This window comes from Trachypithecus francoisi, unplaced genomic scaffold, assembly GCF_009764315.1.
Source record: "Trachypithecus francoisi isolate TF-2019V2 unplaced genomic scaffold, Tfra_2.0 Lachesis_group12, whole genome shotgun sequence".
NCBI classification, from domain to species: Eukaryota; Metazoa; Chordata; class Mammalia; order Primates; family Cercopithecidae; genus Trachypithecus; species Trachypithecus francoisi.
Genome location: NW_022681457.1, coordinates 56,635,679 through 56,707,767, shown reverse-complemented (window position 1 = coordinate 56,707,767; position 72,089 = coordinate 56,635,679). Strand labels below are relative to the sequence as shown.

Here is a 72,089-nt window from a genome sequence, read left to right as displayed (position 1 = left end):
GACTCTCACCCTTGTCTTCAGAGTCCCTTATGCGTGCCCTATCCCTTAGGTTCAATTAAAGCACATAGTTGGAAACAAGTTCCCTACCCAGTATAGCTACACAGTCCAGAACCAGAAGATCTTGTTGTCTTATTGCCAAATCCTAATTCCTCGGGGTGGGGGTTAGCTTCAGACAGGAGTCTGAATTTGATTCTCACTCTCCGGGGTCGATCCAAGGCTCTTGTGATGCGATGTTGCTCTACCCCAGCCCACCCCTGTGCCTCCCCCAATGCATTGGGGGTCCTTAACTGTATTGACCTCAATTGGGAAACAATGTTCCCAAGGCTGGAGATGTGGCCCTCTCCAGGTAGCCGGCCTGATAAACATCTGTCCTGGGGCAAAAGACCCAGAGCAGGGAGGGACTCTCACTTCCCACTTTCTTTTCTTTTCTTTTTTTTTTTTTTGAGACGGAGTCTGGCTCTGTCGCCCAGGCTGGAGTGCGGTGGCCGGATCTCAGCTCACTGCAAGCTCCGCCTCCCAGGTTTACGCCATTCTCCTGCCTCCGCCTCCCAAGTAGCTGGGACTACAGGCGCCTGCCTCGTCGCCCGGCTAGTTTTTTGTATTCTTTAGTAGAGACGGGGTTTCACCATATTAGCCAGGATGGTCTCGATCTCCTGACCTTGTGATCTGCCCGTCTCGGCCTCCCAAAGTGCTGGGATTACAGGCTTGAGCCACCGCGCCCGGCTCACTTCCCACTTTCATATGCTATAGCCATTTAATGGGCTGTGGTGACCTCTCTGGGTCACCTAACCTGCAGAATGGGATGTTGACTTTGTGCCACAGTGAGGGAACTGAGGCACAGGGCTAGTGAGTGAAAAAATCAGAAAGAATCTGTGACTAGGAAACACTATTCAGGCCCACGGCCCCTACAGGACTCAGCATTCTTTGGGGTGCACCAGTGGGTGGTATGCGGCACGTTGGTTACCATCTGTACCTTGTAGGGGTGAGGGTGAGTGTCCTGGCAGGACAAGGTGCTCTAGGACTCATGAGGTAGATTGACATTGCCCCCCTTTCCCTGGCTGTGGGCACGGCAAGAGTTCTGTTCTCTAATATATGTGAGGATCAGTGCCTACATGCAATAGACAGTTTCTCATTTCAGACATTTCAAAGATTTTAGGGGATGCATAGAAAGAAACTGAGACTCTAACCACATCCTCACACTGACAGGAGCCTCCAGTCCGGGCTCAGCTCTAACTCCTCCTGGGGAGGTTTACTCCACCCTCCTCCTTCCAACTAGAACCCCCCCCCCAATAGCCCCGTGCACACCCATCTTTTATAGCAGCAGCCTGTCTTGGCAACTCAGCATTCTCTGCAATAACTTGCTGTTTGTTGTTTACTTCTTTAGTGTTTGCTCCTGGGAGCTGTGTCTAGTTCACCACTATGTTCCCAGTACCAGGCACAGTACTCGGCCCATGGGAGGTGCTCAATGAGCAGTTGTTTAATCAATGAACAATGGCTGTCTCTGTGCTAGAGAAGCAGAAGGAGCAGGTCAGAGCACACCTTAGCTCACCCGTTCCCTATCTGGGTGACCTTGGATAAGTCCTGAATTTTTTTCCTTTCAGTTACCTTGTCTGTGACATGGACATTAATTAAACTTACCTGAGTTATTTCTGATGAGAATTTAATGCACAAAAGTATCTAAAATGCTTCTAAACACAGACTGGCACTGTCAGGCCTCTGAGCCCAAGCCAAGCCATCGCATCCCCTGTGACTTGCATGTATACTCCCAGATGGCCTGAAGTAACTGAAGAATCACAAAAGAGGTGAAAATGCCCTGCCCCGCCTTAACTGATGACATTCCATCACAAAAGAAGTGAAAATGAGGCCGGGCGCGGTGGCTCAAGCCTGTAATCCCAGCACTTTGGGAGGCCGAGTCGGGCGGATCACGAGGTCAGGAGATCGAGACCATCCTGGCTAACACGGTGAAACCCCGTCTCTACTAAACATACAAAAACTAGCCAGGCGAAGTGGCTGGCGCCTGTAGTCCCAGCTACTCGGGAGGCTGAGGCAGGAGAATGGCGTAAACCCGGGAGGCGTAGCTTGCAGTGAGCTGAGATCCGGCCACTGCACTCCAGCCCAGGCGACAGAGTGAGACTCTGCCTCAAAAAAAAATAAATAAATAAAAAAAAGAAGTGAAAATGGCCGGTCCTTGCCTTAAGCGATGACATTATCTTGTGAAATTCGTTTTCCTGGCTCATCCTGGCTCAACAAGCTCCCCCACTGAGCACCTTGTGACCCTCACTCCTGCCCGCCAGAGAACAACCCCCCTTTGACTGTAATTTTCCTTTACCTACCCAAATCCTATAAAGTGGCCCCACCCTTATCTCCCTTTGCTGACTCTCTTTTCGGATTCAGCCTATCTGCACCCAGGTGATTAAAAAGCTTTATTGCTCACACAAAGACTGTCTGTTTGGTGGTCTCTTCACACGGACGCGCATGACAGGCACAGTGAGAGTGCAGCACACATGTGAGTTGTTTGCATTATCATGCTGCAGGTTGTTGGAATTCTTTTTCACACATCATTTAGATCTTGAATCTCTGTGTACCTCATTGCATTCAAAAGGAATTCAAAAGGAAAATACATTTTGAATTATGTTTAGTATTTCACACTGAAAGTATTTAAAATGTCTATAGCTAGATAAGGTGTGGTTGCTCCTGCCACCATCAAACCCCAGCACTCCAGCTTGAGTGATAGAGTGAGATCCTGTTTAAAAAAATACATGTAAATAGTTGGCCGGGTGCAGTGGCTCACACCTGTAATCCCAGCATTTAGGGAGGCAGAGGCGGGTGGATCACGAGGTCGGAAGATCGAGACCATCCTGGCTAACATGGTGAAACCCCGTCTCTACTAAAACTAAATTTTAAAAAAATAGCCGGGTGTGGTGGCGGGCGCCTGCAGTCCCAGCTACTCCGGAGGCTGAGGCAGGAGAATAGCGTGAACCTGGGAGGCAGAGCTTGCAGTAAGTCGAGATTGCACCACTGCACTCCAGCCTGGGAGACAGAGCAAGACTCTGTCTCAAAAAAAAAAAGATATATATAAATAGTTGATATTTATATATGATTCCTGTATGCTGCATAACTCTTGTGGCACAGAGCTGTTTATTTTTTAGATAATGTATATTACATAGTTATTTATTTATTTATTTATTTATTTTTGTTTGAGACGGAGTCTTGCTCTGCCACCCAGGCTGGAGTGCAGTGGCCGGATCTCAGCTCACTGCAAGCTCCGCCTCCCGGGTTTACGCCATTCTCCTGCCTCAGCCTCCCGAGTAGCTGGGACTACAGGCGCCCGCCTTGTCGCCCGGCTAGTTTTTTGTATTTTTTTTTAAGTAGAGACAGGGTTTCACCATATTAGCCAGGATGGTCTCGATCTCCTGACCTCGTGATCCGCCCGTCTCGGCCTCCCAAAGTGCTGGGATTACAGGCTTGAGCCACCGCGCCCGGCCGCTATTTATTTTTTAGATAATGTACATTACTTGCCTTTTTCAGTGATATTTTTGTATTTTATATTCAGTTTAAAGAGCGTTTCTATTATTTGTTTTTTTTTGTTTTGTTTTTTTTTTTTTTGAGACGGAGTCTCGCTCTGTCACCCAGGCTGGAGTGCAGTGGCCGGATTTCAGCTCACTGCAAGCTCCGCCTTCCGGGTTCACGCCATTCTCCTGCCTCCGCCTCCCAAGTAGCTGGGACTACAGGCGCCCGCCTCGTCGCCCGGCTAGTTTTTTGTATTCTTTAGTAGAGACGGGGTTTCACCGTATTAGCCAGGATGGTCTCGATCTCCTGACCTTGTGATCCGCCCCTCTCGGCCTCCCAAAGTGCTGGGATTACAGGCTTGAGCCACCGCGCCCCGCCGCGTTTCTATTATTTGTACAAATAAATATATTCTTTCCTATTTTCAGCTAATAACCATGGCCACATAGTTTTAAAATATTTTATTACATTATCTGGAAGAGTTGATAATCTTATATTTTGTGTATGAACATATAAATATATTTTATATTTTTGTGTGTGAATATATAAAAATATTTTATATTTTGTGTGTGAACATATAAATATCTGGACACTGTAATAAACTGATAATACATTTCAAATGCTTTTCTTAATCACTCTATTTTTAATCACTATTATGTTCATCTTTTTATACATTCTATGAATGGATGGATGAAGAATATGTAGACAGATACTATATAAATGTATGTGTAGATAAATGTAGATGCAACTATACATCTGTTTAGACAATGCTGCTTTCAAAATCACAGAGAATAGTCACATTTTAACCTTTTATGTAATTAAATTTAAAAAAAAGATTTTCTATTTTTAATTACATTTACATTTTAATAATAATACATAAATATACAACATATTTTTAATGAAATTCTGGATTCCATTTAATATTATATTACTAGAACTTCTGTATGTATTCTGACACTTGAGATTAACTTTAACTTTCCGTTTGCTGAGTTTGCCCAGTTTTTATTTGAAGTAATACTACATCGTGGGATCACCTTAGAGGCTTTCTATATTTATATGTTTTGCATCAGTTTCTAAAACCTGGAAATTATCTCATTTTGAATTTCTTATGGAAATAGAATCTTCTCCACTAAAAATATCCCCTTTATTATACTGCACGTTATTATTATTTTTTTTTCCAAGACAGAGTCTAGCTCTGTCGCCCAGGCTGGAGTGCAATGGTGTGATCTCGGCTCACTGCAACCTCTGCTTCCTGGGTTTAAGCAATTCTCCTGCCTCAGCCTCCCAAATAGCTGGGTTTACCGGTGCCTGCCACCACGCCCAGCTAATTTTTGAATTTTTAGTAGAGATGGGGTTTCACTGTGTTGGCCAGGCTGGTCTCCAACTCCTGCCCTTGTAATTTGCCTGCCTCGGCCCCCCAAGGTGCTCGGATTAGTGATGGGGGCCACCGTGCCTGGCTACAGCACTTTAAAGTCAGGAAAACTAAATATTTCTCTTTCTGGTCATATTATCTATACAATATTTAGTTATTATTATTTATTTTAATTTGCTTTCAATTTTAGTATTTGCTTTTGAAATTACTTTTTAAATTTGCATAATATTCTCTTGGATTCTATTAATGAATGTCAATGCTCTTTTTTATATTTTGATATAAAAAATAAAACCTCAGTGTGGATGTGATGGCTCATGCCTATAATTCCAGCATTTTGGGAGGCTGAGGTGGGCAGATTACTTAAGCCCAGGAGTTTGAGACCAGACTGGGCTACATACTGTGGCTGCCTGCTGTCTAAGCCATCTGAACTCCCTGGGGGAGGGGCAACAGCCATCGCTGCAGCACACTAAGCCCCTGGGTGCAGGGGAGGGTGGCAGTCATCACTATAGCTCCAGGCCATGCTATTCCCCTGTTGGAGCCAGGGAGTTTGGACAACTTGGTCCCAAGAGGTATTCCCCACAGCACAGCACACCAGCTGCTACAGACAATGGCCAGACTGCCTCTTTAGGCCAGACCTTGATCCATCCCTTCTCACTGAGTGGGGCCTCCCTGCAGAAGCTCCAACAAATCCAGCTGGGAGCTCAGGGACAGAACCTTGATCTTCCTGGGCCTGACCCGCTATGGGGAGAGGTTGCCATAGCCTCCATGGACCAGTAGACTTAGTGTTTCCTCTTGCTAGTTCTGCAGAATCCAGGCAGCCCAGACAAGTGGGTTTCCCCTCAGCACAGCACACCCCCTCCACCGAGGGACAGCCAAAATGCTTCCTTAAATGGTTCCTGGTTCCCATGCCCTCAACTGTGTGAGACTCCCAATAGGGGTCTCCAGATATTTTATACAGGAGCGTTCCTACTGATATTAGGTCACTGTCCCTCAAGATCAGAAATGCCAGAGGAAGGAGGAGGCACCTATCTTTGCTGTTCTCCAGCCTCCTCTGTGGGCATCTTCAGATGCAGGAGTGACCTGGACAAATAGGCCTGAAGCGAACCCTTAGCAAACCACAGTAGCCCTACAGAAGAGGAACATGCCTGTTCAAAGAAAAACAAACAGAAGGCCACAGCAACAACATCAACAAAAAAAGTCCCCACAAAGGCCGGGCACAGTGGCTTACAACTATAATCCCAGCACTTTGGGAGGCCGAGGCAGGTGGATCCTGAGGTCAGGAGTTTGAGACCAGCCTGGCCAAAACAGTGAAACCCCGTCTCTACTGAAAATACAAGAATTAGCCAGGTGCGGTGCTGGGGAACTCTAATCCCAGCTACACGGGAGGCTGAGGTAGCAGAATTGCTTGAAGCCAGGAGGCAGTGGTTGCAGTGAGCTGAGATCATGCCACTGCACACTAGCCTGGGCGACAGTACAAGACGCTGTCTTGAAAAAAAAAAAGTCCCCACAAAAACTTCAGCCAAGAATCAGCAGCCTCAAGGATCAAAACTGGACAAACTCATGAAGATGAGAAAGAATCAACAAAAAATTGCTGAACACACAAAAGACCAGAGTGCTTCTTCTCCAAATGATCACAACACCTCTAGAGCAAGGGCAGAGATCTGAACAGAGAAAAGACTGATGAATTGACAGAAGTAGGCTTCAGAAAGTGGGTAATAATAAACTTCAAGGAGGTAAAGAAGCATGTTCTAACCCGATGCAAATAAGGTGAGAACCGTGATAAAAGATTACAGGAGTTGCTAACTGGAATAACCAGTTTAGAGAGAAACATAAATGACCTGATGGAGCTGAAAAACACTGCACAAGAACTTCGTGAGGTATACACGGGTATACATAGCCAAAGCAATGAAGCAGAAGAAAGAATATCAGAGCTTGAAGACTATGTTGCCGAAATAAGACAGGCAGACAAAATTAGAGAAAAAGGAATAAAAAGGAATGAACAAAACCCTTGAGAACTATCGGACTATGTAAAAAGACCAAACTTATGACTGATCGGAGTTCCTGAAAGAGATGGGGAGAATGAAAACAAGTTTGAAAACATACTTCAGGAGATCATTCAGGAGAAATTCCCTGACCTAGAAAGACAGACCAACATTCAAATTTAGAAAATACAGAGAACCTCAGTATGATACTTTATGAGAAGATCAACCCCAAGACACATAATCATCAGATTCTCCAAGGTCGAAATGAAGAAAGAAATGTTAAGGGCAGCCAGAGAGAAAGGTCAGGTCATTTACAAAGGGAAGCCCATCAGACTAAAAGCAGATCTCTCAGCAGAAACCCTACAAGCAGAAGAAAGTGGGGGCCAACATTCAACATTCTGGAATAAAATAATTTTCAACCAAGAATTTTTATCCAGCCAAGCTAAGCTTCATAAGCAAAGGAGTAATAAAATCCTTTTCAGACAAGCAAATGCTGAGGGAATTCATCATAAGGTCTGCCTTGGTAGAATGCCTGAAAGAAGCACTAAATATGGGGGAAAAAACTCATACCAGTCACTGTAAAAACACACTGAAATACAAAGATCAATTACACTGTGAAGAATCTGCAACATCTAGTGTGCAAAATAACCAGCTAGCATCATTATGATAGGATCAACTTCACACATAACAATATTAACATTAAATGTAAATGGGTTAAATGGCCCAATTAAAATATATAGACTGGCCGGGCGCGGTGGCTCAAGCCTGTAATCCCAGCACTTTGGGAGGCCGAGACGGGCGGATCACGAGGTCAGGAGATCGAGACCATCTTGGCTAACATGGTGAAACTCCGTCTCTACTAAAAAATACAAAAAACTAGCTGGGCGAGGTGGCGGGTGCCTGTGGTCCCAGCTACTCAGGAGGCTGAGGCGGGAGAATGGCGAGAACCCGGGAGGTGGAGCTTGCAGTGAGCTGAGATCCGGCCACCGCACTCCAGCCTGGGTGACAGAGTAAGACTCCATCTCAAAAAAAAAAAAAAAAAAAAGATATAGACTGGCCAATTGGATGAAGAGTAAAGACTTATTGGGGTGCTATATTCAAGAGATTCATTTACCATGCAAAGACACACATATGCCCTTAGCCGGGCGCGGTGGCTCAAGCCTGTAATCCCAGCACTTTGGGAGGCCAAGACGGGCGGATCACGAGGTCAGATCGAGACCATCCTGGCTACATGGTGAAACCCCGTCTCTACTAAAAATACAAAAAACTAGCCGGGCGAGGTGGCGGCGCCTGTAATCCCAGCCACTTGGGAGGCTGAGGCAGGAGAATGGCGTAAACCTGGGAGGCGGAGCTTGCAGTGAGCTGAGATCCGGCCACTGCACTCCAGCCTGGGCGGCAGAGCGAGACTCCGTCTCAAAAAAAAAAAAAAAGACACACATATGCCCAAAATAAAAAAATAAAAAAAAGGAAAATTTGCCAAGCAAACAGAAAGCAGAAAAAAGCAGGGGTGGCAATTCTAGTTTCCTAAAAAACAGACTTTAAACCAACAAAAATCAAAAAAGCAAAGAAGGGCATTACATAAGGTACTAGGACAAGCCGCAGACAAAAACCCCTCAGACACCAAGTTAAAGAAGGAAGGGCTTTATTTTGCTGGCAGCATCAGTAAGACTCATGTCTCCAAAAACTGAGCTCCCTGAATGAGCAATTCTCGTCTCTTTTAAGGGTTTACTACTCTAAGGGGGTCTGTGTGAGAGAGTCGTGATTGATTGAGCAAGCAGGGGATATGTGACTGGGACAGAGATTTTCACAATGCTTTTCCATATAATGTCTGGAATCTATAGATGACATAACCAATTAGTTCAGGGGTTGATCCTTAACCAGGCCCAGGGTGTGGCACCGGGCTGTCTGCCTGTGGATTTCATTTCTGCCTTTTAGGTTTTACTTCTTCTTTCTTTGGAGGCAGAAATTGGGCATAAGACAATGTGAGGGGTGGTCTCCTCCCTTATCCCCCCCCTCTTTGAGAACCTCACTCATCAGTAGGAGTTCTCACTTTCATTCTCACTACCCATGTCTTCTTGAAAGACAGATTGACAGTGATTTATATAGTACACTTGTGCTGAAGCATTTTGGTGAACTAAGGTAGTGATGAAGCTTTTGATCATTTGAAGAAGTACAGGTAGCAAACAAGGGAGCAGTAAGCAGGTTCCTATTATGATTATAACTCCTATTATAAGAGTTTTAAGTCCTCCTAGCACTGGGAACTATTTTCCAAACATGGCCCCAGGAATAAATCCATGCCACACTTGCACGGGCACATGTGCCGGTTTTGTCATATCTCTAACTATGTCTTCAACTACTTGCCCTTGATCATCTATGTGTAGACAGCAATTAGTAAGGTTAAATTTCCCACAGACCCCTCCTTCAGCTGCTAGCAAATAGTCAAGAGCCAATCTATTTTGATAGACAGCATTTCTCATCTGAGTTTCTTGCTGGGACAGAATAGTCAAGGCTCTGCTTGTCTTATTAGTGATTATTTCTAAGATGACTTGTAACTGTATGATTCAGTTGAGCATGTAAATGGAGGTCCAGTATCCCCACGAGCTGTCTTGTGCTCAAACACTGGGCCCATAATATTGTATGCTTCTTTCAGGAGGCCATTCATCATCTTTACAATTTTCTATAGCTATGCTTCTCTTTTTGTGGGAAGCACAGACAGGGAAGCCCAGGAGTTCATCGGTCTTTATGGGCGGTAGGAAGAAAGATGGTTTAATTGTGCCAATAACACAACTACCTGTCCATTGGTCAGGTAATTTGGCATAAGCTCTATGCCCACATAACCAGTATAATCCAGTGGGGGTTGTCCAGTCCCAGTGGGACTCTGGATGGGTCCACATGGTTTGCAACTTTGGGAATTTACTAAATGGATTTTTCTTAGTATGATTTAAACTCCACTAGGTGACTGTTTTTTTTTTTTGTTTTTTTTTTTGAGATGGAGTCTCGCTCTGTCGCCCAGGCTGGAGTGCAGTGGCCGGATCTCGGCTCACTGCAAGTTCTGCCTCCCGGGTTTATGCCATTCTCCTGCCTCAGCCCCCCGAGTAGCTGGGACTACAGGTGCCTGCCACCTCGCCCGGCTAGTTTTTTGTATTTTTTAGTAGAGACGGGGTTTCACCGTGTTAGCCAGGATGGTCTCGATCTCCTGACCTCGTGATCCACCCGTCTCGGCCTCCCAAAGTGCTGGGATTACAGGCTTGAGCCACCACGCCCGGCTAGGTGACTGTTTTTGTAGTACTATTATACAGTTTTTGCCCAAGGCACCTGAGTCTTCTCCCAGGAAGGGTGAAGTCCTTCCCCACTCTTGCTATACAGTATTTTCTAATGACTGAGGCTTTTACTATCCAGAAGTTACTAGGGTGATTCTTTTGAGCCAGGAATTCATCAGGAACTGGGTCTGTCAGTACTAATTCTCAGGCTTCCTATGACCATTGATCTCTCATTACAGTTCCTCCACATACATAACATGAAGTGACATTGAGAAACTGGGCTACATGCTTGGCTAATTGTCAAAGCAAAATTCTTGTTTTTCCTGGAATTTCTAGTACTGGTACATTCAGTTCATCATAGAAGGTTTGAAATACTGACTCAGGAGAGCATTTATAAACTTCTCCTCAAACCACGATATTTACTCAAGGATCCAGTCCAGCCCCATCAATTCCTAGGGTTATACACTCCCCTTTTTTCCAGCGAGGATCAAGGGGTTTGGTTACTACTAGTTCTAAGGGGTTACACTGACCACTGGTACAGGAAGGGCCACTTTTCCCTTTCTGAAGGTGGACAGGATTCTTTTCATTTTTTATCCAAATACCCTAAATGACACAAGACCAGTATCCACATTCATTTCCACACAGTCCTAATTCATGACAAATGTACTTATTTTCTGCCATATAGCCTCTTTCCTAATTAAGAGAACCATATCCTATTCCTAACTTGTTACTATTAATGACAGCACAAGCAACAAATTTCAAAGTGACTTGTTTGGGCACCCCTTTTATTCTGTTTTGGCTAACACTTTACTTGTATCGTTTGTAAGCCCCCACCAGTCCTCAGTCCTTAATCTTATTTCAAAAAACTGTGGTCATGGGAGGCTCAGATGGGTCATAACACACATCAGGCTGGTCATTTCCTGAGCTACTTACCTTGTATAGAATAGCATTATACAAACAAGGTCTTCTTAGAGTCCCAGTACACTTACAGTAACCATAAAATAATAGAACTGTAGCAACTTTTTGTCCGACCTCAGTGACTTGATGTATACACTGGGAACAGTCATCAGTCTGAGGAAGGTCAGTTGATGTCCTTACTGTACAAGTCCACATTTTAAGGAAAATGAGTCCCGCAATGAGTTTTCTCATGCTTCAGACATGGGTGGACCAGTCAACTTCTGGGTGTGACTGGAGCAGGGCTCTTAGTCCTCTTGAGAGTCACTTTGCAGGGGTTGGTGAAGCTGCTTCCGTCCACGTACAGCTCACAGTCTACTGATGTTCAAGGATGGTCTCAGAGGTTGGGCCCACTAGAATAAACTGAGTCTGATACCTCTACAAGTTATGTTCAACTGGGCTCTCTGATACAGGAGCAAGGTGGTGGGGTTTAAGGTGTTGCAAACTTCAGTGGTTATGTGGGGATTTTCACATAGCAAGCTTTGGCACTTGGTTAATCTAGCATTTGTTAGCCAATGATGTCCTTTGGTATTCATCAAAGTTACCACAGCACAAAGGGACTTTATATTCAGGTTTTGCCCAAGGGTTAGTTTATCTGCTTCTTGTGCTAACAGGGTCATTGCTGACAGGGCCCTTAGACATGGGGTCAGCCTTTGGAAACCCCATGTAGTTGTTTTGAGAGATAGGCCACTGGCCTTGGCCAGGGCCCCACAGTCTGGGTTAAAACTCCAACTGCCATTTTTTCTCTTTCTGACACATAAAGTGTAAAGGGTTTTGTCAGGTCAGGTAGCCCCAGGGCTGGGGCCAACATGAGTTTTTATTTTAACTCATGAAAAGCTCATTGCTGTTAGTTGTAATCAAAGTAGTTTATCCAATCTATGTTTTTATTAACTGTCACACACCAAAATATTGACTCAAATCCTGCACCTATTTGATTTCAAGCTTTAAATTGATCTGGTATTCCCCATGGGACTCCAATTGTGTCTAAATAGATGTGAGTCAAAAGAGCCATAAGGGGCTTCTCTCACTTTACAATGTCTTATTTTTCCTCCCTCTGGTTGATGAAATGCCAGGGTGAAAGAGATAGCCAATTGGACTAAAGTACAAGTTCCACTCCAGTTACTTGGCAGGGTGCCCAGTAAAGGTCCACCACAATACCACCACACATTGGCTCCGGGATGAACAAGGGCTGACTGATTGATAAGCTCTTGAAAATTCTTAAGCTCACTGCATCCCTTCAGGTCTCCAAGGAACGCTAAGTTTCCTCCCTGTCATGAGAGATGTGAAGTGAACTTAGTGTTGGGAGACAAAAGCTGGATGGCCTTTGGGGGCTGACCCGCAGGGTGCCAGACTTTGGGATATAGCAGAGAGAGCTTGGCATGACTTATTTTTTTTTATTTTTTATTTTTGAGACAGAGTCTCGCTCTGTCGCCCAGGCTGGAGTGCAGTGGCCGGATCTCAGCTCACTGCAAGCTCCGCCTCCCGGGTTCACGCCATTCTCCTGCCTCAGCCTCCCGAGTAGCTGGGACTACAGGCGCCCGCCACCTCGCCCGGCTAATTTTTTGTATTTTTTAGTAGAGACGGGGTTTCATCATGTTAGCCAGGATGGTCTCCATCTCCTGACCTTGTGATCCGCCCACCTCGGCCTCCCAAAGTGCTGGGATTACAGGCTTGAGCCACCGCGCCCGGCTGGCATGACTTATTACTCCAGGTTGTAGAATCCTGGGAAAGAGCTACCATGAAGCCCATGCATGGTTGACTGGAGGACCACCTTAGTGGAAAGGGGACAATCTGGGCCTCTGGCCTGCCATGTGCAAAAGCGTAACAATTGCTTTTGTTTAATGTGTGGATGGAATATTTGATCCGTTCCAACCAGGCATTTGCATCTTAATTGCCAAAGTTTGTTTTAAGTCTGTAACTTCTATGATCCTCTAGCAAAATGAATGTATGATTTTAGGAAATTACAAAAACCGGTTGGGGCAGTCCATCCTTGCACTTTAGTAGTCCATAAAATGTTGGACCAACTCAGGCATAAAAGCTCTACATTGGGGGGCAAAAATCCTGGTTGACACTGGAGTCTTTATCGAAATTTCCCCAGATTAAATGGTCCTAATTTACTAGTACCCAGTCTGAGGAGAATCAGGAGGGACAGAGGTACTTTTCTGAAGTAGAGAACTGTCTTTGACTTGGCAAGTCCCCACAGGGTATAACAAGGCAAGCATTAAATGCAATAGTTTGAGGCACAATAGACTTGGTTTGACTTTAATAATGGTCAGCAATAGAGCAAGGAAAGAAGAAAGAGTAATAGAATAGTTGAAAGAGTTAAATTTTTCTTTGCTTTAGTTGGTAGGGTTTTCCCCCAGAACTATGGCCTACGACTCTGGAGGGGGTGGCACTTGCTTGACTGGGGTGTGATGAGTCCATCCTTTTTTCACTGTACAAACAGCAGTCTCAGTGGTTAGCAGCATAAGGTAGAGTCCTTCCTAGGCTGGCTCGAGTTTCCTTTCTTTTCACTCTTTGATAAGAATGTGATCTTCAGGCTGTTGCTGGTTTGCTGGAAATTCTAGAGGTGGTACATGTGCTAAAAGACTTTTAGTTTTAGGCCGGGCGCGGTGGCTCAAGCCTGTAATCCCAGCACTTTGGGAGGCCGAGACGGGCGGATCACGAGGTCAGGAGATTGAGACCATCCTGGCTAACACGGTGAAACCCCGTCTCTACTAAAAATACAAAAACTAGCCAGGCGAGGTGGCGGCGCCTGTAGTCCCAGCTACTCGGGAGGCTGAGGCAGGAGAATGGCGTAAACCAGGAGGCGGAGCTTGCAGTGAGCTGAGATCCGGCCACTGCACTCCAGTCCGGGCGACAGAGCAAGACTCCGCCTCAAAAAAAAAAAAAAAAAAAAAAAGACTTTTAGTTTTAAGGGAAAGGAAAGTGGAAGATAAACCAAGTATATGATTTTCAAGAAATTGACCTTTTGTTTCAAATGTGGGGATGTCAGCAGTGGACTTTATAGTCCTTGATGCCTTTTACTGATAAATTTCCTTTAGCACCTATTTTTATTAGTTTTTAGACCGAAGAAGCCAAACATCATTTTATATTTTTTTTTTTTTTTTTTTTTTTTGAGGTGGAGTCTGGCTCTGTCCCCCAGGCTGGAGTGCAGTGGCCGGATCTCAGCTCACTGCAAGTTCTGCCTCCTGGATTCACACCATTCTCCTGCCTCAGCCTCCTGAATAGCTGGGACTATAGGCGCCCACCACCTCGCCAGGCTAGGTTTTGTATTTTTTTAGTAGAGACGGGGTTTCACCGTTTTGGCCAGGATGGTCTGGATCTCCTGACCTCGTGATCCACCCATCTCGGCCTCCCAAAGTGCTGGGATTGCAGGCTTGAGCCACCGCACCCAGCCTACCATTTTATATTTGACAATGCTTCCTGTATGATTTTTATACCAGATAAACTAAATGTCACCTTTATATTAGTGTGCTACTAATGTTAAACTTAGTTTTAATAAAACTTTGTAGACATGTTTATTCAATTTTTAATGTCGGACCATAAGGTAAGATTTTTACAGATTCTTTTTAACCTTCTAAAATCTTTCTTAAAGAGCAGGTTAGTGCTTTAAGAAAAACCTATTGTGTTTTCACTTTAATGTCCAGTTCACAGAAAAACTGGATGATGCCCCTTTAACTTTAGCTAATATGTTTACACACAGAATTTTCTTTACAATTAATGTTTTAAAACGTGCTTAAAACTTCAAAACAAATTTTTTAACCTTTTATTGTAGGTAAAAATTTACATTGTTATGCAATGTTCAGTTCACAGAAAAACTGGATGATACTCCTTTAACTTTAGCTAATATGTTTACACACAGAATTTTCTTTATAATTAACTTTTTAAAACTTGCTTAAACCTTCAAAACAAAAATTTTTAACCTTTTAATGTAGTAAAAATTTACATTCTTAAGCCTCCTTGTGATCCTTTTACCAAAGGTATATTTTATCTTCCTTATACACCTTGTACATAAACTATTTCTTCAATAGTACTCAGGAGGCTTAATTATTTTTAAATTATGCAACATTTCTTGCAGAAATTCTTTTTTATAACTTTTTTTCTCTTTCACGACTTTCACAGATAGTTCTTCGACATGCCTTAACTTTCTGACTTATTACAAACATTTCTTTCTTTAAACAACCAGTTGGCCAGGCGCGGTAGCTCAAGCCTGTAATCCCAGCACTTTGGGAGGCCGAGACGGGCGGATCACGAGGTCAGGAGATCGAGATCATCCTGGCGAACACGGTGAAACCCCGTCTCTACTAAAAACTACAAAAAACTAGCCAGGCGAGGTGGCAGCGCCTGTAGTCCCAGCTACTCGGGAGGCTGAGGCAGGAGAATGGCATGAACCCGGGAGGTGGAGCTTGCAGTGAGCTGAGATCTGGCCACAGCACTCCAGCCTGGGTGACAGAGCGAGATTCGGTCTCAAAAAAAATAAAATAAAATAAAGAGCAGAAAGTTTAATAGAAGAAAGAAGAGAGAGAGGGAGTGAGAGAGCTTTCTCATGCAGAGAAAGTGGGGCACCCAAAGTTTCCAGGTTTGGAACAGAATGCAATTGATTTTTTAGAGAGGCTTGAAGAGGGGGTTATTGATTGACAAAAAGCTCAAAACATTGGTTTGACCAGGTGTACCATTTACATAGCCTGCAAAAAAGCTTGCCTTCCCACCCTAATCTTTCATTATGCAAATGTGGCCTCTACCTGGCTGACTCCCGGACAACTGCACACATGGGGACAAAGAAAAGGAAGGGGGAATTGCCATAGTGGGTTGACCTGGCTTTTAGTACAGCTGCCCACATTCATCTATGCAAAGTTCTAGCTTGCTTATCTATGCTTGCAGCTTGACTTTTCAGGCTGTTTTATGTTAGAAAAGAAATGGTTTTTGGCTGCTTTCTATTAAAGGAAAATTTCACTGAGAACTTTTTTACCCTTGCTAAGTGCCTAAAATAATTTCTTAATAACTCCTATATTACTGGTACCATTTCTTCTGGAACTATTCCAAACAATTAAAAAGGAGAGACTCTCCTCCCTACTCATTTTATGAGGCCAGCATCATCCTGATACCAAAACCTGGAAAAGACACAACAAAAAAAGAAAACTTCAGGCCAATATCTCTGAAAAACATTGATGTGAATATCCTCAATCAGATACTGGCAAACGGAATCCAGCAGCACATCAAAAAGCTTATCCACTACAAACAAGTCGGCCTCATCATCAGGATGCAAAGCTCATTTAACATATGCAAATCAATAAATGTAAGCTATCGGCTGGACGCAGTGGCTCATGCCTGTAATCCCAGCCCTTTGGGAGGCCTAGGCGGGCGGATCACAAGGTCAGGAGATCGAGACCATCCTGGTTAACACGGGGAAACTCCATCTCCACTAAATATACAAAAAAAAAAAAAATTAGCTAGGCGTGGTGGCGGTGCCTGTAGTCCCAGCTACTCGGGAGGCTGAGGCAGGAGAATGGCATGAACCCGGGAGGCAGAGCTTGCAGTGAGCTGAGATCGTGCCACTGCACTCAAGCCTGGGCATCTGAGCAAGACTCTGTCTCAAAAAAAAAAGAAATAAAAAATAAAAATAAAAATAAAAATAAATGTAAGCTATCACATAAACAGAACCAATGACAAAAACCACATGATTATCTCAATAGATGCAGTAAAAGTCTTCAATAAGGGCTGGGCATAATGGCTCACACCTGTAATCCCAGCACTTTGGGAGGCCAAAATGGGTGGATCACGAGGTCAGGAGTTTGAGAGCAGCCTGACCAATATGGTGAAACCCCGCCTCTACTGAAAATACAAAATTTAGCCAGGGGTGGTGGTGTGCACCTGTAATCCCAGCTACTTGGGAGGCTGAGGCAGGAGAATCACTTGAACCCAGGAGGTGGAGGTTGTGGTGAGCTGAGATTGTGCCACTGCATTTTAACCTGGGTGACAGAGAGAGACTCCCTCTCAAAAAAATAAAATAATAATACTAATAATAAAATGTTCAATAAAATTCAACATTCCTTGGCTGGGCACAGTGGCTCACACCTGTAATCCCAGCACTTTGGGAGTCTGGGGCAGGTGGATCATGAGGTCACGAGTTTCAGACCAGCCTGATCAACATGGTGAAACCCCATCTCTACTAAAAATACAAAAATTAGCCAGGCATGGTGGTGGGTGCTTGTAATCCCAGCTACTCTAGAGGCTGATGCAAGAGAATCCCTTGAGCCCAAAACAGAGGTTGCAGTGAGTTGAGACCATGCCACTGCACTCAAGCCTATGTAACAGGGTAAGACTCTGTCTCAAACAAACCAACAAAATTCAACATCCCTTCATGTTAACAACTCTCAATAAACTAGGTATTGAAAAAGCACACCTCAAAACAATAAGAGCTATTTATGACAAACCCACAGCCAATATCATATTGAATGGGCAAAACCTGGAAGAATTCTGGAAAATCAGCTCAAGACAAAATGCCTTCTCTCATCACTTCTATTCAACACAGTATTTGAATTTCTGGCCAGGAAAATCAGGCCAAAGAAAGAAATAAAGGGTATTCAACTAGGAAGAGAGGAAGTCAAATGTCTCTGCAGATGACATGATGCTATAACCTGAAAATCCCGTTGTCTCACCCAAAAGCTTCTTAAGCTGATAGCAACTTCAGCAAAGTCTCTAGATACAAAATCAATGTGCAAAAATCACAAGCACCAACAATAAACAAGCAGATTGCGAAATCATGCATGAACTCCCATTTACAATTGCTACAAAGAGAATAAAATACCTAGGAATACAGCTAACAAGGGATATGAAGTACCTCTTCAAAAAGAACTACAAACCACTGCTCAAGAAAATAAGAGAAGACAAAAACAAATGGAGAAAAATTTCATCCTCATGGACAGGAAAAATCAATATCATGAAAATGTCTATACTTCCCAAAGTAATTTACACATTCAGTGCTATTCCCATCAAACTACCATTGACATTCTTCACAGAACTAGAAAAAATTACTTTAAAATTCATGTGGAACCAAAAAAGAGCCTGTATAGCCAAGAAAATTCTAAGTGAAAAGAGCAAAGCTGGAGGCATCATGCTACTTGACTTCAAACTATACAACAAAGCTATAGTAACCAAAGCAGCATAGTACTGGTAAAAAGAAAAAGAGACACACTGACCAATGAAACAAAATAGAGACCTCAGAAATAAGACCACACATCTACAACCATCTGATATTTGACAAACCTGATAGAAACAAGCAATGGGGAAAATATTCCCTATTTAATAAATGATACTGGAAAATAAATAAATAAAGTCAGAAAAACTAATCTTTTCTCTTTCTGGTCATATTATCTATATAATATTTAGTTATTTTTACTTCTTTCAATTGCTTTCAATTTTAGTATTTGCTTTGGAAATTACTTTTTTAATATGTATAACATTTTCTTGGAGTCTATTTATGGACATCAATGCTATTTTTCATATTTTGATATAAAAAATAAAATGTCAATGTGGATGTGATGGCTCCTGCCCATGATTCCAGCATTTTGGGAGGCTGAGGTGGGAGGATTACTTTAGCTCAGGAGTTTGATACAGGCCTGGGCTACATAGTGTGACCTCACCTCTAAAAATAACAATAATAAATTAGCTGAGCACGGTGGCACATGAGTGGTGTCCCAGATACTCAGAAGGCTGAGGTGAGAAAGCTGCTTGAGCCCAGATGGTTGAAGTTGCAGTGAGTTGCAGTCATGCCACTGTATTCCTGCCTGGCTGAGAGAGAATCTTTCTCAAAAGAAAGGAAAAGAAGGCCAAGGCAGGTGGATAACTTGAGGTTAGGTTAGCCTGGCCAACATGCCAAAACCCTGTTTCTGCTAAAAATACAAAAATTAGCTGGGCATGGTGGCATTTGCCTGTAATACCAGATTCGCAGTAGGTTCAGGTATGAGAATCTCTTGAACTCAAAAGGCAGATGTTGCAGTGAGAGGAGATCGCACCATACCACACCAGCCGTGGCCGCAGAGCAAGACCTTGTCTCAGAAAAAAGAAAGAAGGAAAGAAAGAAAAGGAAGGAAGGAAGGAAAGAAGGAAGGAAGAAAGCACACAAAGAATAAACGATAATTTTTTTTAACGTTTGTAAAGCTCTAATTCCATAGCAGATTTCTTTCTTTTTTTTTTTTTTTTTTGAGAGGGAGTCTTGCTCTGCCACCCAGGCTGGAGTACAGTGGCCGGATCTCAGCTCACTGCAAGCTCCGCCTCCCGGGTTTACACCATTCTCCTGCCTCAGCCTCCGAGTAGCTGGGACTACAGGTGCCCGCCTCGTCGCCCGGCTAGTTTTTTGTATTTTTTTTTTTTTTTTTTTTTGAGACGGAGTCTCGCTGTGTCGCCCAGGCTGGAGTGCAGTGGCGCGATCTCGGCTCACTGCAAGCTCCGCCTCCCGGGTTCCCGCCATTCTCCCGCCTCAGCCTCCGAGTAGCTGGGACTACAGGCGCCCGCCACCGCGCCCGGCTAGTTTTTTGTATTTTTAGTAGAGACGGGGTTTCACCGTGTTAGCCAGGATGGTCTCGATCTCCTGACCTCGTGATCCGCTCGCCTCGGCCTCCCAAAGTGCTGGGATTACAGGCTTGAGCCACCGTGCCCGGCCAGTTTTTTGTATTTTTAAGTAGAGACAGGGTTTCACCGTATTAGCCAGGATGGTCTCGATCTCTTGACCTCGTGATCTGCCCGTCTCGGCCTCCCAAAGTGCTGGGATTACAAGCTTGAGCCACCGCGCCCGGCCATAGCAGATTTCTGGAAGTCAGTTTCCAGAATCCAAGGCATTAATAATCCCTAAGCGTTTTATACATTTTTTTCTGCATTGATTATAAAATTCGGGTTTCCCAACAGAAATGGAAAAAAATAAAGCATGAATAACAATGAGATAGCACACAATTATGAAAATGGCAATCATGAAAAGAAAAATTTCAAAGACCGTCAATGAAAATTTGGATTAACTAGAAGTAGAAATATGAAATGTTACAGTAACTTTGGAAAATAGTTTAGTGGTTTATTATAAAGTTGAGCATATACTTACTGTGTTATCAAGCCATCCCACTGCTAGGTCATTACTAAAGCAAACTGAAAACCAATGCTGAAATGAAACTTTTTGTGGATGTCTGTTGGTCATTTTATTTGTAGTTGCAAAAAGCTGGATGTGGCCGGGCGCGGTGGCTCAAGCCTGTAATCCCAGCACTTTGGGAGGCCGAGACGGGCAGATCACGAGGTCAGGAGATCGAGACCATCCTGGCTAACATGGTGAAACCCCATCTCTACTAAAAAATACAAAAAAACTAGCCGGGCGAGGTGGTGGGCGCCTGTAGTCCCAGCTACTGGGGAGGCTGAGGCAGGAGAATGGTGTAAACCCGGGAGGCGGAGCTTGCAGTGAGCTAAGATCTGGCCACTGCACTCCAGTCTGGGTGACAGAGCGAGACTCTGTCTCAAAAAAAAAAAAAAAAAAAAAAAAAAAAAAAAAAAAAAAAAAAAAAAAAGCTGGATGCTTCTCAACAGGTGAATGAATAAACAAACCAGTGCATCCATACAATAGAATCCTAGTTGTCAATTAAAAAAAAAAAATCACAGTATAGCAGTATATATGAGTCACAAATGCATTTCTTTAATTGAAGAAAGCAATATCTAAAAGAACTCAAATTATATAATCCAAGTATATGGCATTGTAGAAAAATAAAATTATAGGGATTGATAATAATCAGGCCAGGCTTGATGGCTCAAGTGTATAATCTCAGCACTTTGGGAGGCTGAGGTGAGAGGATTGTTTGAGTCCAGGATTTTGAGAACAGGCTGGCAACATAGAAAGACCTCCCTACAAAAAAAGAATAAAAAGAGAATAATCACTGATTGCCAAAAAATAGATGAGTGTAGAGTTAACTACAAATAGGAAGCATCAGATAATTTAGAGGGCAACAAAACAGTTCTGTGTGGTACTGTGAAGATGGCTATGCGACTCTAGACAGCTTTCAAAACCTATAGAACTATACAACACAAAGAAGGAATGTTCCTCTCTGCAAATTATAAACAACAAGGATTTGGGGAAAATTCAGATAAAATGCAGGAAGTAAAAAGAGTTTACCCTTACTAGAAATGTATCACCTAACCCTATTGAAGGAGATTGGAATGAAAGGACTTGGTGTAAATCACTTTGAATAACAGTATTTTGATTAAATAGTGCAAGACTCAAGAACTGAACACAAACATTGTGTTCTGGTTGGTATTGCTTGTCTATAAGTGTATAGATTAGCAATTTTTAAAAGCACTCTATGTTATTATACATATTTATAACTAGTGCCTGCTTCTCCCTGAAGTTAAAAACAGAGAATTCTAGACTGTAGTTGAGAATATCTTGATAAATGCATGTATCATAACATATCTATTGAGAGAGAGAGAGAGAGAGAGAGAGAGAGAGAGAGATGTGTTATACAGGAGTCAATATTAAAATGCATCTTTCCAAACTCTGTTTGCTGTGAGGTTGCAGAAGCTGTGACTCCCCAGTAATAATGGGCACACCTAGCTCTCATATCATGGTTTGTAAGTACCACTCCTCAATAAAAAAAAAAGCAAGATTACTTGTAATAAGAGATAATTCTAGCACTGGAGTGGAAAATCCAAGTTAAGGTAGTGTATTGCTAATCCAAAAAGTTTAAAAGTGCTTTATGAACAACAGAAGCAGTCATGCCAGAGAAAATCAACCTGAAAGACTTCCCAGGAGCCCAAGCTGGAAAAATGTGAAAACTCAATAAATATTATTGGCGTTGGATTAAAACCTAGAAAAAAAAAATCCATGAATACATAGAGAAAAATACAAATAAGAAAAAAAGAAGGCTGGGCACCGAGGCTCATGCCTGTAATCCCAGCACTTTGGGAGGTCAAGGCGGGTAGATCACCTGAGGTTGGGAGTTCAAGACCAGCCTGACCAACATGAAGAAACCCGTCTCTAGCAAAAACACAAAATTAGCCTAGCGTGGTGGTGCATGCCTGCAATCCCAACTACTTGGGAGGCTGAGGCAGAAGAATCATTTGAACCTGGGAGGTGGAGGTTGCAGTGAACTGTGATCACACCATTGCACTCCAGCCTGGGCAACAAGAGAGAATTCCAGAAAGAAAGAAAAGAAAGAAGAGAGAGAGAGAGAGAGAGAGAAAGAAAGAAAGAAAGAAAGAAGAAAGAAAGAAAAGGAAGGAAGGAAGGAAGGAAGGAAAGGAAGGAAGGAGGAAGGAAGGAAGGAAGGAAGGAAGGAAGGAAGGAAGGAAGGAAGGAAGGAAGAAGGAAGGAAGGAAGAAAGAAGAAAGAAAAAGAAAGAAAGAAAGAAAGAAAGAAGGGCTGGGTGCGGTGGCTCAAGCCTGTAATCCCAGCACTTTGGGAGGCCGAGGCGGGCGGATCACGAGGTCAGGAGATCGAGACCATCCTGGCTAACATGGTGAAACCCCCGTCTCTACTAAAAAAAATACAAAAAACTAGCCGGGCGAGGTGGCGGGTGCCTGTAGTCCCAGCTACTCGGGAGGCTGAGGCAGGAGAATGGCGTAAACCCGGGAGGCGGAGCTTGCAGTGAGCTGAGATCTGGCCACTGCACTGCAGCCTGGGTGGCAGAGGGAGACTCCGTCTCAAAAGAAAAAAAAAGAAAGAAAGAAAGAAGAAAGAAAGAAAGAAAGAAAGAAAGAAAGAAAGAAAGAAAGAAAGAAAGGATAATATGAGGAAGGGATAGGCTTAGTAGAGACAGGGTTTCACCTGTCTCACCAGAGATATGAAAATAGTATTGAGCAAGAAACACAAAGTAATAACAAAACAAGAAAAGGTCATGTTAACACTACTCCTTAAAAACAATCCTATTAACCCGAGGTGAAAACAAACCTTGGACCACGTTGCTAAATATCCAAACTCCTCTGCTTAAATGGAGGTGTTAACTATAAAACAACCTTCTAGTAATGTTAGCTACGTCAAATATTATCTACTAAGATAATACATTTTAAAGAAATTCTTTTTGCATGTTGGATTGAGTTTGTGAACCCGGGAGGCGGAGCTTGCAGTGAGCCGAGATCCGGCCACAGCACTCCAGCCTGGGCGACAGAGCGAGACTCCGTCTCAAAAAAAAAAAAAAAAATTTTACATAATTGTCATTATATTCTTTTCATTTGTGAATAACCATATAATGTACCATTTATAAAAGAATATGACCTTATACAAAAGGTTAAATGCAAATACCCTCTGGGGTTCGCCTGGCTTACTTAGCTCAGGGAGGAAGCCCTGCCTGAAAAGGCTGCTGCAGCCTAGACTGTCACTCTTTTCTTTCTTCTTTTTTTGGCGGGGGGACAGACTCTCTCTCTCTCTCTTACCCAGAAAGAAAGAAAGAAAGAAAGAAAGAAAAGGAAGGAAGGAAGGAAGGAAGGAAAGAAAGAAAGACAGAAAGAAAGAAAGAAAGACAGAAAGAAAGAAAGAAAAGAAAAGAAAGAAAGAAAAAGAAGAAGGAAGGAAGGAAAGAACGAAAGAAAGAAAGAAAAGAAGGAAAGAAGGAAGGAAGGAAAGAAAGAAAGAAAGAGAGAGAAAGGAGAGAAGGAAGGAAGGAAAAGAAGTAGAAAAAAAGAGAAAACATTTTTCTTTACAAAATTCCAAGTACTAATCAATGTAGAAGATAATGCAAAATAGAAAATCACCACTAAGACACCACAGTAGTAATTACTGTAGACAAGACGCACTTAAAAATGCAAACATTGTGGGTAAAATTTAAAAGAGAAACAGTGTTTCTGTTAGCCCCAAAGTATCTGCCCCAAATATTTATAAATAGCCCAAAGTAATAGCGCCAAAATATCTACCTCTAAATATTTATAAACACTATTTCCTCTCAATTTCTTTACAACATTTATGACTATTTAAAGAAAAATTATGGCCGGGCGCGGTGGCTCAAGCCTGTAATCTCAGCACTTCGGGAGGCCGAGACGGGTGGATCACGAGGTCAGGAGATCGAGACCATCCTGGCTAACACGGTGAAACCCTGTCTCTACTAAAAAATACAAAAAAACTAGCCGGGCGAGGTGGTGGGCGCCTGTAGTCCCAGCTAGTCGGGAGGGGAGCAGGAGAATGGCGTGAACCGGGAGGCGGAGCTTGCAGTGAGCTGAGATCTGGCCACTGCACTGCAGCCTGGGGGCAGAGGGAGACTCCGTCTCAAAAGAAAAAAAAAGAAAGAAAGAAAGAAGAAAGAAAGAAAGAAGAAAGAAAGAAAGAAAGAAAGGATAATATGAGGAAGGGATAGGCTTAGTAGAGACAGGGTTTCACCTGTCTCACCAGAGATATGAAATAGTATTGAGCAAGAAACACAAAGTATAACAAAACAAGAAAAGGCCATGTTAACACTACTCCTTAAAAACAATCCTATTAACCCGAGGTGAAAACAAACCTGGACCACGTTGCTAAATATCCAAACTCCTCTGCTTAAATGGAGGTGTAACTATAAAACAACCTTCTAGTAATGTTAGCTACGTCAAATATTATCTACTAGATAATACATTTTAAAGAAATTCTTTTTGCATGTTGGATTGAGTTTGTGAACCCGGGAGGCGGAGCTTGCAGTGAGCCGAGATCCGGCCACAGCACTCCAGCCTGGGCGACAGAGCGAGACTCCGTCTCAAAAAAAAAAAAAAAAAGAAAATTATAACACAGTATTGTGAGATATGTGTAGATGTAAAATGTATGAATAGCGCAAAGAATAGAAGGAAGTAATTAAAACTCTTCAACAGCAAGTTTTTCATATTTTACATTTATTAAAATAGTACAGTATAAACTCTAGGTAGATCGTGATCTGTTATAAATGCATATAGTTATCCCTGAAGAAACCACTAAGAAATGTAAGGAGGTGTCACTTAAATGCTATTAAAGGAATTTAATTATAATCCAAAAAGTATTTGTACGAGAATTTTTTATTTTTATTTTTATTTTATTTTATTTTTTTGAGACAGAATCTCACTCTGTTGCCCAGGCTGGAGTGCAGTGGCCGGATCTCAGCTCACTGAAAGCTCTGCCTCCCGGGTTTACACCCTTCTCCTGCCTCAGCCTCCGGAGTAGCTGGGACTACAGGCGCCCGCCACCTCGCCCGGCTAGTTTTTTGTATTTTTTAGTAGAGACGGGGTTTCACCGTGTTAGCCGGGATTGGTCTTGATCTCCTGACCTCGTGATCCGCCTGTCTCGGCCTCCCAAAGTGCTGGGATTACAGGCTTGGTCCACCGCGCCCGGCCTGTTTGTTTTTTCTTTTTAAAGTTTGGCTACTAGAAAATTTAAAATTCACATGTAGCTCACACTTTATTTCAGATGATTGCCTTCTTTTTATTTTATTTTTTTTTATTTTATTTATTTATTTTTTTTTGAGACGGAGTCTCGCTCTGTCACCCAGGCTGGAGTGCAGTGGCCGGATCTCAGCTCACTGCAAGCTCCGCCTCCCGGGTTCACGCCATTCTCCTGCCTCAGCCTCCCGGGTAGCTGGGACTACAGGCGCCGCCACCTTGCCCGGCTAGTTTTTTGTATTTTTAGTAGAGACGAGGTTTCACCGTGTTAGCCAGGATGGTCTCGATCTGCTGACCTCGTGATCCGCCCGTCTCGGCCTCCCAAAGTGCTGGGATTACAGGTTTGAGCCACCGCGCCCGGCGTTTTTGCCTTCTTTTTAAAACCTCAGGAAATCTGATGAAGGACATAAAATCTGAAAAATTTCTTAAATTGTCATTATATTCTTTCATTTGTGAATAACCATATAATGTATCATTTATAAAAGAATATGACTTTATACAAAAGGTTAAATGCAAATACCCTCTGGGGTTGGCCTGGCTTACTTAGCTCAGGGAGGAAGCCCTGCCTGAAAAGGCTGCTGCAGCCTAGACTGTCACTCTTTTCTTTCTTTTTTTTTGGCGGGGGGACAGACTCTCTCTCTCTCTCTTACCCAGAATGGGTGATCTGGATCATTGCAACCTCCGCCTCCCGAGTTCAAGCGATTCTCATGCCTTAGCCTCCGGAGTAGCTGGTATTACAGGCGCCCGCCACCACGCCCCGCTAATTTTTATTTTTAGTAGAGACGGGGTTTTGCCATGTTGTCCAGCCTGGTCTCCAACTCCTAACCTCTAGTGATCCACCCGCCTGGGCTTCCCTCCCAAAGTGCTGGGATTACAGGCGTGAGCCACCGCGCAGCCCATCGGTCTTCATTCAGTCCAGCATCTGATCACATCTTCTGTCACTCAGGGTTTGAGGAGGCGGGGATTCAAGAATTATCCAATCAGGAACTCTGGTCTAGGAACCGTCCAATCAGGGACGCAGCTGGAGCGGAAAAGGCGGCATCCGAGAGGTGGCGGGGCCGTTATTTCTCGTTGCAGCGCCAGTTTTCGGTCTCGTCTTCACTGCTTTGTGACCTCATACTCTGTGGCCCTGTAACCTGCGGAGTTGGGAGAGCCACAGCTAAGATGCCAGGTGCCCCTGGAAGCCTAGAAATGGTGAGAGTGCCGGTCCGACATCCCAAGAAAGGGAAGGGGCTGATTGGAACCGGTGGGAAGTGGCTGTGGCGGGACTTGGGCGTCCCCACAGTCAGCTCCACAATCTGCGCCTGGAATTCTTCTTGCCTAGCTCGGCCTCAGTCCCCTTCAGCCATAAGATGGCGGCTGCGCTGACTGCGGGACCCGGGCAACCTGTCTCCTCCATGCGCTGTGACTGTGCCCTGGCCTGGAGTCCTCTCTGGGCCGCTCTGCACCCGCAGGGCGGCGTCTCTCACAGATTGTGCAGGGACCACGGGAGGGGCGTCAGGGGAATCCTGACTCCGGGTCCGGGTTCATGAATGGGAAGAGTTTCAGTCCAGTGAGGTTTCCAGTCCCTCTTTTCTTCTATTAAAAATTTATGGCAATCACCGCTAAAGTAATGAATTTAATCAAAGAGTGATTCAAAAATGGTAGAGCACCCAGCTATGGTTTGTAGTTTATGGTCTATGGAAGGGATTTGACGGAAAGAGTTTTTTAAGATGCATAATGAAGAAAACCAAATTCAGTAATAGGCTATGTACAGTTACGTAGTTTCTCAATTTGTGCAAGCAAGATGGAAATTTCCCGTTTATATAATCAGAGGTTATTTGTAGTAGTTGGTTAAGCCTGAGTTTTGTTTCCCCCAATGTATAGTTTACCCCCCCCCAAAAAACTCTCGAATTAGATTTTTTTCTTTTTTTTTTTGAGACGGAGTTTTGCTCTTGTTGCCCATGCTGGAGTGCAATAGCGCGATCTCCTCTCAGTGCAACCTCCGCCTCCTGGGTTCGAGTGATTCTCCTGCCTCAGCCTCCCGAGTAGCTGGGATTACAGGCATGTGCCACCACGCCGGGCTAATTTTGAATTTTTAGTAGAGACGGGGTTTTTCCATTTTGGTCAGACTGGTCTCGAACTCCCAACCTCAGGTGATCCTCACTCTTCGGCCTCCTAAAGTGCTGGGATTACAGGTGTGAGCCACTGGGCGCGGCCGAATTAGAATTTTTAAAAAGTAGATAATCAGGGACTAGAGCCACTTCATTCTAATTGCCTGCCACTTAATTATTCTTATTTTCACACTCCTCAGAGGACTGATTTTTTTTTTCCCCTGCATTTTTTACAGGTATCCCAAGGAGAGTATTATGTGTACTCCCAAACCCCCAATTCCTGCAACCTAACGCTGGCTTGCAGTAAAATATAAAATTTCCAGTTCATTCTTACCTTCCCAAATGTCAATTTTTCCTCTCTGATTCACATTACTATTTGCCCTTTTTTTTTTTTTTTGAGACGGAGTCTTGCTCTGTTGCCCAGCCTGGAGTGCAGTGGCCTGATCTGGACTCACCGCGACCTCCACCTCCTGGGTTCAATTCTCCTGCCTCAGCCTCCTGAGTAGCTGGGACTACAGGCATGCACCACTATGCCCGGCTAATTTTTGTATTTTTAGTAAAGACAGAGTTTCACTATGTTGGCCAGGCTAGTCTCGAACTCCTGATCTTGTGATCTGCCCGCCTCAGCCTCCCAAAGTGCTGGGATTACAGGTATGAGCCACCGTGCCTGGCCTACTATTTGTCCTTTAGTGTACATTTTTGATACCTTATTTTAATTATTTTTTAACAAAGCATTGGATGGCACTTTTCCTAATATTTGTTTTCTGTTTGTAAATATTTCCCATGAGAAGAAAGCAAAAAATAATCCCCTAACACTGCTTTTTTGTTTTTCCTCCTAGGCCCACAGATTTTATCAGAATGTTTTGGGGTAAAGGTTTTCCTTTGAAAACTTTATGGAATGATGTGTTTTCAGACATTCTTCAGTTTTTTTCCTGGTCCTGGGTTTCAGTACTGTCTGGGAATTAACTGAAATATCCCCCATGACTATGTCTGCTAGAGTGTCTAGTGAATATCAGCTCCTGGTCATTTTCTCCTGTGGGACAACCTGAGGTATGGAGTGTAGCCTTTCAAGGAAGCAGGCGGATGCCCTGGGGTTGAGAGGAATCTCCTGGCATACTCTTTCTTTGAAAAGCTAACCCTTGAGATATTAAGGTTGTCTTCACCCAACCCAGCTTCCATTTCTTGCTGATCAGCCAATCAGTTGCTGGTATTGCGGGAAAAACATTGAAATAATTTCTGCCCCCTGCGTTCTCTAAGGGGGCAGAACAGTAGTGAAAGAAATATAATGAAAAAATAGTGAAAGAAAAATAGTGAGAATCTGTGAAAACAAAAATAATATCCCAAAAGAAAAGAAAAAAAAACAAGTAGTGATCCCAGTGAGATGGTGTAAGAACTTGCAAAGTAAAATGCACCTGGGGCTCACTGGGGCTTAGTTCAGAGTCTCCTGAGAAGGGGTTATTGGGCACTTAAGTGAGCAGAATGGAGTGGGAGAATCTCTCAAGTGATTGGATGGCCTGACTTGATACATGAATCAGACACATCTGTACCTTGAAAAGATTTGTTTGCTTATTTTGACCTCAGTTTTTTAACTGTAAATTGCATTTTGTTACTAGGGATTGAAAGAAAGATAAGAAAATATTTACTAAGGGCAAAAAAGAGGTGAATTTCAGAATAAAATTAATATTTAATTGTATATTCCATTTGTTAAACATTTTTATTTACCCTTTTCCCAGAATGAGTTTAGGAATTTTCTCTGGTTTGTTTTTTATGGCTGGGTGAAATAGGAAAAATCTCTCTTCCATTTTGGCTTCAGAAAATGCACACATTTCCACCAGAAAATGGTAGATAATTGTTGAGTTATGTAGATTCATAGATTCGGGAAAAGATCAGTTCCTCTTTTTGCAGGGTAAATTTGTAACTATGAATGTCTGTATTCTGTATCCTGTTAATATTGCTGTCTGAGTTTCATGCTAAATTTTATGAGCTGAAACTTTGTACCCTCTAGAAATGTTCCCATATGACTAATTGTTTACTATAGGATTTTTAATGGAAATAGTAAAATAATACATTTACTGTCTGAAAGGAATAGATACTTTTGCTTATCTTACTGCAGTATAAAATGTAAGCACCTTAAAATTTCCTTCCCTTACATGAACACTGTGTTAGAGTAATTCTGCTGAATTTTTCAAACACTTACTTTCAAAAACCATGTGAATAACTCTGACATGAAAATTAAAGCCTGACGCCGGGCGCGGTGGCTCACGCCTGTAATCCCAGCACTTTGGGAGGCTGAGGCAGGCGGATCACGAGGTCAGAAAATCGAGACCATCCTGGCTAACCCCGTCTCTACTAAAAATACAAAAAAATAGCCAGGCGTAGTGGTGCGTACCTGTAGTCCCCAGCTACTCGGAGGCTGAGGCACGAGAATTGCTTGAACTCAGGAGTTGGAGACTGCAGTGAGCTGAGATTGCACCACTGCACTCCAGCCTGGGTGACAAAGCAAGACTCCGTCTCAAAAAAAAAAAAAAAAAGAAAATTAAAGCCTGAACCCAGTGACTCTAACTAAGCTAAGGCTAATACTGAGCCTGCAAAAGGAGGTTATTAAAGGATCACTTAGTTTTTTGGGGGGAGTCTTCTCTGCAGATATTCCAGCCTGCTCACCCCAGCCATGGAAGAAGCCTTTATCCTGAGAGAAGCTAAGAAGCTACAGAGCCGTGGAAAGTTAGAGACCCACAGCCAGATGCAGTTAAGGTTAAGATGAAAGGGGATTGGGAGGGTCTTACTGAAGATGAAATTGTTATTGTTTTGAGGTAGTTTCTAGACTTTGTAAGGTAAAACAAAGTTAGATTTATGTTGGAAAAATAATTGAATTCCAAAAGAGTATTGCAAGAGGAGCATGTGCCAACTATAAGATCTTTAAAGATTGCAAAGTTTAGGCAGACAAGGGCTTTGTTTCATATGGAAGAGCAAACAATATTAGGAGGTGGGAGGTGATGGCAAAGGGAGGGTGAAAAAATGAGATCTTAGAGAATGTTTTACCCTGAAGTCGTCATGTTCTTAGGAACTACATAAAATGGGGTTGTATGTCGACTCAGATTGAGGGTAGCTAAAAGTTCAGAAGCCTGTTGAAAGGAAATAAACTTAAGTAATGTTTGATTAAGAAGTATTTTAGGTTGACCACTGAAAACAAATTCAGCTGATTTATTTATTTATTTATTTATTTTAATGAGAAAAAGGAGATAGTGTGCAGAGTCTGTATCTGGCTGTGTGATAGGTAAGAAAAGAGAACACCATCTAAGTCATAATGGGAAGGGTATTTCTTTCTGACTTTTCCTGGATTGTATCTTTTCTGATGAACTGATAAATGTAACTGATGTTTTCCTGAGTTCTGTGAGTAGCTCTATATTATTATTGAACTTGAGGAAGGTTATGAGAGTACCCAGTTTTTGAACAGTAGCTCAGAAACAGATGGGCCCGTGCGGTTTGTGACTGGCATCTGCAGTAAGAACAATGTTGTGAGACTGAGCCCTGAATCAGGGTCTGTGCTGACTCTGGGTGGTGTCAGAATTCAAATGTTAGGCAATGAGTTGGTGTTGGAGAATTGCTTGGTGTTTACTAAGCTCTACAAATTTGGTTTCAGCTGAGAGATATCACAGAGGACTGGTCTGGAATGGATCTATGGGTGTCTGGGAATGGGAAGCTCTGCTTTTCTCTACACAGGCCATCACACTGCCCATTACCCTGTGATTTCAGGTCTCCACCCAGGGTGAGAGAGGATACAAATTTAGAGGGAAAAAGTTCTGATAACAGACCCCCCCTTTTCCACTGCTGCCACCACAGGATTCCCACCTTCTTACAAACATACCCACTAGACATTGACTTGTCCACACCCCTCTTAGGACTAGGTACCACCCTCAGGAATTTCACCATGGCATTTTTGATCCTAGTGTTTCTTGCCAAAAACTCACAAAAGTGTCTACAAGTCTCCTGGCGTATCCCAACCCCTAGACACTGAATCTGCAGCAGCAACCTGTTTTCGCCACCACCTGGGGTTCTAGACAACCTGTTCATAATCTCATCTGCCTGCATGGACCCAGAAATTAATCAGAGTAGAGTCACACCTGGGCCACTCTCTGTAGCACAAACCAGTCCTTCCACCTGCATTACACTCTCCCCAACCTATAGAGTTCTTTGGTTTTTTTGTTTGTTTGCTTTTGTTTTTTGTCTGTTTGCTTTTGAGACAGAGTTTCACTCTTGTTGCCTAGGCTAGAGTGCAGTGACACAATCTCAGCTCACTGCAACCTTGGCCTTCTGGTTTCAAGCCGTTCTCCTGCCTCAGCCTCCTGAGAAGCTGCGACTACAGGCGCCTGCCACCACGCCTGGCTAATTTTTGTATTTTAAGTAGAGAGGGGGTTTCACCGTGTTGGCCAGGATGGTCTCAAACTCCTGACCTCGTGATCAGCCTGCGTTGGCCTCCCAAGTGCTGGGATTATAGGCGTGAGCCAGCCACTGTGCCTGGCCAGCGAGTTCTTTTGTTTTAACTTTTATTTTTGATTCAGGAGTACATGTGCAGGTTTGTTATATAGGTAAAATTGTGTCGGGGGGTTGGTGTGCAGAATATCTTGTCACTGAGGTATTAAGCACAGCACCACACAGGTATTATTTTTCTGATCCTCTTTGTTCTCCATCTTCCACCCTTAACTAGAACTCAGTGTCTATTGTTACCCTCTTTGTGTCCATGTGTTCTTATTTAGCTCTTACTAATAAATGAGAACATGCATTTGATTTTCTCCTTCTGCATTAGTTTTCTTCTTTTTTTTTTTTTTTGAGACAGAGTCTTGCTCTGTCACCCAGGCTGGAGTGCGGTGGCCAGATCTCAGCTCACTGCAAGCTCCACCCCCCCGGGTTCACGCCATTCTCCTGCCTCAGCCTCCCGAGTTGCTGGGACTACAGGCCCTCGCCACCTCGCCCGGCTAGATTTTTTTTTTTTTTTTTTTTGTATTTTTCAGTAGAGATGGGGTTTCACCGTGTTAGCCAGGATGGTCTCGATCTCCTGACCTCGTGATCCGCCCGTCTTGGCCTCCCAAAGTGCTGGGATTACAGGCTTGAGCCACTGCGCCCGGCCTCTGCATTAGTTTTCTAAGGATAATGGTCTGCAGCTCCATCCATGTTGCTGCAAATAACATAATCTTGGTCGCTTTTTATGGCAACACAGTATTCCATGATGTTTATGTACCATATTTTATTTCTATTAAATCTTTTATTTTATTTTATTTTACTTATTTTTGGAGACTGGGTCTCACTCTGTCACCCAGGCTGGAGTATAGTGGCGTGATCTCGGCTTATTGCAGCCTCAACCTCCCGGGCTCAAGCAATTCTTCTACCTCAGCCCCCAAGCAGCTGGTACTACAGGTGTGTGCCACCAAGCCCAGCTAATTTTTCTTGTATTTTTTGTTGAGATGGGGTTTTTCCATGTTGTTTAGGCTGGTCTTGAACTCCTGAGCTCAGGCAATTTACCTGCCTCAGCCTCCCAGAGTGCTGGAACTACAGGCATGAGCCACCACACCTTACCATACCATATTTTCTTTCTCTCGTTTACCATTGGTAGGCATTTAGGTTGATTCCATGTCTTTGCTGTTGTGAATAGTGCAATGAACATGCATGTGCGTGTGTCTATGACAGAATAACTTACATTCTTTGGGTATATACCCAATTATGAAGTTGTTGGGTCAAATGGTAATTCTGTTTTTAGTTCTGTGAGTAACCACCACACTGCTTTTCACAATGGTTGAACTAATTTACACTCCTGCTAGCAGCACATACCCTTTTCTCTGAAACCTTGCCAGCATGTTATTTTTTGACTTTGTAATAGCCATTTTGACTGTTGTGAGATGGAATCTCGTTGTGGTTTTTTCTTTGCGTTTCTCTACTGATGAGTGTTTTTTTCGTATGCTTGTTAACCACATATGTATCTTATTTTGAAAAACATTTGTTCGTGTTTTTTGTCTACGAAGTCTCACTCTGTCGCCCAGGCTAAAGTGCAGTGGCATAATCTCAGCAAACGACAACCTTCACCTCCTGGGTTCAAGCGATTCTCCTGCCCCAGCCTCCTGAGTGGATGGAATTGCAGGCTTCTGCCACCATGCTCTGCTATAATTTTTGTATTTTTAGTAGAGACGAGGTTTAACCTTGTTGGCCAGGCTGGTCTCAAACTCCTGACCTCAAGTGATCTTTCTTCCTTGGCCTCCCAAGGTGCTGGGATTACAGATGTGAGCCATCACTCCCAGCCTTTTGCCTACTTTTTTTTTTTTTTTAGACGGAATTTCGCTCTTGTTGCCCAGGCTGGAATGCAATGGTGTGATCTTGGCTCACTGCAACCTCCACCTCTTGGGTTCAAGAGATTCTCCTGCCTCAGCCTCCCGAGTAGCTGGAATTACAAGTGTCCACCACCATGCCTGGCTAACTTTTTGTATTTTTAGTAAAGACTGGGTTTCATCATGTTGGCCAGGCTGATCTCGAACTCCTGACCTCAGGTGATCCACCTACCTCGGCCTCTCAGAGTGCTGGGATTACAGGCATAAACCACTGAGCCCGGCCGCCTTTTGTCTACTTTTTAAGGAGGTCATTTGTTTGTTTCTTGTAAACTTAAGTTTTTTATGGATTCTGGACATTAGACCTTTGTCAAATGCATAGTTTGGAAATATTTTATTCTATAGGTTGTGTGTTTACTCTGTTACGGTTTCCATTGCTGTGAAGAAGATATTTAGTTTAATTAGGTCCCATTTGTCAATTGCTGCTGTTGCTATTGCTTTTGGTATTTTCATCATAAAATCTTTGTTAGTTCCCATGTCTAGAATGGTATTTTCTAGGTTATCTTTAAGGATGTTTTAAAATAATTTTAAGTTTTACATTTAAGGCTTTAATTCATCTTGAATTGATTTTTGTATATGATGTAAGGAAAGGGTCCAGTTTGAATTTTCTACATAGTGCTAGGTGGTTAACCCAGCACCATTTATTAAATAAGGAATTTTTCCCACATTCCTCTTGTTAGTTTTGTCAAAGATCAGATGGTTATAGGTGTATGGCATTATTTCTGGGCTCTCTATTCTGTTGCATTGGTCTATGAGTCTGTTTCTTGTACCAGTATTATGTGACTTTGGTTACTGTAGCCCTGTCGTATAGTTTGAAGTCAGGTAATGTAATGCCTCTAGCTTTGTTCTTTTTGCTTAGGATTGCCTTGGCTACTCTGGCTCTTTTTTGGTTCCACATGAATTTTAAAATAATTTTTTGTAGTTCTGTTAAGAATGTTTTTGGTAGTTTGATAAGAATAGCATGAAATCTCTTCTTTTTGGGGCAGTATGGCCATTTTAATCATTTTTGATCTTTTCTACCTATGAGCATAGAATAGAATGGTTTTTCATTTATTTGTGTTATCTCTGATTTTTTTTTTCTTTTTTCTTTCTTTCTTTTTTTTTTTTTTGAGTCAGAGTCTCACTTTGTCACCCAGGCTGGAGTGCAATGGCACAATCTTGGCTCACTGCAACCTCTGCCTCCTGGATCCAAGCTATTCTCCAGCCTCAGCCTCCTGAATAGCTGGGATTACAGGTGCCCACCACCATGCCCAGGTAATTTTTGTATTTTTAGTGGCGATAGAGTTTTACCATGTTGGCCAGACTGGTCTTGATCTCCTGACCTCAAATGATCCACCCACCTCACCTCCCAAAGTGCTGAGATTACAGGCATGAGCTACCACACCCGGCCATCTCTGACTCTTTAAGCAGTGTTTTGTGATTCTTGACATAGAAATCTTTTCACTTCTCTGGTTAGGTGTACTCCTAGATATTTTGTGGGTGTGTGTGGCAGTTGTGAAGGGGATTGTGTTTTTGATTTGGCTTTTGGCTTGACTGTTGTTAATATACAGAGATTCTGCCGATTTTTATACATTTGTTTTGTATTCTGAAATTTTGCTGAAGTGGTTTGTCAGTTTGAAGAGCTTTTCTGCAGATATAGAACTATGTCATCTGCAAAGAGGTATAGTTTGACTTCCTTTCTTCCTGTTTGAATGCCTTTTATTTTATCTCTTGTCTGATTGCTCTGGCCAGGACTTCCAATTCTCTTAAATAGGAGTGGTGAGAGAAAGTATGCCAGTTTTCAAACAGAAATGCTTTCAGCTTGTGTCCATTCACTATGTTTGCTTTGGATTTGTCATAGATAACTCATTATTTTGAAGTACGTACCTTGAAAGCCTAGTTTGTTGAGGATTTTAAACATGAAGGGTGATAAATTTTATTGAAATCTTTTTCTGCATCTATTGACATAATTTTTTGGTTATCTTTAGTTATCTTTATGCGATGAATAACATTTTTTAATTGTTGCATGTTGAACCAACCTTGCATCCTACTTGATCATAGTGGAGTAGCTTCTTGATGTGCTGCTGGATTTGGTTTGCCAGCATTTTGTTGAGGATTTTTTCGTCAGTGTTCATCAGGAATATTGGCCGGAAGTTTTCTATTTTTTGTTTTATCTCTGCCAGGTTTTGGTATCAGAATGTTGCTGTTTATATGTAATGAGCTGAGGAGGAGTTCCTTCTTCTCAATTTTGGAATAGTTTTAGTGGGAATGGTACAGGCTCTTCATCTTACATCTGATAGAATTCAGCTGTGAATTTGTCTAACCCTGGGCTTTATTTTGGTTGGTAGGCTATTTATTACTTACTCAGTTTTGGAATTTGTTACTGGTCTATTCAGGAATTTAATTTCTTTTTTGTTCAGTCTTTCAAGAATGTATTTGTCCAGAAATTTATGTATTTCTATTAGGTTTTTTAGTTTGTGTGCAGACAGGTGTTCATAGTAGACTTCAGTAGTTATTTGTATTGTGTATTTTTGTGGGGTCCGTGATAATTTCTCTTTTGTCATTAACTGTTTATTTGAATCTTCTCTTTATTCTTCATTAGTCTAGCTAGTTATTTACCTTATTTCTTTTAAAGATGTATCTCTTGGATTTCTTGTTCTTTTGTATAATTTTTCATATCTGAATCTTCAGTTCTGATGTTATTTTGGTTATTTTTTATATGCTGCTAGCTTAGGAGTTGCTTTACTCTTGCTTCTCTCATTCTTTTATTTATGTTAGGTTGTTAGGTTGAGATGTTTTTGATGTGACCATTTAATGCTGTTAATTTCCCAGTTAACACTGCCTTAGCTGTGTTGCAGAGGTTCTGCTATGTTGTATCTTTGTTTCAAAAACTTTTAAATTTCCGCCTTAATTTTATTATTTACCAAAAGTCATTCAAGTGCAGGTTGTTTAATTTCCATGTGATTGTATGGTTTCAAGTGGTTTTCTGTGTATTGAATTGTATTTTTATCAAGCTGTGGTCTTTGTGATTGGTATGATTTGAGGATTTTTGAATTTGCTGAGGATTGTTTGATTTCTGGCTGTGTGGTCAATTTGAGAGTATGTGCCATGTGGTGATAAGAAGAGTGTATATTATGATGTTTTTAGATGGAGAGTCCTGTAGATTTCTACTAGGACTCTTTGGTCAAGTGCTGAATTTAGGTTTAAATATTTTTGTTTATTTCTGCCTCAATAATCTGTCTAATAGTGTCTGTGAGGTCTTTTAGCCTCCTACTATTGTTGTGTCAGAATCTACATCTCTTCATAGGTCTCTAAGAACTTTTTCTATTTATGTGTACCAGTACATTTTTTATAACACCTTTTTCTCTTCTGCTATTTTTTTCATACACATTTTTTCAAGTGTGTACAGTGTGCCCAAGGATACTCCTTAGATTTTCAGTGTCTGCTGAAATTCAGATGTCTAACAATTTAAGAATATGTAAAAGACTTGACTTTTGTAAGAGAAAATATAAATTAGAAATAAGAGGCTTTATTCTCTTACCTGAAAATAAGAAAATATATGTTGTTTCTCTCTTTTTTAAAGCATTTAGATTATATGTAGATATTTTTCTCTACTTTTTTGAAGTATATATAAACCATATTAAAACAAAATGAACCTCATCATTCTTTGTGACTCACGACTATTTTTATTTAGATTCATTACTTTGCTTTTGCTTTGGTGTAGGTATATATATATATAAATATATAGTCTTTAAAGGAGACAAAGATTTGTTTAGATTAAGGTTCATATTAAGAACACATAAGGCTGGGTGTGGTGGCTCACGCCTGTAATCCCAGCACTTTGGGAGGCCTAGTCGGGCAGATCACCTGAGGTCAGGAGTTTGAGACCAACCTGACCAACATGGAGAAACTCCGTGTCTACTAAAAATATAAAAAATTAGCTCGGCGTGGTGGTGCATGCCTGTAATCTCAACTACGGTAGGCTGAGGCCAGAGAATTGCTTGAACCCAGGAGGCAGAGGTTGCAGTGAGCCGAGATCGCCCATTGCACTCTGGCCTGGGCAACAAAAGCAAAACTCCATCTCAAAAAAAAAACAAAAACAAAACAAAACAAAAAAAACACAAAACGTTGAGCACAAAGATAGAATGAAATTTATCAATACAGAATGATAAAGCTAAAAAATACTGAGTACGTTTCTTTGACAGAAAACTGATTGTATAAGGTAATAATCTAATATTTGCATGCCGAAGCACTTACACTGCAAAAGCAAGAACAGTTCAGTGTGTAAACTGAACAGTAAAGTCTATAGTTGTACTTCAGTTTTATTACTTTAGAACAATTAGCATAGTTATGTGTAGTGTTTGTAGACAACCTGCATTCATATAAATTAAACAGCATTTTCTTAGTAGTATGAATATAAGGCCAAAATGTTTACTTTGATTGAATACTCAGTCATTTTAATATGGATGTTCATACTTTTGAAACATATAAAGTATATATAATATATACACACACACACACACACACATATAAATATATAAAGTGTTTTAACTGAATTATGGCTACAGACATTTTAAAAATTCTTACATGCCTTATAACTATAAAGTTATTTATAGTTAGATATTTATTTCTAATATCCAAATAAAATTTACTACCGAATTGTTAAAGTAGATATTAGTCTGACACAATTATTAATTTATCTAATAGGGATAACTATAGGTAAGCATAATTATAGTGTTTTTTTTTTTTTTTTTTTTTTGAGACAGAGTTTCGCTCTTGTCTCCCCGGCTAGAGTGCAATGGCATGGGCTCGGCTCACTACATCCTCCACCTCCCTGGTTCAAGCAATTCTCCTGCCTCAGCCTCCCAAGTAGCTGGGACTATAGGCTCATGCCACCTCCTGACCTCGTGATCTGCCCACCTTGGCCTCCCAAAGTGCTGGGATTACAGGCGTAAGCCACCACACCTGGCCTAAAATGAGTTTTTACTTAAAATGCATTTAACTTTTTTTTTTCTCTCAGCATAATCTTGCTCAGATTGAGAGCTGTTTTTCTGTCCAATGCTTTGGGTGTCTGCACTATTAAGTATTCCCTGGTGTCTGTGAATGAGGTGGGCTGTCACAGTGAGAACTTTTGGAGCTATCTGTACTTGGACTCATGTTGGAAATCCAGCAGTAGTTTTTCCATGTCATCATTGTAAATACAAACTGAGGCTGAATTACTGTTCCAATTTCCATTATTATGAAGGTGCAGTTCTCCCCAGGAGGTCTGCAGGCTCTCCTCCTGCAGCTCAGGCTTCCCTCTCTGGGGTGACACTGGAGTGCTGTTGTGGCAGTTGTGGTTTATGTAAGATGTGAGCTTTCAGCTGTGAGCCCTATGCAGTGGGCTCGGCCTCAATGGCAGATGGGTAGTGGTCAAGAGAGGACACTAGCTAACAGGAGAAGGCAAGCAAGAGAGTTGTAGCCAAGTGCTCAGGGAGTAGAGAGCCATTGCTTTAAAGTGTAAATAGCCAAAAAGATAGCACCCTATTCAGCCATTTTTGTAGGAGATTAACAGCCTACTTTCAGCAGGCACCTGGCTTCAAGTTGCAAAATTACCTCCTTTCATGAAGATGTGAAAAGTTTATTTTGTCATTGAACACAACTGATTAGCCTGCATGGCTAGCCTTCCCAATTACCAGGTGAATTTAGGATGAACTGTCTATGACATGGTGCTATACTAACTTGTGAACTAATTATGGTTACTGTCTTTCTATCTTTGCAATCTCTTAAGCAGATTGACTGTGATGCATGTCACATTCAGGTTTAATTGTATAATAAAACAGTTTTATGTCTGTTCTATTGTGGAGTTTCTCTGGGGCTGAAGAAAATTTATCTTTTAATTATGTTTCACAAAAACTGTCTAAAATTATCCTGCAGATCCAGTAGTTTCTCCACAAGTCACAAACAAGTAAATATAAACAAAATTAGAGTTTTAAAATTACACTAAACTCTTCTGTATTCCTCTCATCTGTCTATATTTAGCTTCTATTCTATACATTTTTAAAAAATCAGTGACAGAGAAACAAAAGATTTATTTTAGATACAGGCTGTGTCCTGTATCTAAATCCTAGGAATTATTAAACACTTAGTACCAACTCCCAGGGTGTTATGAGGATTAAGTCACATAATGTGTTATTCCCAGCACAGTGCTCTGTAACATCCTCTTGAGCACATAGTACCTGCTTAGTAAACATTGCACAGTGCAAGTGTACATGTTGTTTTCCAAATGCAGACCTATTCAGACATTGCTGCCTTCTGTTTAGTTTGTAAACTTTAAAGAGCCAGGAAAAAAATATAATACTTTATGATGGAGATTGGTTGTCTTTGTACCAGAAGTATTTGTGTTGTGATAAGAGTGCTGAATGTAAGGGACTCTGAGCTGTGCCTGCTTTCTCTAACTAATGCTAATGATGAGGCCAGGGGAAGAAACATCAGCATTGACAGGAAACTTGTTTAAAACACTCATTTATGGACCCTTTCAAAACCTGCAGAATCACATTACATAGAGTGGGGCCAAAATTACTAAGTGATTTATAAGCTCATTAAAGTTTCAGAGGCAATGCTTAGCTAAGTGGTTATGAGCTCAGGCTTCTAATTAAAAGGACATGGTCGCTGGGTGCAGTGGCTCAAGCCTGTAATCCCAGCACTTTGGGAGGCTGAGACGGGCGGATCACGAGGTCAGGAGATCGAGACCACCCTGGCTAACACGGTGAAACCCCATCTCTACTAAAAAACACAAAAAACTAGCCAGGCGAGGTGGCGGGCACCTGTAGTCCCAGCTGCTCTGGAGGCTGAGGCAGGAGAATGGCGTAAACCCGGGAGGCAGACTTTGCAGTGAGCTGAGATCCGGCCACTGTACTCCAGCCTGGGCAACCGAGCGAGACTCCATCTCAAAAAACAAAACAAAAACAAAAAGTACATGATCAATTTGCAGAAATCTCCAGTTGTGCCCTCCCCACAGATTCTATTTATTGCCCTGAAAGCATCCATATTGTTGTAATTAAGGGCCTCTTGTGACTCTATGGTGAGGCCAGAGTCGAGTTTGAGACGTTTAAAATACATTCATGGAAGTTAAGTTCCTCTTTTTCACTAAAGGGTGGTCACAGGGCCTGAAGTGTTTGGGTTTGGTAGGGACAGGACAGTGTGGCCCATATTTCGATTACGTAGCAAAAATTGCTCATGTCTGTGACAGGGGAGGGCACCTGAGGACAGGAAAGGAGAAACATTTTTAACTCCATAGGGCAGCTCATAGTTCCGGAATCTCTTACAAAGGAAAGAAATGGATGGACTTTCTCTGCAGGTCTTGGTCCTTCTGCCTGTGAGTGTGATGGTAGCAGGTAAGGAGGTGGTGCTGATACCTTTAAAGGCATGTTCTCTCAAGGTGCAGGTGTAATTTGTCCAGAGAATCTTATCTGAGAAGGAATCCCAGAGAAAGAGGAGAAAGAGAAAAAAAAAATGGCTTTTTTTCAGCTAAACATGTCTCAGATGAAGAGCTGTGTCTATTCTGCCTCCTGGAATGCCATGCGTTTAGTCCTTGCAAACCTTTACATCTCTACTTGTACTTTTCATCCCTAATGAGTTTGTTTTAACTACCTTTTAAAATTCTTATGATAGTCAAGAATCTCTGAAAAATATTTCTTTCCTATATACCAGAGCCTTCTCTATATTCTCTACATCCTGGATTTTATATGCCATGCAGGATTCTCATGATGAATTTATGGTCTACAGTATTAAAAATGTTTGACTTGTGGTTGTTGAACATGGCAAGGTGTGGATACTCAAGATTCCTATTGGGGAAAAGCTGGGCTCCTTAGTGAAAAAGAAGAACATGCAGTGTTGAGTTTCCGTCTGTGTTCTCCATTAGCTCTGTGCCGAAGAGCATTAAGTAAATGCTTTTTTAAGGCTAGTCGCTGTGGCTCACGCCTGTAATCCCAGCACTTCGGGAGGCCGAGGTGGGTGGATCACATGAGCAGGAGTTCGAGACCATCCTGGCCAGCATGGTGAAATCCCGTCTCTACTAAAAATACAAAAAATAGCCAGGCGTCGTGGTGGGCACCTATAATCCCAGCTTCTCAGGAGGCTGAGTCAGGAGAATTGCTTGAACCTGCGAGGCGGAGGTTGCAGTGAGCCAAGTTTGCACCATTGCACTCCCGCCTGGGTGACACAGCAAGACTTTGTCTCAAAAAAAAATTTTTTTTAAAAACAGGATGGCAATGGCTATTAAAAATTACACAAAATGGGAATTACCTGTGTTTTGGCTTTTGCATAAAACTGATGTTTCTTTATGGCTAAATTCAGACTATACTTTTGAGGGGGCAATATCACAGACATGCTGAGTTAGAAGACACCTCTCAAATTTTAGTGTGTACAATTCAGTGGAGATCTTGTTATGCACAGCGGTGACCGTGTGTCCTGTGTGCATCAGCACATCATAAAAATTTGTCATGAAGGGCTGTTGAATTTTGTCAAAGGCCTTTCTGTGTCTATTGAGATAATCATGTGGTTTTTGTCTTTGGTTCTGTTTATATGCTGGATCATGTTTATTGATTTGCGTATGTTGAAGCAACCTTGCATCCCAGGGATGAAGCTCACTTGATCATGGTGGATAAGCTTCTTGATGTGCTGCTGGAATCGGTTTGCCAGTATTTTATTGAGGATTTTTGCATCGATGTTCATCAGGGATATTGGTCTAAAATTCTCTTTTTTTGTTGTGTCTCTGCCAGGGTTTGGTATCAGGATGATGTTGGCCTCATAAAATGAGTTAGGGAGGATTCCCTCTTTTTCTATTGATTGGAATAGTTTCAGAAGGAATGGTACCAGCTCCTCCTTGTACCTCTGGTAGAATTCGGCTGTGAATCCGTCTGGTCCTGGACTTTTTTTGGTTGGCAAGCTATTAATTATTGCCTCAATTTCAGAGCCTATTTTTGGTCTATTCAGAGATTCAGCTTCTTCCTGGTTTAGTCTTGGGAGGGTGTATGTGTCCAGGAATTTATCCATTTCTTGTAGGTTTTCTAGTTAATTTGTGTAGAGGTGTTTATAGTATTCTCTGATGGTACTTTGTATTTCTGTGGAATCAGTGGTGATATCCCCTTTATCTTTTTTTTTTTTTTTTAACTGTGTCTATTTGATTCTTCTCTCTTATTGGTCTTACTAGCGGTCTATCAATTTTGTTGATCTTTTCAAAAAACCAGCTCCTGGATTCACTGATTTTTTTGAAGGGTTTTTTGTGTCTCTACCTCCTTCAGTTCTGCTCTGATCTTAGTTATTTCTTGCCTTCTGCTAGCTTTTGAATGTGTTCGCTCTTGCTTCTCTAGTTCTTTTAATTGTGATGTTAGGGTGTCAATTTTAGATCTTTCCTGCTTTCTCTTGTGGGCATTTAGTGCTATAAATTTCCCTGTACACACTGCTTTAAATGTGTCCCAGAGATTCTGGTATGTTGTGTCTTTGTTCTCATTGGTTTCAAAGAACATCTTTATATCTGCCTTCATTTTGTTATGTACCCAGTAGTCATTCAGGAGCAGGTTGTTCAGTTGCCATGTAGTTGAGTGGTTTAGAGTGAGTTTCTTAATCCTGAGTTCTAGTTTGATTGCACTGTGGTCTGAGAGACAGTCTGTTATAATTTCTGTTCTTTTACATTTGCTGAGGAGTTCTTTACTTCCAACTATGTGGACAGTTTTGGAATAAGTGCGATGTGGTGCTGAGAAGAATGCATATTCTGTTGATTTCGGGTGAAGAGTTATGTAGATGTCTATTAGGTCCACTTGGTGCAGAGCTGAGTTCAATTCCTAGATATCCTTGTTAATTTTCTTTCTTGTTGATCTGTCTAATGTTGACAGTGGGGTGTTAAAGTCTCCCATTACTATTGTAGGGGAGTCTAAGTCTCTTTGTAGGTGTCTAAGGACTTGCTTTATGAATCTGGGTGCTCCTGTATTGGGTGCATATGTATTTAGGAAAGTTAGCTCTTCTTGTTGAATTGATCCCTTTACCATTATGTAATGGCCTTCTTTGTCTCTTTTGATCTTTGTTGGTTTAAAGTCTGTTTTATCAGAGACTAGGATTGCAACCCCTGCTTTTTTTTTGTTTTCCATTTGCTTGGTAGATCTTCCTCCATCCCTTTATTTTGAGCCTATGTGTGTCTCTGCACGAGAAATGGGTCTCCTGAATACAGCATACTGATGGGCCTTAACTCTTTATCTAATTTGCCAGTCTGCATCTTTTAATTGGAGCATTTAGCCTATTTACATTTAAGGTTAATATTGTTATATGTGAATTTGATCCTGTCACTATTGTGTTAGCTGGTTATTTTGCTCGTTAGTTGATGCAGTTTCTTCCTAGCATCGATGGTCTTTACAATTTGGCGTGTTTTTGCAGTGGCTGATACCAGTTGTTCCTTTCCATGTTTAGTGCTTCCTTCAGGAGCTCTTGTAGAGCAGGCCTTGTGGTGACAAAATCTCTCAGCATTTGCTTGTCTGTAAAGGATTTTATTTCTCCTTCACTTTTGAAACTTAGTTTGGCTGGATATGAAATTCTGGGTTGAAAATTCTTTTCTTTAAGAATGTTGAATATTGGCCCCCACTCTCTTCTGACTTGTAGAGTTTGTGCCGAGAGATCCGCTGTTAGTGTGATGGGCTTCCCTTTGTGGGTAACCCGACCTTTCTCTCTGGCTGCCCTTAATATTTTTTCCTTCATTTCAACTTTGGTGGATCTGACAATCATGTGTCTTGGAGTTGCTCTTCTCGAGGAATATCTTTGTGGCATTCTCTGTATTTCCTGAATTTGAATGTTGGCCTGCCTTGCTAGGTCAGGGAAGTTCTCCTGGATAATATCCTGCAGAGTTTTCCAACTTTGTTCCATTCTCCCCGTCACCTCTTCAAGGAGAACTACAAACCACTGCTCAACGAAATAAAAGAGGACACAAACAAATGGAAAAGCATTGCATGCTCATGGATAGGAAGAAGCAATATCATGAAAGTGGCCATACTGCCCAACATAATTTATAGATTCAATCCCATCCCCATCAAGCTACCAATGGCTTTCTTCACAGAATTGGAAAAAACTACTTTGAAGTTCATATGGAACCAAAAAAGAACCCGCATTGCTAAGTCAATCCTAAGCCAAAAGAACAAAGCTGGAGGCATCATACTACCTAACTTCAAACTATACTACAAGACTACAGTAACCAAAACAGCATGGTACTGGTACCAAAACAGAGATATAGACCAATGGAACAGAACAGAGCCCTCGGAAATAATACTACACATCTACAACCATCTGATCTTTGACAAATCTGACAAAAACAAGAAATGGGGAAAGGATTCCCTTATTAATAAATGGTGCTGGGAAAACTGGCTAGCCATATGTAGAGAGCTGAAACTGGATCCCTTCCTTATGCCTTATACAAAAATTGATTCAAGATGGATTAAAGACTTAAATGTTAGACCTAATACCATAAAAACCCTAGGCGATACCATTCAGGACATAGGCATGGGCAAGGACTTCATGTCTAAAACACCAAAAGCAATGGCAACAAAAGCCAAAGTTGACAAATGGGATCTAATTAAACTAAAGAGCTTATGCACAGGAAAAGAAACTACCATCAAGAGTGAGCAGGCAACCTACAGAATGGGAAAAATTTTTGCAATCTACTCACCTGACAAAGGGCTAGTATCCAGAATCTACACAAAGAACTCAAACATATTTACAAGAAAAAAACAAACAACCCCATCAAAAAGTGGATGAAGGATATGAACAGACACATCTCGAAAGAAGACATTTATGCAGCCAACAGGCACATGAAAAAATGCTCATCATCACTGGCCATCAGAGAAATGCCAATCAAACCCCAATGAGATACCATCTCACACCAGTTAGAATGGCGATCATTAAAACGCCAGGACACAAGAGATGCTGGAGAGGATGTGGAGAAATAGGAACATTTTTACACTGCTGGTGGGACTGTAAACTAGTTCAACCATTGTGGAAGACAGTGTGGCAATTCCTCAAGGATCAAGAACTAGAAACACCATTTGACCCAGCCATCCCTTTACTGAGTGTATACCCAAAGGATTATAAATCGTGCTGCTATAAAAACACATGAACACATATGTTTATTGTGGCACTATTCACAACAGCAAAGACTTGGAACCGACCCACATGTCCATCAATGATAGACTGGATTAAGAAAATGTGGCACATATACACCATGGAATACTATGCAGCCATAAAAAAGGATGAGTTCATGTCCTTTGTAGAGACATAGATGAAGCTGGAAACCATTATTCTCAGCAAACTGTCGCAAGGACAAAAAACCCAAACACCTCATGTTCTCACTTATAGGTGGGAATTGAACAATGAGAACACTTGGACACTGGAAGGGGATCATCACACACTGGGGCCTGTTGTGGAGTGAGGGGAGTGGGGAGAGAGAGCATTAGGAGATAACACCTAATGTAAATGACGAGTTAATGGGTGCAGCACACCAACATGGCACATGTATACATATGTAACAAACCTGCACGTTGTGCACATGTACCCTAGAACTTAAAGTATAATATAAATAAATAAATAAATAAATAAATAAAATAAATTTGTCCTAATGCAGTTGATGTTAATGATTCACTTGGTTAAAGAGCTCTCTGACAATTTTTTTCACTATAAATTAGTTTTCTCTTCATTATTAAGTATCTTTTTTTGTTGTCGTTTGAGACTGTCTCACTCTGTCACCCAGGCTGGAGTGCAGTGGCGCGATCTCAGCTCACTGCAGCCTCCGCCTCCTGAGTTCAAGCGATTCTCCTGCCTCAGCCTCTGGAATAGCTGAGACAACAGATGTGCACCACCATGGCTGGCTGATTTTTGTACTATTGGTAGAGATGGGGTTTCACCATGTTGGCCTGGCTGATCTTGAACTCCTGGCCTCGTGATCCTCCCACCTCAGCCTCCCAAAGTGCTGGGATTACAGGAATGAGCTGCTGTGCCCAACCTTTTAAGTATCTTTATGCAGCTGATGTGCACCAGTGATCACATTTAATCCAGCACCTGCCTTTCTTTCTTAGATTTTCTTTGCATATATCTATCTTTGGAAAATGAGGTCTCTCATCTTTGTTTACAGGCCAGAAAAGCTGGGAAAAACAGGCTCCTCTACTTGGTGAATGTTTGACAAAAGATTCTTTTTTGGGCCCAAAACAGGCATTACTGGTGAGCTTGTCAGAAATTCAGACACTCAGACTTCATTCTAGATCTTCTGAAATAAATATGCATAACAAGATCTCCAGTTAATTGTATACATTAAAATTTGAGAGGTGTCTTCTAACTCAGCATGTCTTTTTGATTAGAAAAATATACAAGACTTCTTCTGTATCATGTAAATATAGCACTAAAAAATATACATGTTTGTTATCATGCCCTTAATTTTATACTTTATTATCCAGAAAAGTATCTTACCTACACTGGTGTTGTAGATCTTATGCCATTCTTTTTTCTCAGAATTTGAGAATACATTAGAGAATATTTCTGTGTTGAAAATTATTTTAGTGGATATGTTCAGTCATCCCTGTAAGTTAGAACCTGTTCTCTTTATTCTATCATTTCATCTTGAGTCAAATGAAAAATTCTGCTCATGGCCACTTGGGAAATATATGTGTGTCTTTTGTTGTGTTTTTCAGGGACCGTTGACATTTCAGGATGTGACCATAGAATTCTCTCTGGAGGAGTGGCAATGCCTGGACACAGCTCAGCAGACTTTATATAGGGATGTTATGTTAGAGAACTACAGAAACCTGGTCTTCCTGGGTGAGGATAATTTTAATTAAACAATTCCTATTATATTCTATAGGTTTCATTTCTCTTTTCTGTAGAATGTGTTTTGGTGATTTATGCTTACCGTAAATGAGTTTTCTGAAAACAGGGATTTGTAAGTGTAGAAAGAGATTTTTTTTTTTTTTTTTTTTGAGGAGTTTCACTCTTGTTGCCTAGGCTGGAGTACAGTGGTGCAATCTTGGCTCACTGCAACCTCTGCCTCCCAGGTTCAAGCGATTCTCCTGCCTCAGCCTCCCAAGTAGCTGGGACTACAGGCATGCACCACCACACCTGGCTAATTTTTTTTGTATTTGTAGTAGAGACAGGGTTTCACCATGTTGGCCAGGATGGTCTTGATCTGTTGACCTTGTGATCCGCCCGCCTTGGCCTCCCAAAGTGCTGGGATTACAGGTGTGAGCCACCGCACCCGGCCAAGAGGAATTTTTTAAAGATGTTTCATTTTTACCTGAACATTTCACATTTCTGAGCAGATCTGTATTTTTCACTCTAGATTAGTGAAAATTGCAGAAATTTAGTGGCATAAAATACAGTTGCCCACACCTTAAAATCTCATTTCCACCACCAATTTTTGATTCAGTAGTACCGGGTAGTAAAATTAAGGGCCTATACAAATTGAAAATATTTTCTAAATATTTAGAAATGTGTGTTATAAATTAGTATTGGGGGATCAATTTACTGGAATATTCTATTACATTCTCTTTAATGAGCACATTATTTGTGGAATATGAGCAATATTTGTGTTATTTATTTTTAATAAAACAGGTATTGCTGTCTCTAAGCTAGACTTGATAGCTTGTCTGAAGCAAGGGAAAGAGCCTTGGAATATGAAGAGACATGAGATGGTAACTAAACCCCCAGGTATGTGAGAGTGAATACAATAAACACCACAGATGAGAGGTCCAGAGGTCAAGGAGAAAGCCAGTTCTCAAAATGTGACCTGAGAAGATGTGCTCCAAAGGAAGTAGTTTCTGAGAAGACTGAGATTTTTTAAATGTTACTATCACGTAGAGGCATCTTCTGTCTTATGCTTTAAAGTTCTCTAAGGATTCTATTTTCGTTTTGGTGATCTCCCTTCAAGTTTACAATGAGAGCCAAAGTCGTGTTCGTGGCATATAAGGGACTGCACAATCTGACTGCTTTTCCATTGTTGTTGGGGACACACAAATATCTGTATAATTTTGAGAAACTATGTTAAAAGAACCTGGTTCTTTTACCTCACACTTGCTCTGTCTTTTACCGTGTGATATGTGCAGTTCTTCTTCGCCTTCCACTATGATCATAAGCTTCCTGAGACCCCACCAGAAACAGATACCGGCACACACTTCTTGTACAGTCTGCTGAACTGTGAGCCAAATAAACTTTTTTCTTTATAAATTATCTACTCTCAGATATTTCTCTGTATGCAAAATATTACAGTCTATAATGTTATCTACATTTTCTGTTTTCTTAATCTTTTATATGAATTTTCTATTATTGAAAATGGGGTCTCAGTGTCGGCAACTATTACGTTGCTATGTATTTCTTGCTTCACCTTTGTCAATATTTATATATTTTGGAGCCCTGTTATACATACCTGTACACATAAATATAATAGTTATAGATTCCTGGTAAATTGACCCATTTTACTATTATATAATAACAATCTTTGTCTCATACTAGTACTTGACTTAAAGCATATTGTATCCAATATAATTATGACTACCTCACCCATTTGTGGCTGCTATTTGCATGAAATACAGATTTTTTTCTATTCTATGACTTAGCACTATTTGACTCAGTACTAAAATTGGTCTCTTGTAGGAACATATTGTATGCTTTTTTTCTTTTTTTTTTTTTTTTTGAGAGCGGAGTCTCGCTGTGTCGCCCAGGCTGGAGTGCAGTGGCGCGATCTCGGCTCACTGCAAGCTCCGCCTCCCGGGTTCCCGCCATTCTCCCGCCTCAACCTCCGAGTAGCTGGGACTACAGGCGCCCGCCACCTCGCCCGGCTAGTTTTTTGTATTTTTAGTAGAGACGGGGTTTCACCGTGTTAGCCAGGAGGGTCTCGATCTCCTGACCTCGTGATCCACCCGCCTCGGCCTCCCAAAGTGCTGGGATTACAGGCTTGAGCCACCGCGCCCGGCCTGTATGCTTTTTTTCTTAAGCCACTCAGGCATCTTCTTTCTTTTGCTTTTAATTAATTAATTAATTAATGAAATAGGGTCTCACTCTGTCAACCAGGCTGGTTTGCAATGATGTGGTAATGGCTGTGAGCTGCAGCCTCAGTCTCTCAAACTCAGATAATCCTCTAGTTTCAACCTTTTAAGTAGCTGGGTTACAGGCACATGCCATTAAACCCAACTAGTTGTTGTTCCCCCCCCCCTTTTTTTTTTTTTTTTTTGAGAGGGAGTCTCGCTCTGTCGCCCAGGCTGGAATGCAGTGGCCGGATCTCAGCTCACTGCAAGCTCCGCCTCCCGGGTTTAGGCCATTCTCCTGCCTCAGCCTCCGGGTAGCTGGGACTACAGGCACCTGCCACCGCGCCCGGCTAGTTTTTTGTATTTTTTTAGTAGAGACGGGGTTTCACCATGTTAGCCAGGATGGTCTCGATCTCCTGACCTCGTGATTCGCCCGTCTCGGCCTCCCAAAGTGCTGGGATTACAGGCTTGAGCCACCGCGCCTGGCTTTTTTTTTTTGTTTTTTTTTGTTAGAGACAGGGTTTTGCCTTGTTGCCTAGGCTGGTCTCAAACTCCTGAAATCAGGTAACCAGCCCACCTTGGCCTCCCAAAGTCCTGGAATTACATTTCTTTTTATTAAGTAGTTTAATAAATTTATATTTAAAATGATTTCTTAAAGAAATAAAGTTATGCCGGGCGCAGTGACTCATGCCTGTAATCCCAGCACTTTGGGAGACCAAAGTGGGCAGATCACAAAGTCAGGAGTTCAAGACTAGCCTGGCCAACATAGTGATAACCCATGTCTACTAAAAATACAAAAATTAGCCTGGCATGGTGGCGTGCTACTCAGGAGGCTGAGGAAGGAGAATCAGTTGAACCCGGAGGCGCAGGTTGTGGTGTGCTGAGATCATGCCCCTGCTCACCAGCCTGGGCAACAGAGCCAGACTCCACCTCAAAAAAAAAAAAAGAAATAAAATTACATACCAGTTTCATTGTTATGTTTTTTTTTTTTTTTTTTTTTTTTTTGAGACGGAGTCTCACTCTGTCACCCAGGCTGGAGTGCAGTGGCCATATCTCAGCTCACTGCAAGCTCCGCCTCCCGGGTTTACGCCGTTCTCCTGCCTCAGCCTCCGGAGTAGCTGGGACTACAGGCACCCGCCCCCTCGCCCGGCTAGTTTTTTGTATTTTTTTAGTAGAGACGGGGTTTCACCATGTTAGCCAGGATGGTCTCGATCTCCTGACCTCGTGATCCGCCCGCCTCGGCCTCCCAAAGTGCTGGGATTACGGGCTTGAGCCACTGTGCCCGCCTTCATTGTTACGTTTTATATGTTTTTTTTTAACATATTTTTTCTCATTTCTTGTTTAACTATTTTTTGTTTAATTCTGTAGTGGCACACTTTGCTTATTTTATTTTGTTTTGCATAGTTTCTATAAAATTTTTGTAGTTATCTTGAAAAATGGACATTATTGCCGGGCGCGGTGGCTCAAGCCTGTAATCCCAGCACTTTGGAAGGCCGAGACGGGCGGATCACGAGGTCAGGAGATCGAGACCATCCTGGCTAACACGGTGAAACCCCGTCTCTACTAAAAATACAAAAACTAGCCGGGCGAGGTGGCGGGCGCCTGTAGTCCCAGCTACCCGGGAGGCTGAGGCAGGAGAATGGCGTGAACCCGGCAGGCGGAGCTTGCAGTGAGCTGAGATCTGGCCACAGAACTCCAGCCTGGGTGACAGAGCAAGACTCCATCTCAAAAAAAAAAAAAAGAAATGCTAAAATGAGTCTTTTATGTTGAAAATAAAATGATGCTAGATAGCATCAGAAAACATATAAATATATAGTTTTTTGTTAAAGATAAATATACAGCTACATATAAAATTTCTTACTAAAATAATAGTGCATAAAACCCTTAAAATTCTTCTATAGAATATAAAAACAAAATATAAATCTGCATAAATCTGAATACACAATATGAAACAATTTGTAATTTATTTAAATTATAATAACTTATAATATTAATAGCAACCTAGAAAATATATAGCTTTTTGTTCAACTGAAGTTATGAAATTAAAACATATTGATTTAATCTTAAGATATTTTACATAATGTCCATTTTTCTTTTTTTTTTTTTTTTTTTTTGAGGCGGAGTCTCGCTCTGTCGCCCGGACTGGAGTGCAGTGGCCGGATCTCAGCTCACTGCAAGCTCCGCCTCCCGGGTTCACGCCATTCTCCTGCCTCAGCCTCCCGGGTAGCTGGGACTACAGGTGCCGCCACCTTGCCCGGCTAGTTTTTTGTAGTTTTTAGCAGAGACAGGGTTTCACCGTGTTAGCCAGGATGGTCTCCATCTCCTGACCTCGTGATCCGCCCATCTCGGCCTCCCAAAGTGCTAGGATTACAGGCTTGAGCCACCGCGCCCGGCCAGCATTTCTTTTTTTATATGTGTCTGTATATTTACATTTCGTAGAAAGCTATATATGTATATGGATTTTTGATACTGTCTAGCATCATTTTATTTTCAATATAAAATACTCATTTTAGCATTTCTTTTTTTCTATATATGTCTGTATAATTACATTTAATAGAAAGCTATATATTTATATATGCTTTTTTGATGCTGTCTAGCATCATTTTATTTTTCAACATAAAAGACTCATTTTAGCGTTTCTGTTGTTATATGTGCAGAGTCTCACTATGTTTTTGGGCTGATCTTGAACTCCTGGTCTCAAGTTATCTGACTGCGTTGGCCTCCTAAATAAATGTAAAGGATTATAGGCATGAACCACTGTGCCTGTCCACAATGTAGCATTTTTTTTTGTTTGTTTTTTGAGATGGAGTCTCACTCTGTGGCCCAGGCTGGAGTGCAGTGGCCAGATCTCAGCTCACTGCAAGCTCCGCCTCCCGTGTTTACACCATTCTCCTGCCTCAGCCTCCCGGGTAGCTGGGACTACAGGTGCCGCCACCTTGCCCGGCTAGTTTTTTGTATTTTTTAGTAGAGACGGGGTTTCACCGTGTTAGCCAGGATGGTCTCGATCTCCTGACCTCGTGATCCGCCCGTCTCAGCCTCCCAAAGTGCTGGGATTACAGGCTTGAGTCACCGCGCCCGGCCGCCTTTTTTTTTTTAACTGTGCTAGTGGTGATTGATGAACACCCTTAGCTTTCATTTTGGAAAGTCTTTGTTTTTTATTGTTTTTAAAATAAAATAATTTCTGATCAAGTAGTATGGATTAAGAATATTTTTTCAGCTGGGCGCGGTGGCTCATGCCTATAATCCCAGCACTTTGGGAGGCCAAGGTAGGTGGATCACCTGAGGCCTGGAGTTTGAGACCAGCCTGACCAACATGGAGAAGCCTCATCTCTACTAAAAATACAAAAGTAGTCCAGCATGGTGGTGCATTCCTATAATCCCAGCTACTCAGGAGGCTGATGCAGGAGAATCACTTGAACCTGGGAGGTGGAGGTTGTGGTGAGCCGAGATCCCGCCATTGCACTCCAGCCTGGGCAACTCTGTCAAAAAAAAAAAAAAGCATTTCTTTTTTTATTACATCAAAATTTGGAAAGCTCTGTTTTTTTTTTTTTCATCTTCAGTAACCTGTGTACTACTTTATTTTTATTTATTTTAATTTTTCATAAGTTATTGGGGTACAAGTGGTGTTTGGTTACATGAGTAAGTTCTTTAGTGGTGATTTGTGGGAGTTTTGTGCACTCATCACCCGAGTTGTATACACTGCACTCTATTTGTAGTCTTTTATCCCTTGTTTCCCTCCCACTCTTCCCCCCATGTCCCCAAAGTCCACTGTATCTTTCTTATGCCTTAGCATCCTCATAGCTTAGTTCTCACATATCAGTGAGAACATAAGATGTTTGGGGGCTGGGTGTGGTGGCTCAAGCCTGTAATCCCAGCACTTTGGGAGGCCGAGACGGGCGGATCACGAGGTCAGGAGATCGAGACCATCCTGGCTAACACGGTGAAACCCCGTCTCTACTAAAAAAAATACAAAAAACTAGCCAGGCGTAGTGGCGGGCGCCTGTAGTCCCAGCTACTCAGGAGGCTGAGGCAGGAGAATGGCGTAAACCTGGGAGGCGGAGCTTGCAGTGAGCTGAGATCGTGCCACTGCACTCCAGCCTGGGCAACAGAGGGACTCCATTAAAAAAAAAAAAAAAAAAAGATGTTTGGTTTTCCATTTCTGAGTTACTTCACTTAGAATGATAGTCTCCAATCTCATCCATGTTGCTGTGAATGCCATTAATTTATTCCATTTTATGGCTGAGTAGTGTTCCATCATCTATCTGTCTATCTATCTATCTATCTATCTATCTACGATATCACAGTTTATCCACTCATTGATTAATGGGCAATGGGCATTTGGGGTTGGTTACATGATTTTGCTATTGTGAATTGTGCTGCTATAAACATGTGTGCAGGTATCTTTTTCATATAATGACTTATTTTCCCCTAGGTAGATACCCAGTAGTGGGACTGCTGGGTCAAATGGTAGTATGACTTTTAGTTCTTTAGGAATCTCTACACTGTTTTCCATAGTGGTTGTACTAATTTACATTCCCACCAGCAGTGTAGAAGTGTTCCCTGATCACCACATCCACACCAACATCTAGTGGGTTTTGATTTTTTTTATTATGGCCATGCTTGCAGGAGTAAGGTGGTATCGTATTGTGGTTTTGATTTGCATTTCCCTGATCATTAGTGATGTTGAACATTTTTCCATATGTTTGTTTGCCATTTGTCTATCTTCTGTTGAAATGAAAACTCTATTCATGTCCTTAGCTCAGTTTTGATGGGATTTTTTTTTCTTGCTGATTTGAGTGCGTCGTATATAGGTTGTGAAGATTTTCTCCTTACTCTATGGGTTGTCTGTTCACTCTACTGTTTCTTTTTTTTTTTTTTTGAGATGGAGTCTCTCTGTCGCCCAGGCTGGAGTGCAGTGGCCAGATCTCAGCTCACTGCAAGCTCCACCTCCCGGGTTTACGCCATTCTCCTGCCTCAGCCTCCCAAGTAGCTGGGACTACAGACGCCCCCCACCTCGCCAGGCTAGATTTTTGTGTTTTTTAGTAGAGATGGGGTGTCACCGTGTTAGCCAGGATGGTCTCGATCTCCTGACCTCGTGATCCGCCCGTCTCGGCCTCCCAAAGTGCTGGTATTACAGGCTTGAGCCACCGTGCCCAGCCTACTCTGCTGTTTCTTTTGCCTTGCAAAAGCTCTTTAGTTTAATTAAGTCCCCATTTTGACACTATTCCACAAGATAGAGAGAGAACCCTCCCTAATTTATCTTTGTTTTAATTGCATTTGCTTTTGGGTTCTTTATTATGAAATCCTTGTCTAAGCCGATGTCTGAAAGGGTTTTTCCAATGTTGTCTTCTAGAATTTTTATAGTTTCAGGTCTTAGATTTAAGTCTTTAATCCATCTTGAGTTGATTTTTGTATAAAGTAAAAGATGAGGATCCAGTTTTATTCTCCTACATGTGGCTAGCCAATTATCCCAGCACCATTTGTTGAAAAGAGTATCCTTGGCTGGGCACGGTAATCCCAGCACTTTGGGAGGCTAAGGTGGGTGGATCACAAGGTCAGGAGTTCGAGACCAGCCTGACCAAGGTGGTGAAACCCCATCTCGGCTAAAAAATGCAAAAATTAGCCCGGTGCAGTGGCGGGTGCCTGAAATCCTAGCTACTCGGGAGGCTGAGGGAGGAGAATTGCTGGAATCTGGGAGACAGGTTGTGGTGAGCTGAGATTGTGCCACTGCACTGTAGCCTGGGCAACAGAGCAAAACTCTGTGTCAGAAAAAAAGAAAAGAGTATCCTTTACCCACTTTATGTTTTTGTTTGCTATGTCAAAGTTCAGTTGGCTGTGAGTATTTGGGTTTATTTCTGGGTTCTGTATTATTTTCCATTGGTTTATGTGCCTATTTTTACATCAGTACCATGCTGTTTTCATGACTGGCTTTATAGTATAGCTTGAAGTCAGGTAATGTGATTCGTTCAGATTTGTTCTTTTTGCTTAGTCTTGCTTTGGCTATGCAGTCCTTTTTTTGTTGTTGTTCCACATGAATTTTAGAATAATTTTTTCTAATTCTGTGAAGAATGATGATGGTATTTTGATGGAAATTGCGTTGAATTTGTGGATTGCTTTTGGCAGTGTGGTTATTTTCACAATATTGATTCTATCCATCCATGAGCACGGGCTGTGTTTCCATTTGTTTGTGTCATCTGTGATTTCTTTTAGCAGTGTTTTGTAGTTTTTCTTGTAGAGGTCTTTACCTGCCTGGTTAGGTATATTCATAAGTTTTTGGGTTTTTTTGTTCACAGCTATTGTAAAAGGGGTTGAGTTCTTGATTTGACTCTCTGCTTGGTCGCTGTTGGTGTATAGACGAGCTACTGATTTGTATACATTAATTTTGTATCTGAAAACTTTGCTGAATTATCACTTCTAGGAGCTTTCTTGAAAAGTCTAGGGTTTTCAAAGTAAACAGTCATATCATCAGCAAACAGTGACAGCTTTACTTCCTCTTTACCAATTTTGATGCCCTTTATTTCTTTCTCTTTTCTCCGTGCTCTGGCTAAGACTTCGAGTACTCTGTTGAAGAAGCGTGTCAAGAGTGGATCTCCTTGTCTTGTTCCAGTTCTCAGAGGGAATGCTTTCAACTTCTCCTCATTCAGTATGATGTTGGCTCTGGGTTTGTCATAGATGGCTTTTATTACATTGATGTATGTCCCTTGTATGCCAGTTTTGTTAAGAGTTTTAATCATAAAGGGATTTTGTTGAATGCTTTTTCTGCATCTATTGAGATGATCATGTGATTTTTGTTTTTATTTCTTTCTATGTGGTATGTCACATTTATTGACTTGCATTTGTTAAACCATCCCTGCACCACTGGTATTAAACCCACTTGATCATGGATTCTCTTTTTGATACGTTGGATTCAGTTAGCTAGTGTTTTGTTAAGGCTTTTAGCATCTGTTTTCATCAGGGACATTAGTCTGTGGTTTTCTTTTTTGGTTAATGCCCTTTTCTGGTTTTAGGGTGATGCCGGCTTCACAGAATGAATTAGGAAGGGCTCCCTCTTCCTCTGTCTTGTGGAATAGTGTCAATAGCATTGGTACCAATTCTTCTTTGTTTTTCTTTTTTCTTTTTTTTCTTTTTCTTCTTTTTTTTTGAGACAGAGTCTTGCTCTGTCACCCAGGCTGGAGTGCAGTGGCAGGATCTCGGCTCACTGCAAGCTCCGCCTCCGGGTTCACGCCATTCTCCTGCCTCAGCCTGCCCAGTAGCTGGGACTACAGGCGCCCAGCACCGTGCCTGGCCAATTTTTTGCATTTTTAGTAGAGACGGGGTTTCACTGTGTTAGCCAGGATGGTCTCTATCTCCTGACCTCGTGATCTGCCCGCCTCAGCCTCCCAAAGTGCTGGGATGACAAGCCTGAGCCACCAGGCCCGGCCTTTCCAATTTTTCTTTGAATGTCTGGTAGAATTCTGCTAAATTCTGCCTGGTCCTAGACTTTTTTTGTTGGTAACTTTTAAATTACCTTTTCAATCTCGCTGCTTGTTATTGGTCTGATCAGGGTATCTAATTCTTCCTGATTTAAGCTGGTTGGGTTGCATTTTTCCAGAAATTTACCCATTTCTTTTAGGTTTTCTAGTTAGTATACTTAAAGGTGTTCATAGTAGCCTTGAATGACCTTTTGTATTTCCGTGGTGTCAGATGTAATATCTCCTGTTTCCTTTCTTATCGAGGTTATTTGGATTTTCTTTTTTTCTTGGTTAATCTTGCTAATGGTCTGTCAATTGTATTTATCTTTTTAAAGAGCCAGGTTTTTCTTTTGGTTTTTGTCTGTTTATTTCAATTTCATTTCATTCTGCGCTGATTTTATTTTTTTTCTTCTTCTGGGTTTGGGTTTGGTTTGTCCTTGTTTCTCTAGTTCTTTGAGGTGTGAACTTAGAGTGTCAGTTTGTGCTCTTTCAGATGTTTTGATGTAGGCGTTTAGGGCTATGAACTTTCCTCTTAGCATTGCCTTTGCTGTATCCTAGAGGTTTTGATAGGTTGTGTCACTTGTATTGTTGCGTTTGAAGAATTTTTTAAATTTCCATTTTGATTTCATATTTGACCCCATGATTATTCAGGAGCAGGTTTTTAAATTTACATGTATTTGCATGGTTTTGAAGATTCCTTTTGGAGTTGAATTCCACTTTTATTCCACGGTGGTCTGGGAGTGCTTGATATAATTTCAATTCTCTTAAATGTCTTGTTCATTTTGGGGCCTGTCATATAGTCTATTTGGAGAAAGTTTCGTGTCCTGTTGAATAGAATGTATATTCTGCAGTTGTTGGATGGAATGTTCTGTATATATTTGTTAAGTCCATTTGATCCAAGGTATAGTATAAATCCATTGTTTATTTGTTGACTTTCAGTCTTGATGGCCTGTCTGGTGATGTTAGTGGAGTATTGAAGTCCCCACTATTATTTTGTTGGTGTCTATCTCATTTATTAGGTCTACTAGTAATTGTTTTATAAATTTGGGAGCTCCAGTGTTAGGAGCATATATGTTTAGGACTGTGATATGTTCCTCTTGGACAAGGCCTTTTACCATTGTATAATGTCTCTCTTTGTCTTTTTTAACTGCTGTTGCTTTAAAGTTTATTTTGTCTTATATAAGAATAGCCCTTATGAACCTCTTGTTTAGCATGATATTGTGGGGTTCTCTGGCTTAGGTGAATAGCAAGTCATTTTCATGAATTACCTCATGCCATTGGGGAAGAGGTATCCTCATTTTTTCAATTTCTTATAGTGGTCTGTGTTCCTCTTTCATTCAGTGTTACAATTTATTTGAAAATTTTAAAATTAATTTATTAATCTTCATTGTTTTATGGTTGCTTTCTAAAAATGTTATAGTTTTTTTGATTGGGCCATGTTGTCCTAATATTCTATATACATTGTAATCATTGATTAAAATTTGTACATCACAAAAGCTACATGTTGCAATCTAAATAATGTAGCCTTGTCCTGGAATAGTCTGAAGCCAGTTGTCTTGGCGAGAGATTCTGGGAGTCTGTCAAACATGTTCTTAGAATGCATCTTGTCTGAAATTGTGTGTGTGTGTTATTTTCTTGCTTGTTTGTTTGTTTTGATAAAAAACGTTATTCATGTATTCATGTTTCTTCTCAGTAGTAATCACTTGCTACATCTATTTTTTTGTGTGTGGTACTATATTCTTTGCTGCTATAACATCTAACTTTGGTCTCAGCAGACTCAAGCTATCATTTTAAAGTATGCCACCATTTCTTTCAGCACTTTATGTCATGAGAGACAAAAACCAGTGTCTAGAAAGGCCCCTAGAAGCCAGAAATAAATATGTATGTGCCACTGTTTTATTTGTCTTTAAAGAGTAAACCAGGAGTTGGCAATTTACTTTTTTTTTTTTTTTTTTTTTTTGAGACAGAGTCTCACTCTGTCACGCAGGCTGGAGTGCACTAGCATAATCTCATCTCACTGCAATCCCTACATCCCAAGTTCAAGTGATTGCCTCAGCCTCCTGAGTAGCTGGGACTACAGACGTGTGCCACCACAGCTGGCTAATTTTTTTTTTTTTTTTTTTTTTGAGACAGAGTCTTGCTCTGTCGCCCAGGCTGGAGTGCAGTGGCCGGATCTCGGCTCACTGCAAGCTCTGCCTCCCGGGTTTACGCCATTCTCCTGCCTCAGCCTCCCGAGTAGCTGGGATTGCAGGCGCCCGCCACCTCGCCCGGCTAGTTTTTTGCATTTTTTGGCAGAGACGGGGTTTCACCATGTTAGCCAGGATGGTCTCGATCTCCTGACCTCATGATCCGCCTGTCTCGGCCTCCCAAAGTGCTGGGATTACAGGCTTGAGCCACCGCGCCCGGCCAGCTGGCTAATTTTTGAATTTTTAGTAGAGATGAAGTTTTTCCGTTTTGGCCAGGCTGGTCTTGAACTCTTGATCTCAGGTAATCCACTTACCTTGGCCTCCAAAAGTGCTGGAATTACAGGAGTGAGCTGCCATTCCCAGCCATCAATTAACTTCTAAAGTCCCTATGTTATTTTGGGGAGCAGGAAGAGCTGCATTGGGAAACTGTAACAGACTTCTCTTTCCTACTGTGTGGTTCTTTGCACTGTACTTACTTGGGGTTCTCTATACACTTAACTCATTTATAACTTTTCCACAAATGTATTTTGGTTAGTGTGTTTTTGTTACATTTATGTGTCTATGAAGAAATTAGGGCCTGTCTTATTTTGCTGTGCCATCTTGCTTTTGTGGTTTTTATAATTTTATAGGTTAGATTTGTAAAGTATATTTGAGTCTAGCAAGTGGAATAATTTGTTACTTTTATTTCTTCCAGTTATGCGTTCTCATTTTACACAAGACCTTTGGCCAGATCAGAGCATGAAAGATTGTTTCCAAGAAGTAATTCTGAGAACATATACAAGATGTGGACTTAAGAATTTACAATTAAGAAAATATTGTAAAAGTGCCAATGAGTGTAAGATGCATGAAGAAGGTTATAATAAACTTATCCATTGTAGGACAACTACCCAGAGAAAAATATTTCAGTGTAACAAATACATGAAAGTCTTTCATAAATATTCACATTCAAATAGAAATAAGGTTAGACACACTAAAAAGAAAACTTTCAAATGTATAAAATGTAGCAAATCATTTCTCATGCTTTCACACTTAATTCAACATAAGAGAATTCGTACTAGAGAGAATATCTACAAATGTGAAGAACATGGCAAAGCCTTTAAATGGTTCTCAACCCTTATTAAACATAAGGTAATTCATACTGAAGACAGACCCTACAAATGTAAGAAATGTGGCAAAGCCTTTAACTTCTCTTCAGCGTTCACTAAACATAAGATAATTCATACTGGAGAGACATACTTCAGATGTGAAGAATGTGGCAAACCTTTTAACCAGTTCTCAAATCTTACTGACCATAAGAGAATTCATACTGGAGAGAAAATCTACAAATGTGAAGAATGTAACAGAGCTTTTAAGGGGTCCTCAAATTTTAATGAACGTAAGGTAATTCATACTACAGAGAAACCCTACAAATGTGAAGATTGTGGCAAAACTTTTAACCATTTCTCAGCCCTTAGAAAACATGAGAAAATTCATATTGGAGAGAAACCCTACAAATGTGAAGAATGTGGTAAAGCTTTTAAGTGGTCCTCAAAACTTACTATACATATGGTAGTTCATACTGGAGAGAAACCCTGCAAATGTGAAGAATGTGGCAAAGCTTTTAGCCAGTCCTCAACGCTTAAAAAACATAAGATAATTCATACTGGAAAGAAACCCTACAAATGTGAAGAATGTGGCAAAGCTTTTAATAGTTCCTCAACCCTTATGAAGCATAAGATAATTCATACTGGGAAGAAACCATACAAATGTGAAGAATGTGGCAAAGCTTTTAGGCAATCCTCACACCTTACTAGTCATAAAGCAATTCATACTGGAGAGAAACCTTACAAATGTGAAGAATGTGGCAAAGCTTTTAAGCATTTCTCAACCCTTAGAAGACATAAGATAATTCACACTGGAAAGAAACCCTACAAATGTGAAGAATGTGGCAAAGATTTTAGCCAGTCCTCAACCCTTAGAAAACATGTGGTAATTCATACTGAAGAGAAACCCTACAAATGTGAAGAATGTGGCAAAGCTTTTAAGCATTTCTCAGCCCTTAGAAAACATAAGGTAATTCATACTAGGGAGAAATTGTACAAATGTGAAGAATGTGGCAAAGCTTTTAGCCAGTCCTCAACCCTTATGAAACATAAGATAATTCATACTGGGAAGAAACCGTACAAATGTGAAGAATGTGGCAAAGCTTTCAGGCAATCCTCACACCTTACTAGACATAAAGCAATTCATACTGGAGAGAAACCCTACAAATGTGAAGAGTGTGGCAAAGCTTTTAACCATTTCTCAGCCCTTAGAAGACATAAGATAATTCACACTGGAAAGAAACCCTACAAATGTGAAGAATGTGGCAAAGCTTTCAGCCAGTCCTCAACCCTTAGAAAACATGTGATAATTCATACTGGAGAGAAACCCTACAAATGTGAAGATTGTGGTAAAGCTTTTAAGTGGTCCTCAAAACTTACTGTACATAAGATAATTCATACTGGAGAGAAACCCTGGAAATGTGAAGAATGTGGCAAAACTTTTAAGCATTTCCCAGCCCTCAGAAAACATAAGGTAATTCATACTAGGGAGAAATTGTACAAATGTGAAGAATGTGGCAAAGCTTTTAACAATTTCTCCACCCTTATGAAACATAAGATCATTCATACTGGGGAAAAACCCTACAAATGTGAAGAATGTGGTAAAGCTTTTTTTTTTTTTTTTTTTTTTTGAGGCGGAGTCTCGCTCTGTCGCCCAGGCTGGAGTGCAGTGGCCGGATCTCAGCTCACTGCAAGCTCCGCCTCCCGGGTTCCCGCCATTCTCCTGCCTCAGCCTCCTGAGTAGCTGGGACTACAGGTGCCCGCCATCTCGCCCAGCTAGTTTTTTTGTATTTTTAGTAGAGACAGGGTTTCACTGTGTTCGCCAGGATGGTCTCGATCTCCTGACCTTGTGATCCGCCCGTCTCGGCCTCCCAAAGTGCTGGGATTACAGGCTTGAGCCACCGCGCCCGGCCTTAAGTGGTTGTCAAAACTTACTGTACATAAGGTAATTCATACTGAAGAGAAACCCTGCAAATGTGAAGAATGTGGCAAAGCTTTTAGCCAGTCCTCAACGCTTAGAAAACATGAGATAATTCATAGTGGAGAGAAACCCTACACATGTGAGGAATGTGGTAAAGCTTTTAAGTGGTTGTCAAAACTTACTGTACATAAGATAATTCACACTGGAGAGAAACCTTGCAAATGTGAAGAATGTGGCAAAGCTTTTAAGCATTTCTCAGCCCTTAGAAAACATAAGATAATTCATACTGGAAAGAAACCCTACAAATGTGAAGAATGTGGCAAAGCTTTTAACAATTCCTCAACCCTTATGAAACATAAGATAATTCATACTGGGAAGAAACCATACAAATGTGAAGAATGTGACAAAGCTTTTAAGCAATCCTCACACCTTACGAGACATAAAGTAATTCATACTGGGGAGAAACCCTACAAATGTGAAGAATGTGGCAAAGATTTTAATAATCCCTCAACCCTTAAGAAACATAAGATAATTCATACTAGGGAGAAATTGTACAAATGTGAAGAATGTGGCAAAGCTTTTAACAATTTCTCAGCCCTTATGAAACATAAGATAATTCATACTGGGGAGAAACCCTACAAATGTGAAGAATGTGGCAAAGCTTTTAACAATTTCTCAACCCTTAGGAAACACAAGAGAATTCATACTGGGGAGAAACCCTACAAATGTGAAGAATGTGGCAAAGCTTTTAACAATTTCTCAACCCTTACTAAGCATAAGATAATTCATTCTGTAGAGAAACCCTACAAATGTGAAGAATGTGGCAAAGCATTTAACCAGTCGTCACACCTTACTAGACACAAAACAATTCATACTGGAGAGAAACCCTACAAAGGTGAAGAAAGTACCAAAGCTTTTAAGGAATCCTCACCCCTTACTAGGCAAAATAATACTAGAGAGAAACCCTACAAATGTGAAGAATGTGGCAAAGCTTTTAACCATCCTTCAACCCTCACTAAACATAAGATAATTCATACTGGAGAGAAACCCTAAAAATGTGAATAATGTGGCAGAGCTTTCAGCCATTTTACAAACATTAATACACATAATTTATACTAGAGAAGACCCTGCATGTGTGAAGAATGTGGCAAAAGTTTTAACCAGTCCTCAAGCCTTACTAGACATAAAACAATTCATACTGGAGAGAAACCCTACAAATGTAAAGAATGTGGCAAAACTTTTTTTATACTTTTAAGTTCTAGGGTACATGTGCACAACATGCAGGTTTGTTACAAAGGTATACATGTGCCATGTTGGTTTGCTGCACCCGTCAACTCATCATTTACATTAGGTATTTCTCCTAACGCTATCCCTCCCCAGCCCCCCACCCACTGACAGGCCCCAGTGTGTGATGTTCCCCGCCGTGTGTCCAAGTGTTCTCATTGTTCAATTTCCACCTATGAGTGAGAACATGTGGTGTTTGGTTTTCTGTTTTTATGATAGTTTGCTGAGAATGATGGTTTCTAGCTTCATCCATGTCTATCCAAAGTACATGAACTTACCCCTTTTTATGGCTGCATTGTATTCCATGCTGTATATGTGGAATGTGGCAAAACTTTTAACCAATCCTCAAAGCTTACTAGACAGAAAACCATTCATACTGAAGAGAAACCCATCAAATATGAAGAATGTGGAAAAGCCTTTAACCAGTCCTCACAACTTAAATACACGTAATTGATACTGGAGGAAAACCCTACAAATGTAATAAATGTGGCATAGCTTCTAACCATTGCTCAGCTCTTACTCAAACTGAGAGAATTCCTACAGAAGATAAACTCCACAAATGTGAATAATATGGCAAAGCTTTTAACCGGTCCTCAAATCTTACCAAACGTAAGATAATTCATACGGAAGAAGAACCCTTCAAATGTGAGGAATGTGGCAAAGCTTTTAGTCCTCAAATCTTACTGAACATAAGATAATTCATACTAGAGACAAACACTGCAAATGTGAAGAATGGGCAAAGCTTTTAACCAGTTCTCAAACCTTACTCAATTTATACTGGAGAGGAACGCCACAAATGCAAAGAATTGGCAAAACTTTTAAGTGTTTCTCAAAACTTACTGAATACAAAATAATTCATACTACAGAGATACTTTACAAATGTGAAGAATGTGGCAAAACTTCTTTTTTTTTTTTTTTTTTTTTTTTTGAGACGGAGTCTTGCTCTGTCGCCCAGGCTGGAGTGCAGTGGCTGGATCTCTGCTCACTGCAAGCTCCGCCTCCAGGTTCTCGCCATTCTCCTGCCTCAGCCTCCGGAGTAGCTGGGACTACAGGCGCCCGCCACCTCGCCCGGCTAGTTTTTTGCATTTTTAGTAGAGATGGGGTTTCACCGTGTTAGCCAGGATGGTCTCGATCTCCTGACCTCGTGATCCGCCCGTCTCGGCCTCCCAAAGTGCTGGGATTACAGGCTTGAGCCACCGCGCCCAGCCGTGGCAAAACTTCTAACGGGTTCTCAAATCTTACTGAATATAAAATAGTTTATATTAGAGAGAAACCCTACAAATGTGAAGAACGTGGCAAAGCTTTTAACTGGTCCTTAAACCTTACTGAACTTAAGATAATTAATACTAAAGAGAAAACCTACAAATATAAAAAATGTGACAAAGCTTTTAACTGGTTTTCAGACCTTACTGAACATAAGATAGTTTATACTGAAGACAAACTCTATAAATGTGAAGAATGTGACAATGCTTTTAATCAATTCTGAAACTTCACTAGACATAAGGAAATTCATACCAGAGAAAAACCTTACAAATGTGAGAAAGTGGGAACACTTAGCCAGTCCTTAACTCTTACTAAACAAGATAATTCAATGGGAGAGAAACCCTACAAATGTGAAATCAATAATGTTATAACCATTCTTCAATTCTTAATAAACAATTTCTACTATAGAGAAACCCTGCAAACGTGAAGAATGTTGCAAAGCTTTTAACTGGTCCTCAAACCTTACTGAACATAAGATAATTCATAATGGAAACTAGCCCTACAAATGTGAAGAACGTGGCAAAACCTGTAACCATTTCTCACACTTTTCCACACGTAAGATAATTCATACTGAAGAAAAACCCTACAAATGTGAAGAATGTAACAAAGTCTTTAACTGGGCCGGGCGCGGTGGCTCAAGCCTGTAATTCCAGCACTTTGGGAGGCTGAGACGGGCGGATCACGAGGTCAGGAGATCGAGACCATCCTGGCTAACGGTGAAACCCCGTCTGTACTAAAAAATACAAAAATCTAGCCGGGCGAGGTGGCGGGCGCCTGTAGTCCCAGCTACTCTGGAGGCTGAGGCAGGAGAATGGCGTAAACCCGGGAGGCGGAGCTTGCAGTGAGCTGAGATCCGGCCACTGCACTCCAGCCTGGGCGACAGAGCGAGACTCCATCTCAAAAAAAAAAAAAAAAAAAGTCTTTAACTGGTCTTCAACTCTTACTAAGCATAAGATAATTCATACAGAAGATACATTTTATAAATATGAAGAATGTGACAACAGCTTTAAAAACATTTCAACCCTTATTACACGTGAGATAATTTATGCTGCAGAGAAGTTCTACAAATGTGAAGAATGTGACAGTTTTTAATAAGTTTTCAAATCATACTAGAGATAAACTACAAATCCAAAAGACATGACAGTGCTCTTGAGAACACCTTAAACTTCTCTTAACATAAACCATAGTGTCAAGAAACCCTAGACATGAGTAATGTCACAAAGCCTTTAAATGGTAGTCACATTTGATTGCAAGATAATTTATACTGGAGAAAACTCCTTAATGGAGAATGTGGCAAAACATTTAGCCAATACACCTTATCACATAGGAAAGCATTTATACCTGAAAAAAAAGTACACCTATAAAGAATGTGGAAAAGCCATTAATATCTGCTCACATCTTCACAGTTTATACTTAATAAAAACATTAAGCCGGGCGCGGTGGCTCAAGCCTGTAATCCCAGCACTTTGGGAGGCCGAGACGGGCGGATCACGAGGTCAGGAGATCGAGACCATCCTGGCTAACACAGTGAAACCCCGTCTCTACTAAAAATACAAAAACTAGCCGGGCGAGGTGGCGGGCGCCTGTAGTCCCAGCTACTCGGGAGGCTGAGGCAGGAGAATGGCGTAAACCCAGGAGGCGGAGCTTGCAGTGAGCTGAGATCCGGCCACTGCACTCCAGTCCGGGCGACAGAGCGAGACTCCGCCTCAAAAAAAAAAAAAAAAAAAAAAAAAAAACATTAAAAATGCAATTACTGTCAGAATATCTTTTAGAAAATATATGTCGTATTTCTTTTGAGGACAAACATTACAAATATAAAGGGTTGTAGTACTATATTTGTATCACAGATCTAAATATTGTGCATATTTTGTACTACAGAAAAACCCTAAAGTTGCTCAAACTTTGTTCAATATCAGGGAGTTTATATTGGAGGAAAAACCCTGCAAATGTAATAAATTTGGGCAAAAATTTATAAACTACAGCTTAGAAAATATCAGAGTATGCTAAGATATATACTTTTTGTAGATGCAGTAAATATGAAAAATATTTAATCCAAAATTAACTATGTAAATATCACAGAATTCACAGTAGAAATAAGGCATTGGCACTTCAGGCGTTACACCAAATCAGTGTGTTGAGTATAAAAAATATCAAACTAAAATTGTTAGATAAGTTGTTTGATATAACTTTAAAAAGAGATGGTTTTCTGGAGAATTGTAAATATATTTGAAGTATACTTTTTATATTTCAATGATCAAAAAACTTTTAACATTGTAATACTGAAAAAAATTACTCTTTGAAAAGCAAATAAGGATGTAATTCAACTCATTCATCATCTTCATTCCTATTTTATTTACATGTGAAAGCATGTGATCAATTTTTGCTGCATCAGAGATATGAAATTCTTTTTTATTAGGTGGGCATTATTTATGACCTTTTTCTTAGAAAGGATATTAAAATATAAAATGCATGATAAAAATCTAAGTGGAGAGGCTTTTTCTGATTAACTTACAATATTGAGTGATGTATGAGGTAGATGTTCTGAGTAATAAATTCTTGTGCATTATAGTGAAAAAAACTTTAAAATTTTAGTTAAATTAGTAGTATATTATTTTAATTGTGCTTTTATGTAATGTAGTATATTCATAAATTTTTAGATTATATGTGAACTTAATTTTTTTAAACATTTTTTGACATGTTAAGTCTATTGTACATTCAATGAAGTGTTATTATGCCACTCACTTTGACCTATTCTACCTTACTCAAGGGTGTAGTTAAGAAATGGTCACAGTTTACTATTTGGTAACAGTGGCATAACATCTGTAGTCATCTCTTTTTTCAGTGTATTTAACTTGCACTTAGGTTAAAGAATATTGTTCTCATTGGTTAATTTTTATAGTTTTAATCTTATTTAAACTTTTTTTTTTCTTTTGCCTTGACAAACTTAAACGTTTTCTTAACTTTGGTGGATACATAGTGTATATATATATTTCTGCCATATATGGCATATTTTTGATACCAGGATAAAATATGTAATGATCACATCAGGGCAAATGAGAGATTCACCATCTTCAACATTTATTCTTTGAATTACAAGCAATCCAAATCTACACTTTTAATTATTTTGCAATGTACATTTAAATTGTTGTTTATTATAAGGTCATTTTTGTGGTCATAATAAAAATCATACAGGAATGTAAATAAAAATGTGTTACATATTTTTCTTTTTCTTTTTCTTTTTTTTTTTTGGAGACGGAGTCTTGCTCTGTCGCCCAGGCTGGAGTGCAGTGGCCGGATCTCAGCTCACTGCACGCTCCGCCTCCCGGGTTCACGCCATTCTCCTGCCTCAGCCTCCGGAGTAGCTGGGACTACAGGCGCCCGCCACCTCGCCCGGCTAGTTTTTTGTATTTTTAGTAGAGACGGGGTTTCACCGTGTTAGCCAGGATGGTCTCGATCTCCTGACCTCGTGATCCACCCGTCTCGGCCTCCCAAAGTGCTGGGATTACAGGCTTGAGCCACCGCGCCCGGCACATATTTTTCTTTGAACATGTGGCCACTATGCCTGCAAACAGATACATACAGACTTTTAGTTTTGATTTACATATGGTTAAATATACACATATATCACTCTAAAGGTATTTAGGTGCAAGAAAATTATGAAGTAGATGTGTTTGTGTAATTCTGAGTTTATACCTATTTTCAGAAAATAAAAGTATTAGAACAAAACAAATTATTATAATAAAGTGACTAATTTACTAGAAAACCAAAAACCTCAAAAATGTGGAAAGCAAATCTATACTCTCTGGTTTGTATTGAATTCATTATTGTAAAATCTTACATCTTATGGTTAAGAATCTCCCCTTGAAATTTCTTTGGTTTTACTTGGCTGGTACTCATGCCAGACCCATACTTTTCTTTTTTCTTATTTTTTTTTTGTTTTATAATTATGAAGTATACATTATGTCATGGATTGTAAGAATAATTTTTATGAAATTTAGTAGTGTACACAAAACGATCTTTAGATGTAATTCCACAATTAGTGTATTAAGTTATATTTTATTTAGTTAGAAGATTCCATTTGTTTCTTTTACTTGGAGAACCCCATATAAGCTCACTTTTACTTAGTTATTGTTCCTCTGCATTTTTAAAATTGTCATAAGTTAATTTATTTATTTACTGAGCAAATTTGTTCAGGTAAGTACTAGGGAGGCTTCCATAAGTCAAGAGGATGTTTTTGTGTATAAATGCAGCAAGCAAATATGGCAGTGCTTGCTGTGTAGCAGATGCTTCGTGATAAGCCGTAAGTATTCCTTCTGGAGTTAGTTTGTAACTTTAAGTCAGAATGGAAAATATGAATGGAGAAGAAATTACATTGATTCCTCATGTTGAGAGGACATTTTTATTTCCAGGATGCAAAGCTCACTCTTGCTGAATTTAAAGAGATATTCTGCTTCTTTATTTTTTAATTATCTTCAGTTTTGTTTGTCTTACATTCATTTCAAGGATGTATGCATCACAGCTTTTCTCCTTTTTCTGTGTTACAGCTACAGTTTTCTCACTTGTCTTCCTACCATGTTATTTTACATAGTACTTTGTAGGTTCTGATGAAAAAGTTGGTGGGTTTTTGGTTTTTTTGAGACAGAGTCTGGCTCTGTCACCCAGGCTGGTGTGCAGTGGCATGATCTCAGCTCACTGCAACCTCCGCCTCCTGGATTCAAGCAATTCTCCTGCCTCAGCCTCCCAAGTAGCTGGGACTACAGGCACGCACCACTATGCCGGGAACTTTTGTATTTTTAGTGGAGATGGGGTTTCACCGTATTGGCCAGGCTGGTCTTGAACTCCTGAACTCGTAATCTGCCCGCCACGGCCTCCCAAAGTGCTGGGATTACAGGTATGAGTCACTGTGCCTGGCCAAAAGTTGGTATTTTTAATGTGCTTAAAAAAATGGTTTTGAGTGGAGAATTTGCTTACCAATATAACTTTGAGATTAGTTAACTAAAGTGAGAGGCATACACGGTCCACATGTGAAAAAATTAAATCAGTTACCATTGTTTTTCTTTGTTTGTAAAAGAAGAATCTTATTGAATTCTTACATAAAGTGTGGCAAGCATAAAATTTGTTATAAAATGTATCTTAGAAATTATAAGAGAGTTAATGGTAAGTAAAAATTCTAAATTTATTTTCTATGACATAACACAACTTACCTTTTTTTTTTTTTTTTTTTTGATGAAGTCTCACTCTATCACCCAGGCTGGAGTGCAGTGGTGCTATCTTGGCTCACTGCAACCTCTGCTGCCCAGGTTCAACCCATTCTCCTGCCTCAGCTTCCAAGCAGCTGGAATAACAGGTGCCTGCCACCATGCCTGCCTAATTTTTTTTTTTTTGTTTTTTTTTTTTTTTTTAGACAGAGTCTCGCTCTGTGGCCCAGGCTGGACTGTAGTGGCACGATCTCAGCTCACTGCAAGCTCCGCCTCCCGGGCTCCCGCCATTCTCCCGCCTCAGCCTCCGAGTAGCTGGGACTACAGGCGCCACCGCCACGCCCGGCTAGTTTTTTTTTTTTTTTTGTATTTTTAGTAGAGACGGGGTTTCACCGTGTTAGCCAGGATGGTCTCGATCTCCTGACCTCGTGATCCACCCACCTTGGCCTCCCAAAGTGCTGGGATTACAGGCTTGAGCCACTGCGCCCGGCCTAATTTTTGTATTTTTAGTAGAGATGAGGTTTCACCATCTTGGCCAGGCTGGTCTTGAACTGACCTCGTGATCCACCTGCCTCGGCCTCCTAAAATGCTGGGATTACAGGCGTGAGCCACTGCCCCCAGCCTACAACTTACATTTTCATACAGATTCCTATTTTTAAGTGTAAATGTTAAATGTTGCAAAATAATAAAATGTACTCTGGTGATTAGAAATTTGAAATAACTATTTTTCATATTGATATTATAATTTGGAGACATTTTTCACTCATATAATTTTTGAAGTGGGTGAAGTTCAGTGTACAGTTTTATTTTTAGTCACCTCGCTGTAGGCAACTCTTTGGTCATTTTCCCTGGAAAAATTTTGGAGATGAGGTTATAACAGCTTTCGGATTAAAACATTTCCTGTTATTTTGCATGCAAACTTGTTTACTGTGTTCAAACAGTGGCTAGTCTTGAGACCATAAACAACACCTGCCCTTTTAATGTCTTTCATACCATTACAATTAGCACCAGAACCTCCTGCTATCTTTTTTTTTTTATTTTTTTATTTTTTATTATACTTTAAGTTCTAGGGTACATGTGCATGACGTTTATATCATGTATAACTCCCCAATGCAATCCCTCCCTCCTCCCCCCTCCCCATGATAGGCCCCAGTGTGTGATGTTCCCCTTCCCGAGTCCAAGTGATCTCATTGTTCATTTCCCACCTATGAGTGAGAACATGCGGTGTTTGGTTTTCTCTCTCTTGTGATAGTTTGCTAAGAATGATGGTTTCCAGCTGCATCCATGTCCCTACAAAGGATGCAAATTCATCCTTTTTTATGGCTGCATAGTATTCCATGGTGTATATGTGCCACATTTTCTTAATCCAGTCTGTCACAGATGGACATTTGGGTTGATTCCAAGTCTTTGCTATTGTGAATAGTGCCGCAATACATATACGTGTGCATGTGTCTTTGTAGTAGAGTAATTTATAATCCTTTGAATATATACCCAGTAGTGGGATGGCTGGGTCATATGGTACATCTAGTTCTAGATCCTTGAGGAATCGCCATACTGTTTTCCATAATGGTTGAACTAGTTTACAATCCCACCAACAGTGTAAAAGTGTTCCTATTTCTCCACATCCTCTCCAACACCTGTTGTTCCTGACTTCTTAATGATTGCCATTCTAACTGGTGTGAGATGGTATCTCATTGTGGTTTCGATTTGCATTTCTCTGATGGTGAGTGATGATGAGCATTTTTTCATGTGTCTGTTGGCTGTATGGATGTCTTCTTTTGAGAAATGTCTGTTCATATCCTTTCCCCACTTTTTGATGGG

The 72,089-nt window shown here is 41.1% G+C and overlaps 1 protein-coding gene across 1 annotated transcript; it reads left to right on the top strand.

The window, feature by feature from the left end:
* The first annotated feature begins 26,267 nt into the window (after positions 1 to 26,267).
* Positions 26,268 to 64,564, top strand: LOC117093710 (zinc finger protein 729-like). The gene is given in 10 exon segments (XM_033229219.1): positions 26,268 to 26,609; positions 47,559 to 47,685; positions 48,475 to 48,570; positions 60,215 to 62,212; positions 62,516 to 63,418; positions 63,482 to 63,575; positions 63,654 to 63,768; positions 64,147 to 64,194; positions 64,196 to 64,247; positions 64,417 to 64,564. Coding segments are annotated over 10 exon segments (3,552 nt in total). The 5' UTR covers positions 26,268 to 26,579; the 3' UTR covers positions 64,506 to 64,564.
* The last annotated feature ends 7,525 nt before the right edge of the window (positions 64,565 to 72,089 follow it).